Raw genomic sequence first — 72,089 nt, forward strand, 5'->3', positions numbered from 1 at the left:
AAATTAGCTTTCTTTTATCAAATCAAAACCTCTTCCAAAAACCTTAGTCTTGTTTGGTTAGATGGTTGTGCCCCAATGCATGTAAGAGCGTAGTAAATCGCATGTTGTTTAAAGCAACATGGCCCGATTTATGCTAATGCATGCTTTGGTGCGTAGCCCTATGTCTAATTCGATGAGATTAAGTGAAAGCACACATTACGAGGAGTGACCCAAGGCCGTGAGTCATGTAAGCCGTGGGCCACCCCTTTGTGCACGTTTTCCTAGGCCGAATGGCCGTGTAATGCGTCATGTATGGTTTTGTATATAGCGTTGTATTTTAGATCGAGTTGTATCTTTAATTTACCGTTATGTCGGCATGAAATGCCTGGGTTGTAATAGGATAGATCCCAACGGCTCCCCCATTCCCATCAAGCCTTGTTTGTTTCGTTTATATGTTGTTAGATCAATCAACCCACATGCTAAATTACAACTTTGACAAAGTTAGTTTAGTTGCATCTAAATCGACATAGAAACTTCACATGTTAGGGTTTTAAAACGATGTTTGCATATCATATATCGTAGTAGCTATGACCTTGTTTGAAATCCGACACTTGACTTAGTAGAGGCCGTTATCGACGGGCGGGGTTAGGTGTCCTTACGGGCTTCCTAACACGTACCCTCACCCCTTACTCAAGATCTATGGTTTGTGGATCCGTCTAAATACCATTGGATTGCGAGAGTCATTCAAATCGAGTGATATAGGGTACAAGTCTTTATCTTTAATCACTCGTAGTCGATTGGCTTTATGCTTTTCGATGAAAGGTGTAAAGTTGACTTGAACGGTTCCAAGTTCCCAAAAAACTTGGTGGCGACTCTAATTTGTCTTAATTCGATTCGAAAGAACCTCGAGTCGATTATGCCTAGTGTGGATCCCGAGAACGCGGTTCCCGAGGCCTTGTCCACAGTTTGGCGACTCCGCTGGGGAAAAGAGGACTAGTTACACTTTGTTTCTAGGGTCTTTTCCTCCGAGGTGAAACTTGAAAAGAAAGTATTGGAAAGTAAAACATTACTCATAGTGCTACGATTCATGCATAAACCCTTAAGGATTTTCCCGGGCCGTCCCAGCGTTTCTTTGTGATGCGTGGGGGGCGACGTCCTACTATGCCAGGAACTCGCACATTGCTTGCTTCCGCTCCGCCTCGCGTGTTTCTTGATGGTGGGGATGCTCTTCTAGGTACTCTACCTAAAGGCCCTTGCTCTATAAGACCACAAAAGGAGGGAGGGCATAGACCTTCTTGTAGAAGACTTGCCGAGACTTAGAGATGTCTAGGAGCATACATCCTTATAACATTAGAATGACAATGTGCAAGGTGTTTTTTCCCGAGTCTTTTCAAAATTTCCATATCAGTTTCAAAACCGAACTTTTGAACAAACTTACTTTCAAATAGCATGGTTTTAAAAACGCGGAATGCTGCCCAAATAGGACTAGAATTTTCGGCCAAAAATAAGCTTTTATAGCCGGCATGCTGTCCATTTCAAATCTCATTTTCAAATCAATTATTCGTTTTTTTTTCAAATCCAATCCAAAATGTATCTCGAACCTCAACCAAGCATGAAATGCGTCGAGTCGTGTCCGGGTCCTGGCCGTGTTGGGCCAGGCGTGTTTCGCTCTAAGAGTCTAGAACACGACCTTGTTAGGTCGCCCAAGCCCACTTCTTGGGATTCGAGTCGTGTTGGTCGACCAATTGGTCTAGGATAGTCCACATAAACGCCCAAGCTAGGCCATTTAGGGCGTTTCACTCGAACCTATGGGCTATGTTAGTCCAATCACGGGTTTAGTCACACCGAGTCCAGTTTAGAATCGTGCTATGACAGTTTGAGTCATGTCGTCTTGTCGAGTCTAAAATAAATCGAGGTCTAAATCCAACCGTAAGTCGAACCTTTTGGTTAGTCAGTCTCAAGTCGAGTCTTTGCTTGAGTCAAGTTGGTGTCGTGTCCTTAAGTGTGCAGGGGCTCTTACTTTAAATATTGACTCGGTTCGGGGTTTTCTTGTAGAAAGGCCACCAAAAACCCGACGTCAAGCAATGGAAGATGCTGTCAACAAGCTCACTGAGGCCGTGAACCTCATGATGACCAGAATGGATGCAATCGAATCTAAGCTGGGTGAAGATTCCTCTTCATCTACCCCACCTCTGACTGATCTGGAGAAACGGTTCAAATTCATTGAAGACCGTCTGAAACTCTCCCAGGGGAAGAACATCCACTACGAAAATGCTAGGGCATATGCCCCAGTTCAGGATAAGTTGCCCACAAACATGGTACTCACTGATATCCCAAAGTTTAAGGGCACAGAAGATCCAGTCCACCATGTTAAGGCCTATAAGGAGTACTTAGCACTGAAGGGAGTGCCTGTTGAAGTGCTCTCTGAAATTTTCGCTCAATCTCTGGATGAACACCCGAAGGCGTGGTTCTACAATCTGGACCCTAAGAACTTCCCCACTTTCGAAGATATTACGGTGGAGTTCTGCAAGCACTATGCTGATAATGTCGAGATTCAAACCAACATAAGAACATTGGAGGTGATGACACAGAAAGACAAAGAAGGCTTTACTGAACTCCTTGCAAGATGGCGCGTTGAAAGCGTGAAATTAGCCAAGAAGCCTGATGAAGTTGAAATGGTAGATAAGTTCATGCTCTGATATACCAGAATTTTGGTTCTTTCAAAGAATTGATAAGAATCGGGATAAAGGTAGAAGATGATGTCATAAGGGCAGAGGCTGAAAAGCCGAAAGGGTACCAAGGGGCCTCATCGTCTAAGGGCAAGGCCCCAGCAACGGCCCATATTGATGAAGCCATCAATCTCTTAAAAGGGCAATCGAAGAAGTCGCAACGCCAAACACCTAGGGAATTCACCGATATCGGATGCGCTTATACATACGCTCTCCAAAGGCTCATAGCCCAAGAAAAGCTGAAGCCTATTGGTCCAACTCCGGACCCTCCCGCTGATCAACAAGGTAAATGGTATAAACCAAATGCCTACTGTGCCTTTCATCAAGGGAAAGGCCATGATACTGAAAGGTGCTATCGACTGAAGCACGAAATCCAAGACATGATTGAGAATGGAACACTCCTGATCCCAACTGTTAAACCCAATAACATCACCAATCCATTTGGCGATCACGCCAATTTTGTTTCTGTCGAAGACAATATCGATTATTCCCATCTTATCCGCCCATGTCACTTGAAAGGGGTGTTTATCGGGAAAATATTTGTGGATTGCTTTGAATTATTGCAAAACCCGAAGAATGAAATACAAATCGGGAGTCTCGCTCTAGAATGTACTCCTCTCATTAACGAAGTTAATAAAAGACAATTCGATTCACCGACCTTCATCATTGGCGTAGATCCTCAGAGGACTACCTCGGGATGGAGGCAGACCATCAAAGGGATCAAGGACTAGAACCAAGCATCTAAGCTGACAGCTGAACAAGGGAAAGCTCAAGACCAGATTTGAAAATTATGAGTCGGGATCTGTTTTCTTATCTTAGTCGAGTCGAGTTTAGGACTTTCTTTTCTTGAATTTGATTCGTTTGTTCCACGATAACCTAGGATGTGTCCTAGGAATCGTTCCTTCGAGTCTGTTAAGCTTTTGTCATTCCAATAAAAAGTTCCAGTTTCGTTTCCAGATTTGTCTTGTTTTCAATCCTCAATCATTCTGAAAACATGATAAAATGCACAACACACTCAAAGGCATCCCTGGGGTAGGAATATGTCCCATTTCAAAACGTAAGGTACAATAGGATTCCGTGTTTGATTCCTTTACCTATTCCATGTCTGGCGGTAGAAAACCTCCATCAAAACCAAGCTTATGGCAGGCTTTTAGATGATTCTAGGACGAACCCGGACTAGCTCCTCGTTTTCCATGTCGATGACGGAAGGCAAGCCTTTTTCCCACAGAATCATCCCCTCTCGAAGAGAGAAGAAACCAACCCGTTCTAATAAGGAATTGTTAGTTCTGACCCAATTTAGTTGGCGAAGCCCAGTTTTCAAGGTGTATCCGTTTGTGACTAAGGGAATGAATAGAAGACCATTTTCAATAAGAGAAGAAAAAAGATGAAAAAGAATGAAAAGATGAGGAAAAAAAGGAAGAAAAAAAAAGCAAAAGAAAAAAATGAAAAAAGAAAAAAAGAAAAAAAGAAGAAGAAAAGAAAAAGAAATGTCTGAATGTTGATCGAATTTCAAAGGCGAAGCCAAAATGGTCAGGTAGTGCCATCAGCAGTCATCCATACCTCTAAGTCCTTCCCGAGGCATTTACGAGGGAATAGTTAGGGATTCTGAGAATCAGTCTGCTTGTGTTAGTACACCCAAGCCTTTAGGGTCCAGACATGGAAATTTGATCCCACATCGTTTTTCTACCCGTTTGTACTCACGTTTCATTCAACCTGAGACACCATCTCCAACCATGTTATAGGCCATAACCCTTAGCCTTAGCACCACAAAACAAACCTTCAGAATGATGGTTAACCATTCAAACTTGTTATTACCAAGCTCCACATCCCAAAGAACCACAACCTTTTGTACCAACCCTAGACACGAGATTTAACGGTACCCTACAGGCTAGAATGGGATACAACATGATACCTTAGGTGAAACCTTCGAGTGTGTACACACAATCAAAATGCCAAGTTTATGCACCTTGATCGAACTACGTCGGATTTGATTTCGCTCCACGCGAATACGTAGGCAGTCCTTCAGAATAAGGGATTCAATCCACTCATCAACCAAGTTGTCATCTTGTCGGTTTCTTACGGGTCTTTACCAAGTCCAAATGAAGCCACCTTTGTTTGAGTCAGTCTTAGCACTCGATGTAGGCTAGGATGAGGATATAGGTTCAGATGAGTAGTGTCAAGTCTCAGAATGAGCTTTATCTAACAGTTTAGGCAAAGATTTTGAGTCACATAGATGTGAGTTTGTGTTGGGAACAGAAAATATGAGAAACCCGCTGAAAAGAATGAAGGCGTGGAAGAAAAATAGTAAAAGCCCGCTGAAAAGAAAGAAGGCGGTGGTAAGAAATGATGAAAACTCGCTGAAAAGAAAGGAGGCGAGGAGAAGAGTGGCAGAATGTTCCCAACAAGAGTGATGTGTGATGTCCAACTGTTATCATAAAATCAGTCTGTGTTTAGTGTCTGGGCGAAGCCAACGTTGTTGCTCCGTGAGTTTAATCCACCTTGTCAATGCCAAGTGATCTTGATTCCCATGTGCCCTCGGGAGCACGCTCATGCCAAACGATATCTCCGTCCCAAGTTCGACGACCTTGTGATTCCCATTTGCCATCTTTTGGCGCCGGAACGGCCAATTTACATTTCTACCCCCAACAAGTCAATAATCGAATTAAAACCCGTACACACTTACGGTTTTATTTTCCTTTTTTATTTTACGGTAGCGGGCTACGCCCACGTTATTTACGGGTCATACGGAGTGTCTGAGTCGTATTTCATGCTCACCAATCAAGGTTCGATTTCAAAAATTTCAAAATTTCAAAAGCACAAAAACTTTTTGCGAATCTTTGTGGGTCGATGACCCAATCTTTCGAAATTCAAATATTCAAATTCAATTTTTCGGGTCGATGACCCAACATTCCATGTGATGTCAAATTCAAAATTCGGGTCGATGACCCAATTATTCAAAATTTTCAAATTCAATTTTCGGGTCGATGACCCAATCTTTCAAATGATCTAATTTTAGGATCGATGATCCAAATGTGCTTATGTGATGATTATTGCTAGTACGTTTTTGTCTTTCAAATGTAGCAGGATATGCTTCAACTGGGGGCTCTAAAGTCTTCGACTTTAGAGCCATTCAGAAATCGGGGCTCTGGCCGTAGGCTTCAGAGACCATTATCAAGATGTAAAGGATGACATCCACCAAGAATTCAATTCAATTACAAGAGTAAGAAATGGAAGAATTCCGTAGCTGAAAGCAAATGATGAAAACGGCGGCAACCTCCATCCTTGGAAAGTCCCGTCCCATTCGGACAAGCGCTAGCAGATGATAAATTTTGGACAAATGCCAGCAGATGATAAACTTTGGGCATGTGTCAGCAGCTGCCGAACTACGACGCGGGTTTGATTCCGTCAGAAACGGATACGTAGGCGCCCGAGGATAAGGCTCAACCCACCATATATGCAATTTATGGGTCGACGACCAATGATGACAATTTGACGCAACAGAAGCAAGAGTTAATCCCCGACGAAGTTTCAGGTATGATCTCTTCTTATGGCCGGCGAGCTTATATACGCAAGTCCAATGGACTATAAACGACCCGCAGAATCCTCAGGTCGAGAGGGACCTGGGGTATACTTTGACTTTCGCCTTGTCCAAGCCTCATTCAAAGTGGGGGCTCTGTAGATACCCGTATCCGTCGATATTGTAATTTATAGAGAACCCGACAAACACCCGATGATGATAGGACACATGTATTCTTTAGTTGTCATTGTCATTATTTGGGCTCGTTTTACGATGTAGAATGAGCGTTGTCGACGAAGTATTTTATTAATTTAAATGATATTTAAATTAAATGTTTTTTTTGAGTGAATTCATTTTATTGTTTAATTTGAATTTATTTTCTTAAATTTATTTTATTGAAAATAAAATATATTTTTTTTTTATTTGAAAAATCATTCATTTAATGTGCTATTTGATTTGAAAAATCGAATTTGAAAATTTAAAACTCGTTTCAACCACACGTTTTGGAGCTCGATTATAGCTCGGTTTTTGAGCCCGTTTTCTTTACGAGTTGGCACGAATCTCGAGTACACTAACCAACCTAGGCCTCTACCCATCCAACCCCAGTTCGAACCCCTTTATCCACATCCCAAATCTCATCCCAAACATCCCCCCAACACAGCCCAATTCCTTCCTTTACCCGTGTTTGTATAGCCCATCGAAAGCCCTTCTAAACCGACTCAAACTTGGTCCAAACCCGCAACCCATCACCACCAACCCGTGCTCCACATTACCCACAACAACCCAGCACCTAGAACACCTCGAAACACTTCCACAAGTCCATCCAAAACAGGCCCCAAAACGAAACAGCACAAGCAGCCCCCGCTGTTTTGCGTGCTCAATCCCGAGCCCAAAACCCGCTCCAAACAGCTACCAAACCCGTGCCCATTAACCCTACACCATACCCTAATATCCTACCCATATTACCTTAGCTTAACCACCAAGAAAACCCCCCATACAAATCCTAAAAACCCCACGAATTGGCTGGTGGACAGCAGCTATGCTAAACAGGCCCGACTGCTTGTTGCCCTACTTCTACCCTTCGAAACTCCTTATAAATACCCCCCCCCCCCCCCCCCTTCACCATACATTCAGTCCTATAAGTTCTCCATACATAATACCTTCACTTACAAGCTTTAAACTCCAGAAACAAACCCTAATTGCCTCCCAAAAAACCCTCGACAAAACCGACATACAAACTGAGAATAAGTTTGTGTGTCCTCTTTGAAACCCTTCGTTCTCCCTTCAAACCTCCATCAAAATTCGAGTTTCTTGTTCCAAATTAACCACACAACATCCATCTACATATTAGACAAATATTTACGAGCCAAATTGCCCTTGAGAGTACACGAATTCCCTCGAAAAACAGAGTGTTATACACTCTGTTTTCGCGGTTTTTTCCTGTCTGTCCAGTTCTGTTTGTGCTCGTTTTTCGTGCCCAAAAACTCAAAACGAGCAGGGTTTGTTTTAAGATCTCTGTTCTCCTCTCTTTGTAGTTTTCAAAACATCTTTTAAATCGAATTTTCACCGTGAAACGAGAGAGAAATCGCAGTTTGAAAGTTGCTGTCCAGATTCGATAAAAACGTGTTGTTTGCTTTGTTTCTTCGTCGACGACGGCCTCTCGAGATAAAATCTACCATCGATTACTACCCAAGACGGTGTCAACGATACATGTAGGTTGAGGGTGCATCAAATCCTCCTCTTTCTCCCTTTTATTTCGTTTTTTATGTTTGTTTTCTTATAGTTCGTTTTTGTTTGTTTATCGTTTTTGTTTATCGTTTGTTATCATTAACTATGAAACTAGTTTAGTCCGAGTATGAGTTAAAGTACCACCATGAACACCCGCGTTGACTTGAGATGGGAAAGAAATCGGCTACATCAGTCGGTCGTAACCCCCGTCTCATTTACATATCCTCGTGTTCAAGGTAGGGCATTAATAAAACGAATTCTAACTTCGCTCTTCGCTTTTGACCCCTCTTTTGTTTCGTGTAATTCGACCCACCCTAGGACCCGTCACATGTTAGTATGACCTCTGATTGTTAACATATAACTCGTTTAGATGACATTAGATCAATTTGATAACCTAATTAGACACATTAGGGTACATCGACATAGCTTTAAAAACCGATTAACAATTCTGTAACTTAATTGAATGCATCTCTCTCTCTTTCACCTAATTTCTCGCTAGTATAAGAGTGCGTGATTAGCACCGTCTTATTAACACTCGATGAGTTAAATTAATTAGCAAACTTGACCTAATTGGACTCCTTTAGGCCGTGTAGAATACGCGTTTGCAAGGCATCTTTTCAATCGATCAACGTCGTTTCTAACTTGTTTTCTAGCCCGCTTTCGAACTTGTTTCTCAATCAATTGATCTAACTAATGAACCTGACCTAGGACCTAGGGTGGCCGTGTCTAGAGTGGCCGTGGCTTGGCCGTGTCCTTTGGTCTTCCTTGTTTCGTTTGTTTTACATCGTTTGTTCTTTATTGTTTTGTCGCTTGTAATTTATCGTTTGTTCATCGAGTTGTATTTTTCAAATTAGCTTTCTTTTATCAAATCAAAACCTCTTCCAAAAACCTTAGTCTTGTTTGGTTAGATGGTTGTGCCCCAATGCATGTAAGAGCGTAGTAAATCGCATGTTGTTTAAAGCAACATGGCCCGATTTATGCTAATGCATGCTTTGGTGCGTAGCCCTATGTCTAATTCGATGAGATTAAGTGAAAGCACACATTACGAGGAGTGACCCAAGGTCGTGAGTCATGTAAGCCGTGGGCCACCCCTTTGTGCACGTTTTCCTAGGCCGAATGGCCGTGTAATGCGTCATGTACGGTTTTGTATATAGCGTTGTATTTTAGATCGAGTTGTATCTTTAATTTACCGTTGTGTCGGCATGAAATGCCTGGGTTGTAATAGGATAGATCCCAACGGCTCCCCCATTCCCATCAAGCCTTGTTTGTTTCGTTTATATGTTGTTAGATCAATCAACCCACATGCTAAATTACAACTTTGACAAAGTTAGTTTAGTTGCATCTAAATCGACATAGAAACTTCACATGTTAGGGTTTTAAAACGATGTTTGCATCTCATATATTGTAGTAGCTATGACCTTGTTTGAAATCCGACACTTGACTTAGTAGAGGCCGTTATTGACGGGCGGGGTTAGGTGTCCTTACGGGCTTCCTAACACGTACCCTCACCCCTTACTCAAGATCTATGGTTTGTGGATCCGTCTAAATACCATTGGATTACGAGAGTCATTCAAATCGAGTGATATAGGGTACAAGTCTTTATCTTTAATCACTCGTAGTCGATTGGCTTTATGCTTTTCGATGAAAGGTGTAAAGTTGACTTGAACGGTTCCAAGTTCCCAAAAAACTTGGTGGCGACTCTAATTTGTCTTAATTCGATTCGAAAGAACCTCGAGTCGATTATGCCTAGTGTGGATCCCGAGGACGCGGTTCCCGAGGTCCTTGTCCACACATGGGTGCTTATAATCTTGGATCATTGTTGAGTTTGAAGCTCATCAAGGTGGTCAAACCTTTCCTAGATGCTTGTCTTGATTATTGGGACACGAATTATCGTGTTTTTGCTTTTCCTGGAGGTGACATTTCCCCATTTCCTGAAAAAATTGCTGCGATCGGTGGGTGGGACCCAGAACACTTGCCTGCTATTCCTTCTACTTCACAAGGGTATAAGAACAAATTTAGAGACTTGCTCGAATTGATAAGAATTGAGGTGGACCGTCTAGTAACCTCGAAAGGAGTGCGAAGGTTGGACTTTATTGACCGATTCATTAACAAGGCTGACCCCACCGTCTCTTATGTTGCCAGGCAAAGGGCATTTGGGTTTTGCTTGTTGTATTTGTATGTCCTTCAAGGGCATGTTGATGAAGATTTGAGAGGTGATCCCCGTCTCTTGGGCCTAGTTGAGGAAATGGAACTGCGCAGGAGCCCAACCTGTTTATGCTTAGGAGAGATCTTATTGGGTTTGGATAACAGGAAAGCCAATCGCGACCTACCTTATTTGGGGAGTCCCATTATTCTGCAGGTAAAAGAACACTTTTCTTTTTCTTTCTTTCTTTTTTTCTTTTTTTTTTCTTTTTTTTTTGTTTTTTGTCTTTTTTTGTCTAATACCCGCTTTTGGTAGGTCTGGCTTATGGAGCGCCTTCGATTGATCGAGCCCCCAGTTCATGTTCCTTCTTATCATGCTCGCTCGATTGCTATGAGGACCAGGCTTTACATGGTGGACTTCACTCGGGTCTGCAATTACTGGGAAAAAAAACTGAAGAGTGATGATGGCCCTTTGATTAGATGGGTTGTACCGTGGTGGCATCTCAAATCTGTCACTGGAGTATCTTCCTTGGATCCTACCCGATCTGTTCGCATTCCTGGCTTGGAATTCATGGTATGCATCTTCCCGGAGAGGTTGATGAGACAAGTTGGATTAAAACAGATGATCCCGAAGCTTGACACTGTCCCGCAGACTACCGTGGCGCTTACTACTGAGAGACGAACGGAGTGGGCCATTAAATGGGCTCAAAGAAACGTGTGGTTCTTGAACTCTTCTGTTAGTGCCTTATGGGTGTCGGACTCCTATCTGCGGTGAAGGAACGCTACTAATCCCGAGGAGCATGAGAGATTGAGAAAGAGCGAGCACGTTGACTACAAGGTGCGCGAAGTGGAAAAGGAGAAAGAGAAGCATCTGACTGAGGGAGAGGAGGAAGCCGGGTTTCGAGTTGTTCGTCCTTCGAATAAACCGAAGACCTCTCCTGTCGTGGACAAAGTGATTGACAAGAATGGGAAGGCTAGGCCTCGAGAAAGACCATTGGTGATTAGGTCTGGAGTGGCGCAAGAGCGTCCGGCTCGAGGTCGTGACAAGAAGTATGACAAAAATGACAAGGGCAAAGGAAAGATGGAGGAATAGCCCGTCTTTATTATTATTTATTATTATTATTATTGTAATAAGAAGGTGGGGGTTTTTTGAATCCTAGCCTATTTATTCTTATTTTTTATTATTATTATTATGTAACGTATTATTATTATTATTATTAGAAATGAATGAAATAAAAGAGGTTATTTGGTTATGAAACCGTTGTGACTTTCTATTCATTATTCTTGTCGAATTCCAAATGCAACTGCAAATGTCCTTCTATCTACATTTTAAAATTAATGGGTTGTATCCTGTGAAGGATTGCCTACGTATTCATTTAAAAAATGAAATCAAACCCTTGCGCGTAGTTCGAGTAAATGTACAAGAATAATTGTTATAAGCAAGAGCTTTTAATGAACTTAGAAGATAAGCATGAGCTTTTTACTTACTCTTAAGGTGCAATTTAGTTTATTTGATGATATGAGGATGACAAATTGTCAAAATGCAAGAGCAGAGTGACATTAGCTTATTTCAGCTTGGTCGGGGGCCGTTTATTTTAGTGCCACAAGAACGACACGTAAGGTTACGCGAGGCGCGTTTTTGTTCCTATTCTAGGCATAATACCGTTTTAGTTGGTCAAGGTTTATCGGGTTGGCGAATTCATTCCCATCTAGGTCTGTGATCCTAACCACACCCCCTGGAAGTATGGACTTGACTAGAAATGGCCCGGCCCAATTAGGTTTGAATTTTCCCCGTGGATCGACAGGTAAAAGAGCTCTAACCGACTTAAGTACTAAGTCTCCTTCCTTGATGTTCCTTGGCTTGACCCTTTTGTTGAAGGCTCGTTTGATACGTGCTTGATATGTTTGGACATTGTGTAATGCGTGTAGCCTACGTTCATCCAGGAGGATGAGTTCTTCGTATCTATCCCTCTTCCAATCGGCTTCTGGGATTTGACTTTCGAGTAAGATACACAAGGATGGTATTTCTAACTCAACTGGCTGTACAGCTTCTATGCCATAGGTCAAATAGAAAGGGGCGGCTCTAGTGGGCGTCCTAACTGATGTGCGATATCCCCACAAAGCAAAGGGTATTTTGCTTGGCCAATCTCGATAGTTGTCATTCATTTTCTTGAGAATCGTGACAACGTTCTTGTTTGCCGCCTCTACCGCGCCATTAGTCTGTGGTCTATACGGCGAAGAGTGGTAATGCCTAATTTTATACTTGGCTAGCAATTGCTCAGTCTCGGCTTGGAAATGTGATCCATTATCACTAATGATCTCATGTGGGCAACCGTATCGACAGATGATGTTGTTCTATATGAGTTTTGCCACGTTTTTAGCTGTGAGACTAGTGTAGGAAGCCGCTTCTACCCATTTGGTGAAATAGTCAATTGCCACTAGGATGAAACAGTGACCTCCTGTTCTTGCCGGAGTTATCTTCCCGATTATATCAATTCCCCAAGCAGAGAATGGCCAAGGAGATGTCATCGTATAGAGCAATGAAGGAGGGACATGATGTATGTTCCCGAATATTTGGCAGTTGTGGCAATGTCTTACGTATTTGATGCAATCGGATTCCATTGTGGTCCAATAGTACCCCAAATGTGTGATTTTTTTTGCCATCATGGGACCACTCATGTGAGGACCGCATTCTCCATCGTGAACTTCTTCCATTACTTTCCGCGCCTGTGAATGATCGAGGCAACGTAGGATTACACCAAGAGGTGTTCTTTTGTATAGTTCTCCTTGCATGAGAACGTATTGGGAAGCTAGTAGACGTATAGCACGTTGTCCCCTTTTGTCCATATCCGGTGGATAGGTACCGTTGAGCTTGAAATTCAGGATTGCTTGAAACCAAGGCTCCTCTGTGACTTCCTCTTCGTCGGTGATTTGGTGGACATAAGCTGGCTCTGATCGTCGTTCGATGCACAAAGGCATTTCCACCATGTCATCTGGCATATTAATCAAAGATGCGAGTTTTGCAAGAGCATCCGCAAATTGATTTTCTTCCCGAGGTAGGTGTAGATAGGTCACGCGATTGAAGAATTGGGCAACTTGGTCTATTCTGGCTTGATAAGGTGCTAAGCTTTCACTTCGGATTTTCCAAGATCCCGTAACTTGATTGATGATCAGGGACGAATCCCCATGCACTCGGAGGTTTTTAATGCCTAGGCTTACTGCCGCCTGTGGTCCAATGAGACAAGCTTCGTATTCTGCAACATTGTTTGTCACCTCGAAGTCGAGTTTGACAGAGATCAGTGTATGCTCGCCTTCAGGAGAAATGAGCAACACTCCTATTCCAAATCCTCTTAAGTTTGATGATCCATCGAAGCAAAGGTCCCAGGAGTCTACATCGGTATGGAGTATATCCTCGTCTGAAAATGACCAAGTATCTATTGTTTGTGCATCATTGATGGGGTTTTCTGCGAAGAATTCGGCAACGGCGCGCCCTTTTATAACTTTCAGAGGCACGTATTTGAGATCGAACTCTGAGAGCATCAAGGTCCATCTTGCTAGTCGCCCGTTGAGAACGGGTTTTTCGAAGAGGTATTTGACTGGATCCATTTTGGAGTATACTTTGACGGAGTAGCTAAGCATGTAATGGCGTAGCTTCTTCGTTGCCCACACAAGAGCGAGGCATGTCTTTTCGAGTTGCGAATATTTGCACTCGTACTCCAAGAACTTTTTACTAAGGTAGTAGATAGCCTTTTCCTCCTTTCCTACGATTTGAGCTAGCATGGCGCCCATGGCTGTTTCAGTCACTGTGAGATATAAACCAAGAGGTTTACCTCGTTGAGGTGGCATGAGCACGAGTGGTTTAGTTAATATCTCCTTGATTCGGTCAAACGCCTTTTGACAGTCATCATCCCACATGGTGTGATATGTTTTGTTGAGCTTTTTTAAGATAGGTTCACAGATCATGGTGAGTTTCGATATGAATCGACTTATATATTGTACTTTTCCCAGGAATCCTCTGACTTCTTTCTCCGTTTGAGGTTGCGGCATTTCGATCAAGGCTTTGATCTTGGAAGGGTCTATTTCTATACCTCGTTGGCTAACGACGTATCCCAGGAGTTTGCCAGATGTTACTTCGAATGCGCACTTCTGAGGATTGAGCCTCATGTTGTACTTTCGCAGCCTTAAGAAGAATTTGCGAAGGTTCGCAATATGCCCCTCTCTATCTTTGGATTTGACAATCATGTCGTCTACGTACACCTCAACTTCTTTGTGCATCATGTCATGTAGGAGTGTAGTTGCGGTGCGTTGATATGTAGCTCCGGCGTTAATTAACCCAAACGGCATGAACGTGTAGCAATAGGTTCCCCATTGAGGGACAAAGGCGGTCTTGTGCATGTCTTCTATGGCCATCTTTATTTGGTTATAACCCGCGTACCCATCCATGAAGGATAGTAGCGCGTGATCTGCGGTATTGTCCACCAATATGTCGATATGTGGTAGAGGAAAGTCATCTTTAGGACTTGCTTTGTTTAAGTCTCTAAAATTAACACAAACACGGATTCTCCCATCCTTTTTGGGTACGGGTACTATGTTGGCTACCCAGTCAGATTACTCGGAAACTTTGATGAACCCGGCTTTGAATTGCTTATTGACTTCTTCTATGATCTTGAGAGCCCATTCTTTCCTCATTCGACGAAGCTTCTGTTTCACAGGCTTGAAACCTGGCTTAATTGTGATTCTATGTTCGGCGATATCCATGTCGATCTCTAGCATGTCTTTGTAGGACCAAGCGAAAACGTCTTTGAACTCGTTTAGGAGGTCTATGAAACTGGCCCTTTCGGCAGAACTCAAGGTAGTCCATATCCTAAGTTCTTGGGGTTCTAGTTCGGTTCCTACATTGATGGGTTCAGTGTTCTCTATTACTGGTCCCCCTTCCCCTTCTTGTAGTATTTCCTTGGCTACGTAGGGAGGTATCTCAATTGAGTCTGGGTCTGGGTCATCCTCAGTATCATCGTAAACAGAATTGCATTCAAGATAACACACAGAGTAAGCAGAACATGATTTATTCATATTAAAGTTTGAGAAAAGTTGAAACAAAGAAGTCATCTGATCTGTGGTCAGCGGCGGTAAAGGGACAGTTGTTGGGGCATTTCCCGAACTACTGTTACTATTTGAGACTAAGCTAGGAGAAACAAATGGAATGGGGATGACGACAGGAGGAGACTCCTTAGTGACTTAGACTCCGACTCTAACTCTGACTCGAATTCATCGTCTTCTGGTTCTCCTTTGAAAATCTCTCCTTCTCCAGTGGTGAGCTTGAAGAGTCTTCCTTGATTGTTGGTCCACTTGATTGATTTTCTCCATCCTTTCGGCTGATTCGCGTTTGTTTCTGTGATTAACGCGGTAGGGTTGAAGTGGTTGTCTTGAAGTATCATGGTAATGATCTCATCCTGCGCGGCTCTAACAAATCGATCTTCTCCAAATAGTAGACTGACAGCTTGTTCGTCTACGCAAGGTGCTTGACGAGCTTTGACAGTAGGAACCGTTTCTGGAGGAATGAAGTAGCAATCGTTAAAGATCTCGATTCCGGCTAGCTTCCTTTCGAGATAATGCCAAGGTTCGGGAAATCCGTAAAAGAGTTCTAGACTTCCTTCCCTAACAAAGTATCCATTTAGGTTAGGGAGATAGGGCCGCATTTGGACTCCTACGTACTTACAGTTTTGAACTTGAGCAAGCATCTCGAGAACTTCCTCTTTAGTGGGTTTGTATCCTAGTCCAAGTGGTATCCTTTTTTAGTTGCCTTCCTTGTAGGGTACGAAGGTGTTTCTTCAGATAGGGTTCAAAGGCATTCCCAGGGAAGTATCCCTGGGATTTGAGTATGTGGTTGACCACCAAGTTGGAGTAGGGATCGTAGTATAGGGGTGCCAATTCGCTTTCTATGACAATTATGCTTTGAAAACCCCCAAGTTCATGTACTGGATCCGCAAGGACTTGATTATTTGACTTCTTTTCGATTATTGCCTTGATGGGTGATGAAGTGATTGTCACCACTTTGCCGTTTAGTGGAATTTTGATCTTTTGGTGAAGGGTGGATGTTACCGCTTTGGAAGCGTGAATCCAAGGTCTTCCCAGAAGTATGTTGAAGGAGGCTTCTATGTCCACTATTTGGAAGTTAACCTTTCGCTCAATTGGCCCTGTGGCTATGGTTAGGTTAACGAGCCCTACTACCTTTCGTCGTGTACCATCATATGCACGGACACCTTGATTGGTAGGGGTCCAATCCGACTCTTTCATGCCTAGTTTGTATGCCGTTTTCAGGGGTATGACGTTGACCGCGGAGCCATCATCTACCAAGGTCATTGGCACATTCTTCTTTAAGCAAATGACGGTGATGTAAAGAGCCAAGTTGTGACTAGCGCCAAAGGGTGGCAAATCTTCGTCTGAGAAAGTAATAGGATTACTTAGATTCGGTGATTCTTGGAAGACCAAGTTGACTACATCTTCAGGTGTGGAGTTATGCGCTACATTTAGCTTGGCCAAAGCTTGCAATAAAGCTTGGCGATGTGGGAACGAGCTTGCTACTAATTGCCAGACTGAAATATCAGCCTTTGTCTTCTGTAATTGCTTGAGCAAATGATCAGTAGAGTCATCTTCATTATCATTTGGTGTGATAACATTGGTTGGACCATTTTGAGTAGTGCTTTGATATGGACGCCCCGAATGAGTTAGATGGTCCACATCTTGGTCTTCACCATTTTAGACTATTTCCTTGACTAGGGAGTGTTCAATGAGATACTCGTCCTCATCATCATCGATCTATACTCCATTGATTGTAGCTAGCTCCCTCATTCTCGTGATCTCGTCCTCTAATTGTGTGACTTGGTCGACTAGTTTATCAACCACGGCGACTATTTCTTGCATAGTGGCATTTTGAGAAAAGATTAATGGCGCATGATCTTTGGGTGTCGCATTGGGGTCATGTAAAGTTGTCACCATATTTTCCAATTCCCAAACTTGCCTATCCACACTTCTTGCCCATGCGATGAAGTCGGCGATGGTAGGGGAAATGGTAGAGTAGAACCCTTCATTCTCGATCGCGTGGATCTTGTCTTCGACTGGAGAAATGAGGTGTGAACAATCTAAGGTAGATTATTCACTTGTGATCACTAGAATTCCAAGAGGATTCTGAGTGTTGTTGGGCTTACCTCCCGGCGGTATTGGTAGTCGACCATCCTCTATCATGTCTTGAAGCACATTTTTCAATTTGTAGCATTTTTCTGTGTCATGCCCTTTGCCCCTATGATATTCGCAGTAAGAGTTCTCGTCCCAGAATTTGGACTTCTTTTCAGGTTCGGGCGTAGGTCCTATGGGTTGGAGTTTGCCTTGTTTCATTAGCCTTTTTAGAGCATTGGAGTAAGTGTCCCCAAGATTTGTAAATTTCCTTGGTGGGGCACTCTTCTTGAATGGCTCGAGGAGGTTAACTTCATCGGTCTTACTAATGGAGCCGTAAGAACGACTTGTTGAGCCTTGATATCCTCGACCTACCGTTTTAGACAAGAGCCCTTTACGGATGTCATCCTCGATCCTTGTTCCTAGTATGGTTAAGTCCTTGAAAGTTTTAATGTTTTGGTACCTCAAATGATTGGCATAGATGGGCTTTAAGTTGTAAACAAATTTCTCCACGAGGGTAGCCTCATCCGGACGTTCAACTAGTTGGGTACTAGTCTTCCTCCACCTACTTAAGAAGTCGGTGAAACCTTCTTTGTCATTTTGGGTAAGAACCTCTAAAGTGCACATGTTAACTTGGATCTCAGCATTATCCATATATTGTTTAGCAAACTCGACCGCGGCGTCTTCCCAAGTAGCGATCTTCTTGTGTTCTAGAGAGTAGAACCATTGCTTTGGGATGGTGTCAAGAGATGAAGGAAAGATCCTTAAGAACATCTCGGGTTTGATGCCTTTGATAGACATATAGTCCTTGAAAGCATGGATATGGTTCAAAGGGTTTTCATGCCCCTTGAATTTAGGGATATCCGTCATGTTGAAGTTGATTGGCAATTTGGAACTCACGGCCTCATACTTGCGATTATTCTCCCTATAAATGTCATCCCCTTTAAGATACATCAATTGCTCCTCTAAGTATTGGAGTCGTTTTTCAGCTGTAGTCACACCCATGGGAGGGCTTTCTTCCCTGAAGTCATTCACGAAGTCATCAACGACTTCACTTTCTCGAGGAGGAATCCTCATTTCCACAGTATATATTCGGCCTTCGATGGTGTCAAGGCGATCATACACTTGGTCTTGAGTAACTTGGAGTTGAGCTAGCGCGGCTAGGATTCGATCATTACTATCTTGGAGTTGATTGAAGTTCGCGTCGCTTGTTTCAGGCATTTTGGAAACTGGATAAGAGATCGACGGCGAATCAAAACACGATCGACCATTCTAACACACTTACTAGGAAAGAAATGTTTTGACTTGTAAAGTGGGTGTGTGCCACTTGTGTCAGTGAGCTTTGAAGAAATGACAAGATTTGAAAAATGTTGGTCCTAGTCAACTTTAGTGTAGTTGTAGGAGTGGACTCGAAGTGAGGTTTCGAAATGGGCTTGGGCCTGAAATTTGACTCGACAAATAGACAGAGTTTTGACTCGGTTTTGCGCTAATCATTGGCCTTTTTTTCGAAATTTACATTTTAAAAGGGATTTTGATTTTACAAAAATCGTCATGGGTTCGTTTAGAAATGGTGATCACGTAAGGTGCAAACATTTATACAAGCAATATAATGGGATGTTGAGTGCATTTAAAAGGGTTTTGGTTTAAAGGGTGGGTTGCCATACCGAACAATCAAACCCGAAGTCTGTGGAGAGGCTCGTACCAAACAAGAGTAAGGCCGATTCCTAGTCCATTTCCTCAAGTAGTGAAAGTCCTTGATACAAACAAGAGTAAGCATCATGGTATGGATGACGTCAACCGCTATTCATCCTTAGGCCCAAATAAGAATTAGGACCGTCTAGATGGGACGATTGGTCAAATGGGTTGGGTTGGGCCTAGGAAGGCCGAATGAAACGATCTAGGAAGATCGAGTTATAAAAACCGACAATTGTCTCGTATAAACTATTCCCTAACCTTGTTCAAGTTTCACCCTTTTGGCTACACGTAAGTGTATTATCCCCAGCGGAGTCGCCAAACTATGGACGTGGGCCCACGGGGGCGGTTGGGAACAAGCGTTTGCATTTGTGGAGTCGCCAAACTATGGACGTGGGCCCACGGGGGCGCTTGGGAACAAGCGTTTGCATTTGTGGAGTCGCCACCAATTTATTGTGGAAAATTGGAAACCGTTCGAATACCTCGTGTCATGTCAAGACACAAAGTAGTGACATGAACACCAAGAACTCGTTACCCTTAGCATTCTATGTCTAAAATGACTCTCGTGGATGCCAATGAACACGGATGTTCACAGAGATCTGGAGTAAGGGGTGAGAGTACGTATTAGGAAGCTCTTTTGATCGAACACCTAATCCCGCTCGCCTCGATAGCGGCCTCTACTAATGATTAGGGAAATTGTCTATGCTCGATATATTGTCGATTATATGCATGCAATGCAACATCCAACTTTTAATCCTAACATGCGAAGATTTAACTAAGTCGGTTAACACGTAATTTAGCATACAATAAATGTCAAAGTAGGAATTTAGGCTCAATTATATGTGAAGCATACAAATGATACAGTAAAAGAAATACAATAAAATATAATAATGAGAATTACAATAATTACAACGGATTCAATTGATTTATGTCGAAAATACTCCCACAACGGATGATTTGAGAAAGAAAAGAATAAAGGAATTAACGAACAGGAATTAGGGTGATAATACGGATAATAGTTAATTAAAACGTAAACTAATTAAACTAGGTCAAGGCAGAACGGAAGTTCAGAGACAGAAATCAACCTGGAACAGGCGCAGCAGAGCTGCACCCTCTGGAAGAGGCGCAGCAGTTGCTGCGTCTGTTCCAAGGGTGAGTTCTGGCTGTGAAGCCAGAACTGCAAATCGTTAATGTTAATTGGTGAATTTAAGGATCAATTATGATATTCGACTCGGATGGAAGTGTGACACCCTCATTTATCGCGGAAAAGTAAACGCGTAATTCTAGAATAAAACAGCATGGATATGTTTGTAATAGGTTCATTTGGGTAAAAACCTGTAATTTTTAAAACCTGAACCTGTTATAAAGATATCCAAATTGGAAGGTGTCAAAACATACAAGGTCTAAATAGAAGTTTCGCAACATAACCATTGCTAAAGTCGCGAATAGCAAAGTTATACAACCAAATGTAAAGAGGGAGACATATGTCCCTAAAATGTATGTGACATAAAAAGTGTTTAAGGGTCACAATAAAATAAAGCCAGTCTAGGTCCCAAGGTTACTTTGCTTGCTAGCTCGTCCATGTACCCCATATATGCATCACCTACCTGGCAATCACATTTTATACAAATACGAAAGCCACAGTCAGTGGGGAGTAACTCCGAGTTCTCCCAGCCACGAAATGTCATAATTAATATAACATGTAAACATAAGAATATGAATATGAATAACACATAGCCTTAGCATATAAATGCTAGACAATCGTGCTTATCATATGAACAACAATATAACAACACATAGTCCTAGCATGTGAATACTAGACCGACTCATACTACACTATCATGTGAATCACATAACATCCATGAATCCAAACTCTATCAACCATAGCCGGCTTGCATCTCACCTTCTATGATTCATAGAATCATCAAACAAGAAAGGACAATATATCTAGAGACAGGCATAAGTTCCTAGTACAGTCAATAGTCACTTTGTAACTCGAGTCTATACCACGAGGTAGGGAAGCTAGTATTTTGGCTCAGAGGTTAATATGAATAAAACATGGCCAAAACACCTAGTATCTTGGCTCAGAGGTTACATTTAAAACATGGCCAAGGTACGACTCAACCCTAATCCTAGACTGCGCAGACCTAGCGAAATGCGGATAAAACCACCGCACCCAAGACTCATGATAAAACCACATGAGTACCCTAAGGAGTCCACCAAAGGGTTGGCTAGTACTTAAGCTGACCATCTCCTCACAAAATAGGCGAAAGGTCATGCCCCACTTGGATATAAACCCACCAAGCCAGGAACACAAAGGCTATTAAGCTGCAAACATATACTCGTCAAAGACTATACTGGCCTATCTATGATGAAGGCCGAAATACTCACCTAGGACCTAGTCCCAGCTTGAATATTGTAGCCCACACCACACAAGACAAGTAGGACACCCAATTAACCATAAAAGAGACAAAGAGTCCAAACTTGTACACACAAAAGATCATACACACCCTAGTATATGAAAGGCTACGCAAGAGCATATTCAGCTGACAATCCAACAATATCTCCAATATCAATAATAATCCAAATTCCAGCTAACCGTTAATCTCATAATTCATGAGAATAAGCTAAAATGGCAACAAGGCAAGAAGACTCAAGCATAAGGCATCCAAAGCATCCAACAACCAACATGTGAAATGATAATTGCAAATATCAAGGCATAACATAAAACTTCCAAAAACAACCAATCTCACCTCAAAGAGAAACCCTCGACCCGAGTCCCGCGACGGGTCATCGGTCAAATCGAGGCTGACTGGTTTAAACCTAGTTTGACCAAACTCGTTCGGTCAATCTGGCCCAGCTCAGAGTCTTGGCCTACTTTGGCCCAAATCACAAATTTTATCGCAATATTATTCTCATGCTATTTCCAAATTTCTATCATGTGAAAAACGAAAGTAATACATTATCAATCACCTAAACACCTATCAAGCAACAAACACAACATCAACTACTAATGTGACATTAATTCGTCGAGTAACTCGGAATAGTTACCTTACGCTAGAAAAAGGCAAATAACCCTTGAGAAAGCTTCTAAAACCCAAAATTACTCTTCATCTTCAACCACATATGAGTCACCTAAAATAATTATGTGAAGGGACGATATTAACGAATTATCGTTATATAAAATTTGAGACGGAAATTAATTTAATTATATTTTAAATAAACCAAACTAGCGTCAAAACAAGTTATATTGACAACCTCTACCCACGACTAAAAGGAGTCATTGAACGGTCCTAAACCCGTCACCAAGTAATGGAAACGGGTTTAAAACGTTACTCCGCGCATCCCCAAAACAGAGGCCAAACACACACCAAAACAACCAGCTACTACTCCACCTAATGGACCACCCAACCATAAATAAAGGAAAGGAAGAAAGGGGAAAAACAGGGGTATGGGTACCCCGTGTCCAACCCAACACCACCCCGTTCAACTCTCCCTCCCCCACGGCTGCTAAGCAGCCAGCAACCATCCCTACCAACACCTATTATGGCTGACCAGACAGGCCATTTCTACTGTCTTCCACTGTGACACCCCTAAATTTAGCCTTAAATAAAGACGTAAATTCTACGGAAAAACTGGTAGGATATGTTTGTAATTGGTCCAACTATATAAAAACCTGTAATTTCAAAAAAAATTTCTAAACCAATCACAACATATCCAACATTCCCAAGAGGCGGATGCCAAACCTGCAATGCTAATGAACTAATTTACATGCCATAGCTAACGATAAGAAAATGTAATGATACAAACCCAAAATAGAAAAGGGAGACATATGTCCCTTCAAATTATATACAAAACCAAAAGTTAAAAGGATTACTATAAGAATAGTCAAAACTAGGTCCAAGGTTCCTTATGCTCACTAGCTCGTCTGTGACCCCAACAAAGCATCAACAACCTGTCAATCGCATTTTATACAAACACGAAAGCCACAATTCAGTGGGGAGTAACTTCGAGTCCTCCCAGCCACGAATCGTTAAAATTAATGTAACATGTAGTAAAACATGTAAACAAGGTGATAATTAATCTAATTTCCAAGTATTATAACATATGAATACTAAATTGACCAAATTAAATTATCATGTGAAACATATAACAAATTGTAATCCAAACTTTATCAATTGTAACCGGCTTACATCTCACCTATTACAATTCATAAAGTCACCATACAAGAAAGGGCAATATATCAAAGACAGGCATAAGTTCTTAGCACGGTCAATAGTCACCCCGTAAATCGAGTCTATACCACGAGGTAGGGAAGGTAATCGAACCGGTATCTTGGCTCGGCGGTTAATATTAATAAAACATGGCCAAGACACAACACAACCCTAGCCTAAAATCTGCCTTGAGACCTAGACATGCGGATACACACCACCGCACTCAAGACCCACAATTTTTCTAAAACAAAGTGAGTACCCTAAGGAGTCCACCAAAGGGTTGGCTAGTACTTAAGCTGACCACTTACTATCAAAATAAGTAACGAGGTCATGCCCCAACTTGGATATAAATCCACTAGTCAGGAACACAAAGGCTATCAAGCAGTGAACATATACTCGTCAAAGACTATAAAGACCTATCTATGATGAAGGCCGAAATACTCACCTAGGACCTAGTCCCAGCTAGTCCCAGCTTGAATACTTTAGCCCGCACCACACAAGACAAGTAAGACGCCCACTTAACCATAAGAGGGCAAAGAGTCCAACTTACTAACATAAATGCTAACATTCTATCATGTGAAAGGCTATATAAATGTCTATTCAGCAGATAATCCAACATTATCCTCAATAAGTATTCAATACCAAACTTTCTATTCTAACAATATTAACCATGTTAAAGGCTTCAGGGAAATCTAGGGCCATTTCTATAATATAAGCAACTATTAAATTCAATCAACTATACAAGTGAACTAAAACTTGATAAATGGCCTAAAACAAGAAAAAGGCCAATTATCTAATTCATATAAAATTTCATCCAACCGAATTTTTACCCGCAACCCCACCTGCGGCGCAGTGCGGTTAAATTGCGGTGACCAATCACTCAATTAATCGACATCGAATCAGATCAAAGGGACTAAGGCTCGGTTTTGGCAATCATCAAAACATGGCAATTATTGCTATAAAATTTACCTTGAGCCTAATCATTACAATTTCATCTTATAAACTATCCTAACATGTGATAACTATCAATATAAGCTTAATTTTACCAACCTCATTATCTTTACTACTAACATTATTCATTTTAAGCCTTTTTATTACCATTTCATTTTATAACCTATACTAACATATGCTAACTACCAATATAAGAATAATCTCTACTACTAGTATGATTCAATTTAAAAGTGTACTCATATGTGACTTATACAACTCTAACATTAATTAACCCGAAATGACCAATATTGTACGAAAAACCGCGAAACAAGCAACGGACCAACCCGGGCCAACCCCAAGGCCTGCCGTGGCCTGGCCGGTCGCTGGCCGTCACCCCTACACCACCATTTTTCCATTTTTGTTCAGTATAAGACCGTCTGAAACATAATTAATCGTTCCTAATACTAATATGTTAACTAAAACTAACAAAAATACATGGATTAAACATGCATGCAATTAATTTAACATGTGAAATTAACCACTTAATTAAAAATGACAAAAACATACAAAAATCAAAGATTGTGACGATTTTTCGTCGAGTAACTCGAAATAGGTTACCTTAAGCTAGAAAATGAGCAATTAGCACCTTAAAACCCAAACCCTAACAAGCACTAGCCGCTATCCTCGACAATATACGAGTCCCCAAACTCGTCTTCCAATTCTTCACCTAAATAAACAATAAAAACACAAAAATAAGTATATAAAACCGAAATTACCCAAAATTCGTCTTAAAACAACTTCAAGAAAACTGAAATTAAAACATACTAGGTTGTAGATCTCGACGAGAGGATTCCGGAAATGTAAATTTCGTGAAAATCCGATAAGAAATGAGGAAGTTGTGACGATTTTTAGCTTGAAATGTATAAAAATGGTGTTTTGGTTTATTTAGAACAATGAAGAAGATGAAGGAAGGAAAGAAAATCAGAAAAAAAAGAAAGGAAGGGGGACTGGTCCGCGGGAAAGGGAGAAAGGAAAGGAGGGAGTCGGGTTTGAGTCGGGATTTTACGAGTCGGTTTTGGCTCGTTTCGATAATAATTAAAACCGTAGGTCAAATGCAAAATCCGACAAGACCAAAGTTTTTAAACACGAGATTACAAGAAAATTGAATACTCATACGACCCATTTCCAAAATCGTTTACCCAACGTTCAAAAGAATTGTCATTTTCCCCCCGATACGCCCTTATTTCGAAATAAAAAGTTTTACACGGTTTAAACTATTTTTAAACATCTCGAAACTATCAAAATAAATACTTTTCTTCAAAATATAATAAAATTATATTTCTTTGAATTATTTTTACTTTAAATACTTAAATATCAAATTTTATTTGATTAATAAATTATTTTCGAAATATATTAACGGTCCGAAATTACGGGCGTTACAATCACCCCTCCTTTTAAAAAGTTTCGTCCTCGAAACTTAGAAGGAGAAATTATAGTTATAAGAAAACATAGGTATCTTTTCAATGAAACGGTGATACTCTCGTTGATCAGACAAGAACATCCACATTCATATCAAGATATAAAAATATTTCTACACCAATAAATGAGAAAACCCATTATTGGGACGTCACCAACAACGAGATTTAACATTCACTAATGTTAAAACCATTGTAAATCATAAAAGCATTTTCAAACCTTTAGTTTAAAGTTCTATAGTAAGAATAATATCTTTACTAATTATGATTAAACATGGCTTAGTAACTCGGAAAAAGAGTAAGAAAAGGAATATCTTACGAGAATAATTCAGGATATTTAGCTAATATAGAAGCTTCAGTCTCCCAAGTCTCTTCTTCGACATTTCCACAACGCCAAAGAATACGGACTAGAGGTACAACTTTTCTCCTAAGTTGCTTGTTGGCTTTTTCAAGAATCCGAATTGGCCTTTCTTCAACCATCAAGTTAGGCTCCAATTCAAGAATTTCTTCTTGGATGATATGGCTAGGGTCACTAATGTACTTCCTCAATTGAGAAACATGGAAGACATTGTGAACCTTGCTTAGATTTGGGGGCAATTCTAAACGGTAAGCAACAGGACCAATCTTTTCAATCACCCGAAAAGGTCCAATATACTTAGGGCTCAGCTTCCCTTTAACGCCAAACCGTTTCACCCCTTTCATAGGTGACACTTTAAGGAATACTTGATCATCAACCTCAAAGGAAAGTGGTCGACGACGGACATCAGCATATGATTTTTGACGGTCCTGAGCGGCTTTCATCCGCTCCCGAATGATCTTAACTTGTTCAATGGACTCGGTCACCAAATCAGGTCCTAATATTGGAACATTTTGGGTTTGATCCCAACAGACATGAGTACGGCATTTCCTACCATACAGAGCTTAATATGGTGCCATTTTAATGGAGGCTTGATAGCTGTTGTTATAAGAGAACTCAACCAGAGGTAAACATTTCTCCCAGGAAGTTTGGAAATCTAAGGCACAGGCACGAAGAAGATCCTCTAAAGTTTGAATTGTTCTCTCAGTTTGACCATCAGTGGCGGCGTGAAAAGCAGTGCTCATTAAAAGTTTACTACCTAGGGCCTCTTGTAATGCAGTCCAGAAACGAGAACAAAATCGAGGATCCCGATCTGAAACTATATCTTTAGGAACCCCATGATAGCGCACTATCTCATCCACATAGGTACGAGCTAGAACTTCTAATCTCCAGGTCTCTTTGATGGGAATAAACCGAGCACACTTAGTCAATCGGTCTACAACCACCCAAATAGCATTCTTCCCAGTGGAAGTCCTGGGTAAAGCCATCACAAAATCCATGGATATAGACTCCCATTTCCAAAGAGGAACATCCAAGGGTTGAAGCAAACCCCCGGGCTTTTGATGTTCTATCTTTACTTTCTGGCAGGTGAGGCATTTACTGACATACTCCATAACTTCAATCTTCATCCTAGGCCACCAGAATTGCAATCTCAAATCTTTGTACATTTTGGTACCTCCCGGATGAATGGAGTAAGGAGAGAGGTGTGCCTCATCAAGAATTCTTTTTCTCAAATCGGCTGCACTCGGAACATAGATTCTACCATGATAACGAAGATACCCATCATCATCAATCTTACAATCCTTAGCTTGCCCAAGTTGAATTTTAGCTCGAATAGATATGAAAGTAGGATCATTAGGAAGGCAAGTACGGATCTCACGATGGAAGTCAGGTTCAGCTGACATGGCGTCAAGATGATGTGAGCCCCTTTTTACAAGGCTTATTCCTAGTTTTTTGAAGTTCTAAAGCAAGTTCAGGAGGTAATTCCCGAAAAGAATTCAAAGAATGACAGGATTTTCTGCTAAGAGCATCAGCCACCACATTAGCTTTTCCTTCATGATAAATTAGATTGGCATCATAGTCATTCACCAATTCCAACCATCTTCTTTGTCTCATGTTCAGCTCTTTTTGGGTAAAGAGATATTTCAGGCTCTTGTGGTCGGTGTAGATGTTGCAATGGACTCCAATGAGGTAGTGTCTCCAAATCTTTAAAGCATGCACCACCGCAGCTAATTCAAGATCATGAGTCGGGTAGTTAACTTCATGAACTCTAAGCTGTCGAGAGGCATACGCAATGACTTTCCCTTTTTGCATCAAGACACAACCTAAACCATGCTTAGAAGCATCACAAGAAACATCAAAGTCCACTCCTTCTTCGTAAGGTCAACACCAGAGCGGTAGTCAACCTCTTTTTCAATTCCTGGAAGGCATTTTCACACTCCTCAGACCACACAAACTTAGACTCTTTCTTCAGCAACTGAGTCATCGGCCTAGCAATCTTTGAGAAATCCTTCACAAACCGTCGATAATAACCCGCCAAGCCAAGGAAACTACGGATTTCAGAAACATTGGTTGGACTTTTCCAATCAACAACGGCTTCAATTTTGGCAGGATCTACCATAACACCCTCTTTTGAAATGACGTGCCCAAGGAAGGTCACTTTAGGTAACCAGAATTCACATTTAGAGAATTTAGCATACCATTTTTCACGGCGCAAAATCTCTAAAATAACACGAAGGTGTGCGGCATGATCATTTTCAGATTTAGAATAGATCAAGATGTCATCAATGAACACTACAACGCACTTGTCGAGGTGTTCTCTGAAAGTACGGTTCATCTGATCCATGAATACTGCTGGAGCATTGGTCAAACCATATGGCATCACCGTAAACTCGAAATGACCATATCTCGTACTGAAGGCGGTTCTAGGAATATCAGCTTCTCGGACTGGAATTTGATGATAGCCCGAACGAAGATCGATTTTAGAAAAAGTAGAAGCACCACGGAGTTGGTCGAAAAGATCATCAATTCTAGGAAGAGGATATTTATTCTTGATAGTAACTCGGTTAAGTTCACGATAATCTATGCATAATCGCATAGATCCATCCTTCTTCCTTACAAAGAGAACAGGAGCACCCCAAGGCGAAAAGCTAGGTTGAATAAAACCTTTGGCAATCAAATCATCCAGCTGAGTCTTCAACTCTTTCATTTCAGACGGTGCCAGCCTATAAGGAGCTTTAGCAATAGGGCCGGTACCAGGAATAAGATCAATAGCAAATTCAACTTCCCTTTCAGGAGGAATTCCCGGTAGCTCATCAGGAAAAACATCGGGAAATTCACATACTACAGGAATGTTCTCTTTAGGAGGTAGAGAGGAAGAATCAGAAGTAGTCACCATATACAAAAAGGCTTGATGACCCTTTTTCATCGCATTGACAAACTTCATAGCAGAAATTAATTTAGTACCGGTTCGTCTTTTAACCATTTGATAAGACACACGGTGACCTGAAGGGCTTGTAAGAATTATTTTCTGATCTCGACATTCAAATCGAGCATGATAAGTATGTAACCAATCCATGCCCAAAATGACATCAAATTCTTCAAGTGGAAATTGGAAAAGATTTGCTGGAAATATAGATCCCATAATAGAAATAGGGACTTCCGGATAGATTTTAGAACAGGAAAAAACATCCCCAGAGGGTAAGGATATAGATGTGCTTTCTTCTTGTGATGATTCAAGTGATAATTTAGCGGAGAGTTTCATTGAAATAAAAGATAAAGAGGCACCCGTATCAAATAGTACCAAACAAGGAACATCAAAAACAGAAAATGTACCAGTAATGATATCAGGATGTGCCTCAGCTTCTGCTCGGCTCATGACAAAAATACGGCCTTTCGGCCTCACTGGCTTCACTGGGGCGGTAGGAGTAGTAGGAGCCATCACCTTCCTCTCCGGGCAAACATTGGCCTTGTGGCCCGGTTTGTTACAAGAAAAACATATGATAGGATCAACAAAGCATTTACCAGGGTGTGCTGGTTTCTTGCAGTTATAGCACACTCGGTCTTTAGTACCTTTATTATCATTAAAAGTTGAAGATTGACCACCCCGGTTAGCTTGCACATTAGAAACAAATCTCCTCTTGTTTGGGTCAGAGGGAGATGAGGTGAACCTAGGTGAAGGAGTAAAGGGCCTAGAAGAGGGATATAAAGGCCTCTTGCCAAGATTAGAACTAGTTGCACGAGCTTCAATTTCAATCTCTTTCAATGAATTTTCAGCCCATAAAGCATCATTATAAATTGAAACAAAGCTAGTGGAGTCTCGACGGACCATGCTTTTGATCTTAGGAGAGAGTTTTTCAAGATAAAAGAAGGTTTTTTCATTGTCATCCTTCACTAATCTAGTGGCATAATGAGCCAACTCATTGAATTTATCAGTGAAGGTCCAATCGGAAGGCTTCCTTGCTTCAACTCCATGAATCCCTTCAACTTCTGCTGTTTCAGTTCTTGCGGATAGAAACGGGCCTCCACTAACTCCTTGAAACGTACCCAGTCAAATCCCGGTTCAGCTGAAACGGTAGGCCCAGTCATGGACCACCATCGATCTGCTTCTCGTACTAGGAAATGAGAGGCTAGCTTCACTTTATGTTCCTCCTTAACATCATACAGTGTAAAGCTTTTCTCCAACTCCCGAAACCACCCTGTAAGAGCAGCTGGATCAATCTCTCCACCATAAGTGGGAGTGTTGATTCGGGTTAATTGGTTAGCCACCCAAGTATAGGTGCCTGGAGTACCCTCAGCAGGCGGAGGAGGAAGAGGAGCTTGTTGATTCTGTTGATTTTGTTGGTTTTGGAGAATTTGGGTAAGAACTAGTAAGATAGCATCATCAATGTCTCTTCTTGGCGGAGCCATCTTAAAAAGAAGAAAATTAATTAGTACCTAACAATTAGCAATCACAAACAGACTACCACATAAAATCCTAAATCTACCCATCCTACCCATCTCTCAAGTTTATTATTTAAAGGTCAAATGATTTTAAGTGGGGTGCACAAACGTGCGTCGGGAGCAATAGGCTCTGATACCAACTATGACACCCCTAAATTTAGCCTTAAATAAAGACGTAAATTCTACGGAAAAACTGGTAGGATATGTTTGTAATTGGTCCAACTATATAAAAACCTGTAATTTCAAAAAAAATTTCTAAACCAATCACAACATATCCAACATTCCCAAGAGGCGGGTGCCAAACCTGTAATGCTAATGAACTAATTTACATGCCATAGCTAACGATAAGAAAATGTAATGATAAAAACCCAAAATAGAAAAGGGAGACATATGTCCCTTCAAATTATATACAAAACCAAAAGTTAAAAGGATTACTATAAGAATAGTCAAAACTAGGTCCAAGGTTCCTTATGCTCACTAGCTCGTCTGTGACCCCAACAAAGCATCAACAACCTGTCAATCGCATTTTATACAAACACGAAAGCCACAATTCAGTGGAGAGTAACTTCGAGTCCTCCCAGCCACGAATCGTCAAAATTAATGTAACATGTAGTAAAACATGTAAACAAGGTGATAATTAATCTAATTTCCAAGTATTATAACATATGAATACTAAATTGACCAAATTAAACTATCATGTGAAACATATAACAAATTGTAATCCAAACTTTATCAATTGTAACCGGCTTACATCTCACCTATTACAATTCATAAAGTCACCATACAAGAAAGGGCAATATATCAAAGACAGGCATAAGTTCTTAGCACGGTCAATAGTCACCCTGTAACTCGAGTCTATACCACGAGGTAGGGAAGGTAATCGAACCGGTATCTTGGCTCAGCGGTTAATATTAATAAAACATGGCCAAGACACAACACAACCCTAGCCTAAAATCTGCGCAAACCTAGACATGCGGATACACACCACCGCACCCAAGACCCACAATTTTTCTAAAACAAAGTGAGTACCCTAAGGAGTCCACCAAAGGGTTGGCTAGTACTTAAGCTGACCACTTACTATCAAAATAAGTAACGAGGTCATGCCCCAACTTGGATATAAATCCACTAGGCAGGAACACAAAGGCTATCAAGCAGTGAACATATACTCGTCAAAGACTATAAAGACCTATCTATGATGAAGGCCGAAATACTCACCTAGGACCTAGTCCCAGCTAGTCCCAGCTTGAATACTTTAGCCCGCACCACACAAGACAAGTAAGACACCCACTTAACCATAAGAGGGCAAAGAGTCCAACTTACTAACATAAATGCTAACATTCTATCATGTGAAAGGCTATATAAATGTCTATTCAGGGAAATCTAGGGCCATTTCTATAATATAAGCAACTATTAAATTCAATCAACTATACAAGTGAACTAAAACTTGATAAATGGCCTAAAACAAGAAAAAGGCCAATTATCTAATTCATATAAAATTTCATCCAACCGAATTTTTACCCGCAACCCCAGCCCTGCGACAGGTACGGGTTAAATTGCGGTGACCAATCACTCAATTAATCGACATCGAATCGTCAAAGGGACTAAGGCTCGATTTTTTCGGCACAATCATCAAAACATGGCAATTATTGCTATAAAATTTACCTTGAGCCTAATCATTACAATTTCATCTTATAAACTATCCTAACATGTGGTAACTATCAATATAAGCTTAATTTTACCAACCTCATTATCTTTACTACTAACATTATTCATTTTAAGCCTTTTTATTACCATTTCATTTTATAACCTATACTAACATATGCTAACTACCAATATAAGAATAATCTCTACTACTAGTATGATTCAATTTAAAAGTGTACTCATATGTGACTTATACAACTCTAACATTAATTAACCCGAAATGACCAATATTGTACGAAAAACCGCGAAACAAGCAACGGACCAACCCGGGCCAACCCCAAGGCCTGCCGTGGCCTGCCGTGGGCCTGCCGGGCTGCTGGCCGTCACCCCTACACCACCATTTTTCCATTTTTGTTCAGTATAAGACCGTCTGAAACATAATTAATCGTTCCTAATACTAATATGTTAACTAAAACTAACAAAAATACATGGATTAAACATGCATGCAATTAATTTAACATGTGAAATTAACCACTTAATTAAAAATGACAAAAACATACAAAAATCAAAGATTGTGACGATTTTTCGTCGAGTAACTCGAAATAGGTTACCTTAAGCTAGAAAATGAGCAATTAGCACCTTAAAACCCAAACCCTAACAAGCACTAGCCGCTATCCTCGACAATATACGAGTCCCCAAACTCGTCTTCCAATTCTTCACCTAAATAAACAATAAAAACACAAAAATAAGTATATAAAACCGAAATTACCCAAAATTCGTCTTAAAACAACTTCAAGAAAACTGAAATTAAAACATACTAGGTTGTAGATCTCGACGAGAGGATTCCGGAAATGTAAATTTCGTGAAAATCCGATAAGAAATGAGGAAGTTGTGACGATTTTTAGCTTGAAATGTATAAAAATGGTGTTTTGGTTTATTTAGAACAATGAAGAAGATGAAGGAAGGAAAGAAAATCAGAAAAAAAAGAAAGGAAGGGGGACTGGTCCGCGGGAAAGGGAGAAAGGAAAGGAGGGAGTCGGGTTTGAGTCGGGATTTTACGAGTCGGTTTTGGCTCGTTTCGATAATAATTAAAACCGTAGGTCAAATGCAAAATCCGACAAGACCAAAGTTTTTAAACACGAGATTACAAGAAAATTGAATACTCATACGACCCATTTCCAAAATCGTTTACCCAACGTTCAAAAGAATTGTCATTTTCCCCCCGATATGCCCTTATTTCGAAATAAAAAGTTTTACACGGTTTAAACTATTTTTAAACATCTCGAAACTATCAAAATAAATACTTTTCTTCAAAATATAATAAAATTATATTTCTTTGAATTATTTTTACTTTAAATACTTAAATATCAAATTTTATTTGATTAATAAATTATTTTCGAAATATATTAACGGTCCGAAATTACAGGCGTTACATCCACCATCCCAAAACAGTCCCTACATGTCAGTATACACCGTCTCAACTATAAAAGACAACAATTAGCACCCAAAACAATCCATACATGTCAGCATACACCGTCTTAAATATACCACTTACTAGCTAGCATCCCAAATGATCCCTACAGGTCAGTATACACCGTCTCAACTATACAACTGACTAATTAACATCAATAAGGATCCCTATATATAATTATACACCGTCTTAAATAAATAAATCTGAAAGTATAAATTGGGTTTGTAAAAATACATGACGAAAATGAATGTTACTTACATCGGAATGACGAGAACGGCGAGAGGAGCGCTATGGAACAAAAATAGTTGAAAACGGATGACAAACGGAGCACCAGGACGGATTATAGACAAAAGTTGAAGAAGGAACAAACAGAAGGAAAAAGAAGGACGAAGAAGAGGAAAAGAAGAAAAGAGACGTGGGGAAATGAGACAGCAGCCTGCTAGCCTGCTATTTATTATACGTATCTTTCTTCATCGTTAAGTAATTTCGCTCGTTTTTAAAACCGTCTCGAGATAATAAAATCGGTTTTAGTAAAAGTTTCAGTAATAAAACGGAATCAATAATAAATAAATTTAATGAGTGAAAATAAAATAAACTCAGCCAGCTAACGGAAATAATAGGAATTCGATTCGAATCGGAGTTATTAACGATTTTTACTAAATTAGCGGAGTTTAACGAAATTTGATAATTTAGCAAAATAACTCAAAATAGCTAATTGGATGACTTTTCCTAAATCCGTTTTGAATCCACTAAGGGCCGACTTTCATAAAGGACTCGTAAAAGGATCGGAAATTATTAACGATTATTAAAATTAACTCCTCGAATTATAATGAATTAATTAATTAGCTGAGAGTATGTATATATATATATAAATCCATCTTTTTAAAACAATTAAACAAAATCTTCAAGATATGAACGTATGAAAATATAAGTGTCCTTTCAATGGAACGGAGATACTCTTGGCGATCACTCAAGAACATCAATATTCCAATTCAAAGACATAAAAATACAATTTTACACCAACAAATGATAAAACTAATTATCAGACGTCTCCAATAACAAGCTTGTGAAAATGTAACTTTTATAAAATTTATGTTCAAAAGGAGATTAATTAAATTAAATAATTTAAAAATAACAAATAAAGAAATCGAACGGTTAAATAAATTTTAAATGTCGGAATGAGAAATTCACGGGTGTTACAATCACCTCACCTTTTAAAAAGTTTCGTCCTCGAAACTTGAAAGTAGAGATGAAAGGTTATGAAAATAAAACTGGAATTGAAATCGGTAACTAAAACATTTAAAAGGTCACTTATCGTAAGAATCAAAATTCTTTCAAGAACTTCAACTAAAATTTTCCGACAGAACCAGACTCTCATCAGAGAAACGGAAGTGTTCTCGTTGCGCATTCAAGAACATCACATTCCAAATCCAAGATAAGGTCAAAGGCAAATCATTTGTATAAATCAAAAATCAAAATGCTTTCAAAAACATTTATAGAGAGTTTTCGAAAATATAAGTCTCCTCCATGGAACGAAATTGCCCTTGTCGTGCACACAAGAGCGCTAACTTTCCATGTCAAAGACAGATTTAAAATAAAAATCATTCGCCGATAAGCGCAGGGCAAGTTATTAGACGCCTTTAATAACGAGTCCTAACATCCCATCAACGTTAAAACCAAATGAAAATGGCAATCCATTCAAATTTTTCTTTCGCAAAAGCCAAATGAAAATTAAGGGATTCTTGGTTAAACTCAAAAAGGAGTCAAGTTCGTGAAAATATAACATTAAATTTTGACAAATAATCATAAACAAATCAAAGTTAGTTAGAATTTGAACAAAATTTAAAAGCAACTCGGGTTTAACAATCAAAATTTAGGATAAAGGAGACGATGCTCAAAGATCAAAATGGGAACTAAATTAAATTTTCATTTTCAAACCTTTAAAATAGGTAAAGTTTTGTAGGAGTAACATATTTTTTTAAACAACGAATCGAAAATGATAGTTTGAATTGTTTAGAAATTGTACGAAAAGAAAAGTAACTTAGACATCAAAATACAAGGTACGCTAAGAGAGTCCAAACTTAACCAACCAAAAGAGCTATGGTGAACTTTCCTAAGGGTAAGAGTCGAAGTTAGGTCAACAAGGATGTCAAAGGTAGAATTATATAGGTTATCAGCATCTAATTTAAAGGAGGAGCATGATGAATTGAGGAAGAGAGATATGAACGACAACGCTTATGGTGAAAGAAGAAGGGAAATGAGACAACAAGGAAACGCCAGATACTCATATCCCAAACATAACATCATCCTAAACGGTTACGAAAACTTCCTAATAAAATAAATCTCAGAACCACATTACTTCCAAGGATTCCTCAAAATAACTTACGCTGCTCTACACCTAATCTATTCCATGAAACAAGGTACTTCATCACACTTGTGATTCAACAATTCCCAATCACTAAACATTCACGACGACTTCCACAAAACAAGATCGAAACTACTAACAAGGCTATACTCATACCCAACAACGTCAAAAGGTAACATCAATTTATGTATGGCTATCAAAATCCTAAAGGTATCTCTTTCCAAAATCACATCATAAACCTTACTCCGTGTTTACTCCTAAGGTAACAACGCTCAACCTACTAAGCTTTCAAATCCCAAACATAAACAAAGCCAAGTTCTATAACTTTAGTAACATAGGCAACTCACTCTTAACACACATAATTCCACCTATCACTTATACTCACATTACCAAGGGGTTAGGTATAAGAATCCCCAAGTACATCTCACCACACTACCTAAGTCCTTCCAATATCACAACTTCTCAAAACCGGGATTATAGGTCAACCAGAAACAACTCCACAAGCCAAATTATCCAACCAAGGTTAACACCCCACAAAAGAAAGAGAACTATCTAAAAGGCGTTAAGGGAGGATTAGCAAGGATGAAAGGACAAGTTGGGAGGATACAAATGTAACTTCCTAGGAAGAAGAAAAGAGAGTTTAGAAGAAGGATAGGCACCAAGAGGTAAAGAGTAAGGCAAGATACACAAAGAATAAGGAACATCTTCGAGGAATAAAAAGCATTCTTTAATACTTGAACAAATCTTCAATCTTCGGCAGTAGGCACCAAGTCTTGATCGCAACGCGGTTAAGCTCACGGTCATTGAACCAAGGGTACAAAAATTATTAAATGACAATCAACAAACATGTGAGTACCTAACAAAGAGAAAACACAAAGAGACTACAACATAAGGTCCTAAGTCTACCCATCCTACCCATCTCTCAAGTTTATTATTTTAAGGTCAAGTTATTTATATTGGGGTGCACAAACGTGCGTCGGGAGCAAATATGCTCTGATACCAACTGTGACACCCTCATTTATCGCGGAAAAGTAAACACGTAATTGTGGACAAGGCCCTCGGGAACTGCGTCCGAGGGATCCACACCCGGCATAATCGACTCGAGGTTCTTTCGAATCGAATTAAGACATATTAGAGTCGCCACCAAGTTTTTTGGGAACTTGGAACCGTTCAAGTCAACTTTACACCTTTCATCGAAAAGCATAAAGCCAATCGACTACGAGTGATTAAAGATAAAGACTTGTACCCTATATCACTCGGATTGAATGACTCTCGTAATCCCATGGTATTTAGACGGATCCACAAACCATAGATCTTGAGTAAGGGGTGAGGGTACGTGTTGGGAAGCCCATAAGGACACCCAACCCCGCCCGTCGATAACGGCCTCTACTAAGTCAAGTGTCGGATTTCAAACAAGGTCATAGCTACTGCGATGTATGTAATGCAAACGTTATTTTAACCCTATCATGTGACAACAGTTTCTATGTCGTTTTAGATGCAACTAAACTAACTTTGTCAAAGTTGTAATTTAGCATGTGGGTTGATTGATCTAACAACATACAAATAAAACAAACAAGGCTTAAGGGGGAATGGGGGAGCCGTTGGGATCTACCTATTACAACCCAGGCATTTCATGCCGACACAACAACAAATTAAAGATACAACTCGATCTAAATACAAATGCTACATACGAAACGACACACGACCACACACATGGCCGTTTGGCCTTGAAAACCGTGCACAAGGGGGAGGTGACTCACGGCCTACATGACACACGGCCGTGGGTCCCTCTTCGTGTTGCGTGCTCTCACTTAATCCCATCGAATTAGACATTGGGCTACGCACCAAAGCATGCATTAGCATAAACCGGGCCATGTTGCTTTAGACAACATGCGGTTTACTACGCTCCTACAAGCATTGGGGAACAACCGTCTAACCAAATAAAACTAAGGTTTTCAAAAAAGGTTTTGACTCAAAAAGGAGAACTAATTACAAGCGATTACAAAAACGTGACTCAAAGAAACATAAATTAATTACAAGTGATAAAACAAATAAAGAACGAACGATGCAAAAACAAACGAAATAGGAAAGGCCAAACACACGGCCAAACACACGGCCAACCACGGCCCAACCAAAGCCAACCTAGTTCCTAAGTTAGATTTATTGATTAGATCGAATGATTGCGAAAAGGAATCGAAAACAAGTTAGAAAAACGAGTTAAAAACGATGTTGATTGATTGTCGCGCAAGGGTGCATTCTACACGGCCTAAAGGGTCTAATTAGGTCAAATTCGCTAATTAAATTAACTCATCGAGTGTCAATAAGAAGGTGCTAATCACGCACTCTTATACTAGCGAGAAATTAGGTGAAAGAGAGAGATGCATTCAATTATTTACAGAAATCGTCGATTGATTTTATAACTTACGTCGAAGCCACCTAAAGTGTCTAATTAGATTATTAAATTGATTTAAAGTCATCTAATTACGTCATAGGTTAACAATCAGAAGTTAAACTAACATGCAACGGGTCCTAAGGTCCATCGATTTGGCCGAAACAAAAGGGGGTCGAAAACGAAGATCGAAGTTAGATAACTTGTTTTATTTATGCCCTACCTTGAACACGAGGATATGTAAATGAGACGGGGGTGTACGACCGACAGAAGGAGCGGTTTCTTTTCCCATCTCAAGTCAACGCGGGTGTTCGTGGTGGTACTTTAACTCATACTCGGACTAACTAGTTTCGTAGTTAATTTAAAACAAACGATAATTAAAACGAAAAACAAACAAAAAAGACAATAAAAAAAGGGCATAAAAAAACGAAAAAAAAAAATAAAAAAGAGAGAAGAGAAGGGGATTTGATGCACCCTCAACCTACATGTATCGTTGACACCGTCTTGGGTCGTAATCGATGGTAGATTTTATCTCGAGAGGCCGTCGTCGACGAAGTAACAAAGCAACACGCGTTTTGGAAAGTTTCTGGACAGCAGTTTTAAAACAGTGATATCTCCCTCGTTTCACGACGAAAATTCGATCCGAAAGATGTTTTGGAAACTAGAAAGAGAGGAGAACAAGGATCTTAAAGCAACCCTGGCTCGTTTTGGGTTATTGGGCACGAAAAACGAGCACAAACAGAACTGGACAGACAAGAGTAAACCGCGAAAACAGAGTGTTATTTCACTCTGTTTTTCGAGGGATCTCGTGTGCTCTCAAGGGCAATTCGGCTCGTAAATCTTTGTCTAATGTGTAGATGGATGTTATGTGGTTAATTGGGAACAAGAAACTCGAATTTTTATGGTGATTTGATGGAGGAACGAAAGGGTTTTCGAAGGAGACACACAAACAGTTTCAGTTTGTGTGTCGGTTTTGTTTAGGGTTTTTGGAGGATGTTTAGGGTTTGTTTCTGAGGTTTAAAGCTTGTGGGTGATGGTTGGATGTATGGAGAACTTAGAGGAATGATTGTATGGTGAAGGGGTGGTATTTATAAGGGTTTAAAATAGGTTAAAAGGGAGTAAGGAGCAGTCGGGCTCATTGAACATGGCTGCTGTCCATCGGTTTTGGGAGGGGTTTCTAGGGTTCGTTTTGGGGGATTTCTTGGTGATCAAGCTAGGATAATATGGGTAGGATACTAGGGTATGGGTTAGGGTTAATGGGTACGGGTCTTGGTAGTGTTTGAAGTGGGTTTTGGGCTCGGGAATTGGCTTGCAAAACAGGGGAGGGTTTGCGGTTTATGCGGGCTGCTTGGGGTTGGTTTTGAACGAGATTTTGGGCTGCTTGTGAGGGGGTTCGAACATGGGTTGATGGGTAGAGGCTTAGGTGGGTTAGTGTACTCGAGATTCGTGCCAATTCGCAAAGGAAACGGGCTTAAAAACGGAGCTAAAAACGAGCTCAAAAACGAGTGTCCAAAACGAATTCTTCGCTTTTAAAAAACGATTTTTCAAATCAAATAATAAATTGAAATAAATGACTTTTCAAATCAAATATATTCATAAAATGATTTTTCAAATCAAATATTTATTTTATTTTCAATAAAATAAACTCGGGAAAATAAATTCAAAATAAAACATCATAAATTGAATTTATCTAAAAAAACCATAATTTAAATATCATTTAAATCAACAAAATGAACTCATTAAAAAAACACTAATTTAAAAAAATCATTTAAATTAATAAAATGAAATCACTTAAAAAACATTAATTTAAATATCATTTAAATTAATAAAATACTTCATCGACGACGCCATTCTACATCGTAAAACGAGCTCCAAATAATGACAATGACAACTAAAGAATACATGTGTCCTATCATCATCGGGTGTTTGTCGGGTTCTCTATAAATTCCAATATCGACGGATACGGGTATCTACAGAGCCCCCACTTTGACTGAGGCTTGGACAAGGCGAAAGTCAAAGTATACCCCAGGTCCCTTTCGACCTGAGGATTCTTCGGGTCGTTTATAGTCCATTAGACTTGCGTATATAAGCTCGCCAGCCATAAGAAGAGATCATACCTGAAACTTCGTCGGGGATTAACTCTTCCTTCTATTGCGTCGAATTATCTTCGTTGGTCATCGACCCATGAATTGCATAAATGGTGGGTTGAGCCTTATCCTTAGGCGCCTACGTATCCGTTTCTGACGGAATCAAACCCGCGTCGTAGTTCGGCAACTGCTGACACATGCCCAAAGTTTATCATCTGCTGGCGTTTGTCCAAAATTCATCATCTGCTGACCTTGCCCAAAGCTTATCATCTGCACGGCAGTGCCCAAATGGGACGGGACTTTCCAAGGAGGTTGCCGCCGCTTTCATCATTTGCTTTCAGCTACGGAATTCTTCCATTTCATACTCTTGTATTGAATTGAATTCTTGGTGGATATCATCCTTTACATCTTGATAATGGTCTCGAAGCCAACGCTTCGAGCCCCGATTTAATGGCTCTAAAGTCGAAGACTTTAGAGCCCCCAGTTGAAGCATATCCTGCTATATTTGAAACATAGAAAATGTACAAGCGATAATCATCACATAAGCACATTTGGATCATCGATCTTGAAATTGGATCATTTGAAATACTGGGTCATCGACCCGAAAATTGAATTTGGAAATTTTGAATAATTGGGCCATCGACCCGAAAATTGAATTTGAAAGACTGGGTCATCGACCCGAAATTTTGAAATTGTTGACAACTTTGAATTTGAAATGAATCACTTGGATGTTGGGTCGTCGACCCAAAAAGTTTTTGAAATTTTGAAATTTTGAAATGTTGAAGCTTTTGATTGATGGGTGAGCATGAAATGCGACTCAGACATACTATATGATTCGTGAACGTGGGCGTAGCCCGCTACCGCAAAACAAAAAGAGAAAACAAAACCGTAAGTGTGCACGGGTTTTAGTTCAAGTATTGACTTGCTGGGGGTAAAAATGTAAATTAGCCGTTCCGGCGCTCCCCAAAACGCGATAGATGTGCTAAAATCCGATTTATCATGCCAAAGACTGGTGTGAGCTGGGGCGGGCCTTAGAGGCGCGCGACCCAAGGCCCTCACGGCTCAAAAAACGGCACCCTAGGAGTGTCCTCCTAGGTGTTTCCTTCCCTTATACTTTCTATATATAAGGAAGCGTTGTACTGCCAAATTTATTCTGCCTTTTCCCCCAAACTGGTGCAAATAACATAAATCATTATGAATAATCTAGTTAGTGCTATGCGAGCATGGGAGACCGACTTTACTAGCGCAGAGAGGCAAGAATTAAAGACCGTTCACTTGGCGCAATTACTTCCCTTACGCCAGATCCCCCTTCAACCTCGCGCTTGTTGGAGCACCGCCTTAGCTACGGGGATCCTTTGAACCATGTCTTTGCTTTTCCCGAGGGTGAGATCCGCCCTCTTCCCGAAGAGTTTTACGCCCTTGGAGGATGGGATGCTTTGAGGCCGTCGGCTATACCTAAATTTCATTCGGGGTGGCGTGGAACCTATCTAGACCGCCTTGGCCTTTCCGGGACGGAGTCCGAGGGAATAGTGACCGGTGACGAAGTCAACCTTCTTGCTATTCATAGGAGGTTTTGTATCTTGCGGAGCGAGATTACCGCCAAAGATACATCGTCAGGGCCTTTGGATTGATCATGTTACACCTTTATGTCTTCGAAGGTAGAATGAACAAGACAACTTGTGTAGGGCAAGCGAAGCTCTTGTCCATTGTGTCCCAGATGGAGACGGGACATAACCCTTCCCGGATTATTCTCGCACAAACCCTTCGAGGTTTAGATGCTAAGAAGATGAACCTGCTGTGCGATTGGTCGGGATGCTCCCGTCTTTTGCAGGTAACACAATCTACTCTCTTGATTAATTTTCCTTTTACCACAATTCTGTGTTATTGCCACGCTTTTGTTGCATTCTCGCCACGATTTTGTCACGATTTTGCTTTGCATTCTCGCCACGATTTTGCTTTGCATTCTCGCCACGATTTTGCTTTGTATTTTGCCACGATTCCCATCACAAATCCGTTTTTCCTTCTTCTTTTTTTTTTTTTTTTTTTTTTCGTTTTTTTTTTCTTTTTTTTTTTTTTTTTCTTTTTCCTTTTTCCTTTTTTTTTTTCTTATTCGTCCTTTTTTTCTCTTTTTTTTTCTCTTTTTTTTTTTCGTCTCTTTCATGTTTTTTTTTTCTTCTTCTTTTTTCTTTTTCAGGTGTGGCTTTGCGAGAGATTTTGGCTTTTCGCCCCGCCGCGTGAGCCCAACTCGTATCTCGCTCGTATGCTGACTATGCGTGCCAAACGGTATGAAGACGGGCATCAAAATGATCTTGCCTATTGGCGAAACAAACCGACGAAGGGGAAGGTCGCCCTCTCGTCTTTGGGTCATGCCTTGGCTTCGCCTCAAATCCTTTACTATCCTTCCGGAAGATGACAAAACCGGCGTTTGCGCTCACGGGTTTAGAGAGGTCTATCCACATTTACCCCGACCGCGTCTGCGTCGGATGGGCCGCAGACAAATGATTCCCAAGTGTGAGGTCACATTGCGGGACGAGCAAGAGAGCTGAATTCCTCTATATGTGATGATTGGCTCCAGAGGTGGCACCAAAGGCGTCTTTGGTACGTATCTGCGCGCCCTCAGACTATCTGGGTATCCCCGTCTTATACTAAATGGCTTAAAGAGAAGACCGACTCAGGTAAGGATTTGTGTAGGAAAGATGAGCTCGTCGACATCAAATATTATGACAAAAGCAGAAACAGTCGGGACTTCTTTGTTAACGATCTTTCGTCTACATCTGGACCTGAAGCTAGGGACCGAGAAGACTTCTAAGACCGACTCACAAAGCGACAGTGTGTGGGAACGGTTGGGTTCAAAGGCACACCCGGCTCGGCCTTGGAAGGAAGACTTGGTCCTCGCTGAGTGTAAAAGATAGGCTGGGCCCTCGGGAAGAAATGACGATTCCTCCCAAGAAGCGTGCTAGACAGAACACAACTACCCCTCCCCCACAGGAGCCTCGGTCACGTGACCCAAAAGGCAAGGGGAAAAAGAAGATGTAGGAGCCTTCGACCCCAATTTATTATTTGATACTACTACTTATTATTCGTTGCTAGCTGTTTTCTTCTTTTTTTTTTTGAAGGATGTAATGGGCATCGCCCGATCTTTAATAAGACTTACTATCTATTAAAATTCCCGGTTTACGCATGAATTTTCATTTTATTAAAGAAAGGTCGGTTGTACTCTTTTAAAGAGTCGCCTACGTATCTCGTTATCAACGAGAATCAAACCGAGCTCGTAGTTCCACAAAACAAATGCGCTACAATCATCGATTTATAACGCACAAAAAGCAAATAAGCAAAAGTGCCGCGCCTAGACTCGCTCACGAGCACTTTAATTCAAAATTTTATTTTATGACATTGAGAGTGAGTTCTACGGATAGTATTTCTTGATTGATCCAAGTTCGTCGGATTCGCAAAATCATTTCCATCTAGATCCGTCGCCTAACCCCCTCCCGATAATATCTTCTTTACTGTAAGGACCGGCCCAGTTCGGCTTGAATTTTCCCCTCGGGTCAATTGGTAGTAAAGCGCGAACGGACTTTAGAACTAAATCCCCATCTTTTATTCCTCGAGGTTTCACCTTTTTGTTAAATGCCCTTTGTATCCTTTTCTGATAAAGTTGAACATGGTGTAATGCATTTAACCGTCGCTCGTCGAGCATGACCAAAGAATCATATCTGGCTTGCAGCCCGATCGCTTCAGGGACCCGACTTTCTAGCAGATCCTCAAAGAAGGTACCTCTAATTCGATAGGTCAAACCGCTTCCATCCCATATGTTAAATAGAACGGAGTTGCTCCGATGGTGTGCGAATAGACGTTCAGTATCCCCATAGTGCGAATGGTATCTTTTCTGCCACTCGCGGTAATTGTCGATCATTTTTCCGAGAATCACAAAGGTGATTGTCTTGTTGGCGGCTTCTCTTCGCACCATTTGTTTGAGGTCGATACGGTGATGACTTGTGGTGTTTGATTTTATACTTTTCAAGTATTATGGCGTTTCAGCCTGGAAGTGAGTGCCGTGATCGCTAATGAGCTCGTGCGGCACCCCATATCTGCAAATGATTTCATTCTGAATGAACTTTGCTACCTGCTTTGCTTGTAGAACTTTGTATGATTTCACTTCTACCCACTTCGTGAAGTAGTCGATGGCTACTAACATGAAACAATGCCCACCTGTTCCAGATGGGTTAACCTTTCCAATAATGTCGATTCCCCATGTTGAGAAAGGCCATGGTGATGTCAAAGTGTATAACAGTGATGGCGGCACATGCTGTATGTTTGCGAAGATTTGGCAATTGTGGCAATGTTTGACATATTGGCGACAAACTGCTCTCCATCGTTGTCCAAGAATACCCTAATCTCATGATCTTACGAACCAGCATATGGGCATTCATGTGTGGGCCACATTCCCCGTCATGGACTTCTTCCATGACTCTTTTCGCAGTCGGTGAGTCTATGCATCGCAGAAGGACATTTTGCGCGGTCTTCTTGTACAATTGTCCGTCATTGGTTCTAACGAACTGGGCGGCTAGCATTCGAATAGCGCGCTTTCCGCGGTTATCCATGTCGGGTGGATACTCTCCTGATTCCTTGAATTTCAGAATAGCATGATACCAAGGTTCGGCCTCGGTTTCCTCTGTGTCGCCGATTACATTAACATAAGCAGGTGATGATCTTCGTTCGACACATATCGGCATAGTATCCATATGATCGGTATGTTGATCGGAGCGACTAGCTTTGATAATGCATCAGCAAACTGGTTTTCATCTCTGGGAAGGTGCACGTACTTGACATCGACGAACAACTTTTCTAGTTCTTCGATTTTCGCTTGGTATGGAGCCAAGCTATCACTTCGGGTTTTCCACGTCCCGGCCACTTGGTTGATTACTAGTGACGAGTCCCCATGTACTACAAGCTTTTTGATGCCTAACTCGAGAGCACTTTGTGCAATCCGAGTAGGCATGCTTCATATTCAACCGCGTTATTAGTGACGTTAAAGTCCAACTTGATCGAAATAGGAACATGTTCACCTTCCGGTGAAATGAGTAGAACTCCTATCCCGCAACCCCTGTAGTTCGATGCTCCGTCGAAATAGAGGTCCCACGTATCATTGTCTATGTGAACAATATCTTCGTCGGGAAACGACCATGTATCCACAACCTCAGTTTCTTCTATCGGATTATCTGCCAGGAAGTCTGCAACCGCCCTTCCCTTTATCACTTTCAGCGGTACATATTTCAGGTCGAACTCGGAAAGCATTAAAGTCCACCTCGACACTCTGCCGTTCAGAACCGGTTTTTCAAACAAGTATTTGATTGGGTCCATCTTCGAGTGGATGCAGACACTATGACTGAGCATGTAGTGCCGTAACTTCTTCGTCGCCCATACTAAAGCCAAACATGTCTTTTCGAGTTGAGTATACTTGATTTCGTACTCCAAGAACTTTTTACTAATGTAGTAAATCGCTCTTTCTTCTTTATCGACTGTTTGCGCCAGCATTGCCCCCATTGCGGTATCCGTAACTGTAAGATACAACAAAAGTGGTAACCCAGCCGTTGGCGGGCTAAGCACGGGAGGGGAAGATAGTATTTCTTTGATCTTATCGAACGCAGCGACAAAGGTGATCATCCCATACGACGTGTTCCCCGACCTTCAATTTCTTGAAAATTGGCTCGCATATCATAGTTAGCCTTGCCACGAACCGACTTATATATTGGATTCTTCCCAGGAAACCTCGAATTTCCTTCTCGGTTTTCGGGTGAGGCATTTCCATTATAGCCTTTATTTTCGATGGGTCCACCTCGATGCCACGGTGGCTAACGATGTGACCCAATAGTTTGCCGGATGTGACTCCGAATGCGCATTTTTGTGGATTCAACCTCATGTTATACTTGCGCAATCGTTCGAAGAATTTGCGTAGTGTACCAAGGTGGCCATCACGCTCTTTTGACTTGACAATCATGTCGTCGACATAAACCTCGACCTCCTTGTGCATCAAATCGTGTAACAAAGTTGTCGCGGTCCTTTGATATGTGGCCCCTGCGTTTATCAACCCGAAAGGCATTACTGTGTAGCAATAGGTTCCCCATTGCGTTCTGAACGCAGTCTTATGCATATCTTCTTTCGCCATCTTGATTTGATTATAACCGGCGTATCCATCCATAAAGGATAGTAACGCGTGTTTCGCCGTGTTGTCAACCAGGATGTCGATGTGAGGTAATGGGAAATCGTCCTTCGGGCTTGCCTTGTTTAAATCCCGGAAGTCCACACAAACCCGAACTTTACCATCTTTCTTAGGCACTGGAACGACGTTAGCCACCCAGTCCGAGTATTCTGACACTTTGATGAACCCAGCTTTGAGTTGCTTGTCGATTTCTTCTTTGACCTTTAGGGACCAATCTGTATGCATTTTGCGCAGCTTTTGCTTGACTGGCTTATACCCCGGCTTGATTGGGATCCTGTGCTCCGCTATTTCCCTATCAATGCCTGGCATGTCTTTGTAGGACCATGCGAAAACGTCTTTGAACTCATGCAACAGATCAATGAATCCCTGTCTCTCGGTGGGGCTTAAAGTAGTTCCTATTTTAAGCTCCTGTGGTTCTAAGGTTGTACCTATATTGATAGTTTCAGTATCTTCGATGATCGAAGTTTTCTGCTCGTACTCTTCCAACCCTTTTATCAACTGTAGAGGTGGTTCTACTTCTTCTTCTTCTTCTTCTTCGACCAACTGTTCATCCTCGACCTCAGTCTCAATGTCATTATTAAAACAATCATTTTCAAAAATTGAATTGCAATGTAAGTAAGACAAGTCGTAAGCAAACTGGTTCATATTATTATTGATTTGAAATTTCGCGAAATGCGCTAACATTTGAGCCAACTGATCAGAACTCAGCGGCGAGATAGGGGTATTCGGGACAGGCCCCGGAATACCACCATTAGGAAAAGGTGCATAGGAAGGGAAAGCTAGGGGAGGGGTATTTTCAACACCTGACTCCTTAGACTCAATCTTAGGACCTATCTCAGACTCAGACTCCGACTCGGACTCGGACTCGAGAATCGGTAATATCACTTGGCTTGAACATCTCTCCTTCTCCCGTTGTCAACTTGAAAAGAAGTCCTTTGTTGTCAGTCCACTTGATTGTTTTCCGCCATCCCGTGTTGGTCCTAAGAGGATCCACATCGGTGATGAGGGTAGATGGGTCGAACCGCTCGCTTCTCAGGATCATGCTTACCAAATCTTCGTTTGGTATTGGGGATTTCTTCTCTTCACCGAAAAGGAGACCCATGGCTTTCTTGTCATTTATTGGGTCCGACTTGGTTTCTATTGGCATCACGGTCGAAATGTCTTCGGGGATGTAGTAGCAATCTTGGAATACTTCGATTCCTGGGACCATAAGGTTCTTCTTTGGGTCAAAGATGGGTTCGGGGAAGTCCATGCAAGGGAGTTCTTCCCCAACTCTCACGAAGTGACCGTTTAGAGTTAGGTGATACGGTCCCATTTTAATATCTCGGTCTTCGATCGTTCTTCCCCTCTTTTCCCGTAGATCTTTCTCAGTGGGCTCATATCCAAGCCCGAAAGTTACTCCTTTGGCCACGGGTGGTTTCAACTTAAAAACCTCCTCCTTTCTAGGATACAAAGAGAAACCGAAGTACTTCCCGCTTTGAGGATCACTTCACAAACATGACTTCCCGTATATAGTTCCATATTTTCGAGTTCACTCGATCATATTGACAATCTCGAAACCGCATGCGTCATTGGTAGCTTCGACCCTTACTTCGAAGTAATGTCTCCTCCTGCCACAGTAATTGGCGTGGCGTCAATGGTGACGGTTTTGCCATTGAGTGGGACCTTGATTTTTCGATGCAGCGTTGATGTTACGGCCTTCGCGGCATGGATCCAGGGCCTTCCCAACAATAAGTTGAAGGATGAGCATATGTCAATCACTTGGCAACTTATTTTCTTTTCCACTTGCCCAGTCTGTACTACCAGGTCGACAAGTCCACTCACTCGACGCACAGTGCCGTCGAATGCCCGAACGGTCTGCGTGGTAGGGATGAAGTCATTCTTCTCCAAGCCCAGAATATGCGCCGTTTTCAGAGGGAGTACGTTGACAGCCGATCCGTCGTCAACTAAGGTCATAGGGATATGCTTGTTGAGACACACGGTAGCAATATAGAGGGCTAGGTTATGTCGAGGCCCGAACGGCGGCGGATCTTCGTCGGAAAATGTCACACCGTTGGTAATCCGAGGCCGATTCTCGGGCGATGTGAGTGACCATGTCCGCAGGAGTAGTATTTGACGACACGGTCATGTTCATCAAAGCTTGCAACAAAGCTTGACGATGCTCGAAAGAGCTCAAGATAAGTTGCCATATAGATACGTCGGCCTTAGTCTTTTGGAGTTGCTTGATGAGGGAAGCCTCGGAGGTCGACCCTTCACCAAGAACTTCGACCACTGCCGGCTCCTTTTGAGGTGCCTTACTCGGGATATCTTTAGCTTTCTCCACACGATATGGGCGCCCGGATCTAGTCAAATGGTTTGATTCTAGGGCATCTTGCCTCACCTTTAAGATTTCTTCTTGGGTGTGAGGAATTGTCGCACCTTTGACGAGGTAAACATCATCCTCGTCATCGGCCCAAACGCCATTGATTTCATTGCCGCTTCGGAGTATGTAAGGAGTACAATCGACAACAAAATCCCCGAATGTAATCTCGTTTCTCGAGCTTGGTAGGAATTTGGAGCAATCCACGAATATTCTTCCGACGAAAACCCCTTTCAGACGACATGGGCGAATCAAGTGAGAGTAATCGACACTATCTTCGGTAGAGACAAAGTTAGTGTGGTCACCAAATGGATTGGTGACGTTGTTGGGCTTTATGGCCGGGATTGGGAGCGTTCCGTTCTCAATCATATCTTGAATTTCGTGCTTTAGTCTAAAGCACCTTTCAGTATCGTGTCCCTTCCCTTGATGAAAGGCACAGTAGGCATTCGGTTTGTACCATTTGCCTTGTTGATCAGCAGGAGGGTCCGGAGTTGGACCAATGGGCTTCAACTTTCCTTGGGCCATGAGCCTTTGGAGAGCATAGGCGTAAGTGCACCCGATATCAGTGAATACCCTCGGAGCCTGGCGCGGAGGCCTTTTTGACTGTCCATCTAGGAGATTGACAGTTTCAACAAAGTGGGCCGCTGCGGGCGCTTTTGCTTTTGATGATGAAGCCCCTTGGTATCCCTTTGGCTTCTCGGCTTCGGCAATTCGGACATCGTCCTCTATCTTTATCCCGATCCTTATCAATTCTTTGAAAGAACCGAAATTCTGTATTTCGAGCATTACGGTAAACAGGTCGTAGATTCTTTACGAACTTATCCACCATTTCAACTTCGTCGGGCTTCTTAGCTAACTTCACGCTTTCAGCGCGCCATCTTGCGAGGAATTCAGTAAAGCCCTCTTTCTCCTTTTGTGTCATAACCTCCAAGGTTCTTATGTTGGTTTGAATCTCAACATTGTCAGCATAGTGCTTACAGAACTCCACCGTAATATCTTCGAAAGTGGGGAAGTTCTTGAGGTCAAGATTGTAGAACCAAGCCTTTGGGTGTTCACCCAGAGATTGGGCGAAGATTTCAGAGAGCATATCAGCAGGTACTCCCTTTAGTGCTAAGTACCCTTTATAGGCCTTAACATGGTGGACTGGATCTTCAGTGCCCTTGAACTTGGGGATGTCAGTGAGTACCATGTTCGTAGGCAACTTATCCTGAACCGGGGCATAGGCCCTAGCATTCTCATAGTGGATATTCTTCCCCTGTGAGAGCTTCAAACGGTCCTCGATGAACTTGAACCGTTTCTCCAAATCAGTCAGAGGTGGAGTAGATGAAGAGGAATCTTCAACCAACTTAGACTCGATCACATCCATTCGGGTCATCATGAGGTTCACGGCCTCCGTGAGCTTGTTGATAGCATCTTCCATTGCTTGACGTCGGGTTTTGGGCGGCCTTTCTACAAGAAAACCCCGTACTGAGTCAATATTTAAAGTAAGAGCCCCTGCACACTTAAGGACACGACTCCAACTTGACTCAAACAAAGACTCGACCTGAGATTGGTTAACCAAAGGTTCGACTCACGGTTTGATTTAGACATCGGTTCATTTTGGACTTCGACAAAACGACATGACTCAAACTGTCATAACTCGATTCTAAACCGGACTCGGTGTGACTAAACCCGTGATTGGGCTAACATAGCCCATGGGTTCGCGTGAAACGTCCATAAGGGCCTAGCCTGGACGTTTTTTGTGGACTATTCTAGACCAAAAGGCCGACCAACATGACTCAAAGCCCAAGAGGTGAGTTTGGGTGACCCAACAAGGTCGTGTTCTAGACCCTTAAAATGAAACATACCCGGCCTAACATGGCCATGACCCGGACACGACTTGACGCATTTCATGCTTGGTTGAGGTTCGAGAAACATTTTGGATTGATTTTGAAAAACGAAGGATTGATTTGAAAATGAGATTTGAAATGGGCAGACATGCCGCTATAAAAGCTCAATTTGGGCCGAAATTCTAGTCCTATTTGGGCAGCATTCCGCGTTTTGAAAATCATGCTAGGTTTGAAAGTAAGTTGTTCAAAAGTTCGGTTTTGAAAAGGACTTGGAATTTTCGAAAAAAAAAGGACTCGGGAAAACATATTGCACATTGTCATTCTCATGCTATAAGGATGTATGCTCCTAGACATCTCTAAGTCTCGGCAAGTCTTCTACAAGAAGGTCTATGCCCTCCATCCTTTTGCGGTCTTATAAAGCGAGGTGTCTTAAGGTAAAGTACCTAGAAGATCGTCCCCATTCCCAAGAACCACGCGAGGCGAAGTGGAAGCGAGCAATGTGCAGCTTCCTGGCATAGTGGGACGTCGCCCCCCACGCATCACGAAGAAACGCTGGGACGGCCCGGCAAGTCCTTAAGGGTTTATGCATGAATCGTAGCACTATGAGTAATGTTTTACTTTCCAACACTTTCTTTTCAAGTTTCACCTCGGAGGAAAAGACCCTAGAAACACAAAGTGTAACTAGTCCTCTTTTCCCAAATGAGTCGCCAAACCTGTGGACAAGGCCCTCGGGAACTGCGTCCGAGGGATCCACACCCGCATAATCGACTCGAGGTTCTTTCGAATCGAATTAAGACATATTAGAGTCGCCACCAAGTTTTTTGGGAACTTGGAACCGTTCAAGTCAACTTTACACCTTTCATCGAAAAGCATAAAGCCAATCGACTACGAGTGATTAAAGATAAAGACTTGTACCCTATATCACTCGGATTGAATGACTCTCGTAATCCCATGGTATTTAGACGGATCCACAAACCATAGATCTTGAGTAAGGGGTGAGGGTACGTGTTGGGAAGCCCATAAGGACACCCAACCCCGCCCGTCGATAACGGCCTCTACTAAGTCAAGTGTCGGATTTCAAACAAGGTCATAGCTACTGCGATGTATGTAATGCAAACGTTATTTTAACCCTATCATGTGACAACAGTTTCTATGTCGTTTTAGATGCAACTAAACTAACTTTGTCAAAGTTGTAATTTAGCATGTGGGTTGATTGATCTAACAACATACAAATAAAACAAACAAGGCTTAAGGGGGAATGGGGGAGCCGTTGGGATCTACCTATTACAACCCAGGCATTTCATGCCGACACAACAACAAATTAAAGATACAACTCGATCTAAATACAAATGCTACATACGAAATGACACACGACCACACACATGGCCGTTTGGCCTTGAAAACCGTGCACAAGGGGGAGGTGACTCACGGCCTACATGACACACGGCCGTGGGTCCCTCCTCGTGTTGCGTGCTCTCACTTAATCCCATCGAATTAGACATTGGGCTACGCACCAAAGCATGCATTAGCATAAACCGGGCCATGTTGCTTTAGACAACATGCGGTTTACTACGCTCCTACAAGCATTGGGGAACAACCGTCTAACCAAATAAAACTAAGGTTTTCAAAAAAGGTTTTGACTCAAAAAGGAGAACTAATTACAAGCAGATTACAAAACGTGACTCAAAGAAACATAAATTAATTACAAGTGATAAAACAAATAAAGAACGAACGATGCAAAAACAAACGAAATAGGAAAGGCCAAACACACGGCCAAACACACGGCCAACCACGGCCCAACCAAAGCCAACCTAGTTCCTAAGTTATATTTATTGATTAGATCGAATGATTGCGAAAAGGAATCGAAAACAAGTTAGAAAAACGAGTTAAAAACGATGTTGATTGATTGTCGCGCAAGGGTGCATTCTACACGGCCTAAAGGGTCTAATTAGGTCAAATTCGCTAATTAAATTAACTCATCGAGTGTCAATAAGAAGGTGCTAATCACGCACTCTTATACTAGCGAGAAATTAGGTGAAAGAGAGAGATGCATTCAATTATTTACAGAAATCGTCGATTGATTTTATAACTTACGTCGAAGCCACCTAAAGTGTCTAATTAGATTATTAAATTGATTTAAAGTCATCTAATTACGTCATAGGTTAACAATCAGAAGTTAAACTAACATGCAACGGGTCCTAAGGTCCATCGATTTGGCCGAAACAAAAGGGGGTCGAAAACGAAGATCGAAGTTAGATAACTTGTTTTATTTATGCCCTACCTTGAACACGAGGATATGTAAATGAGACGGGGGTGTACGACCGACAGAAGGAGCGGTTTCTTTTCCCATCTCAAGTCAACGCGGGTGTTCGTGGTGGTACTTTAACTCATACTCGGACTAACTAGTTTCGTAGTTAATTTAAAACAAACGATAATTAAAACGAAAAACAAACAAAAAAGACAATAAAAAAAGGGCATAAAAAAAAAAAAAAAAAAAAAAAGAGAAGAGAAGGGGATTTGATGCACCCTCAACCTACATGTATCGTTGACACCGTCTTGGGTCGTAATCGATGGTAGATTTTATCTCGAGAGGCCGTCGTCGACGAAGTAACAAAGCAACACGCGTTTTGGAAAGTTTCTGGACAGCAGTTTTAAAACAGTGATATCTCCCTCGTTTCACGACGAAAATTCGATCCGAAAGATGTTTTGGAAACTAGAAAGAGAGGAGAACAAGGATCTTAAAGCAACCCTGGCTCGTTTTGGGTTATTGGGCACGAAAAACGAGCACAAACAGAACTGGACAGACAAGAGTAAACCGCGAAAACAGAGTGTTATTTCACTCTGTTTTTCGAGGGATCTCGTGTGCTCTCAAGGGCAATTCGGCTCGTAAATCTTTGTCTAATGTGTAGATGGATGTTATGTGGTTAATTGGGAACAAGAAACTCGAATTTTTATGGTGATTTGATGGAGGAACGAAAGGGTTTTCGAAGGAGACACACAAACAGTTTCAGTTTGTGTGTCGGTTTTGTTTAGGGTTTTTGGAGGATGTTTAGGGTTTGTTTCTGAGGTTTAAAGCTTGTGGGTGATGGTTGGATGTATGGAGAACTTAGAGGAATGATTGTATGGTGAAGGGGTGGTATTTATAAGGGTTTAAAATAGGTTAAAAGGAGTAAGGAGCAGTCGGGCTCATTGAACATGGCTGCTGTCCATCGGTTTTGGGAGGGGTTTCTAGGGTTCGTTTTGGGGGATTTCTTGGTGATCAAGCTAGGATAATATGGGTAGGATACTAGGGTATGGGTTAGGGTTAATGGGTACGGGTCTTGGTAGTGTTTGAAGTGGGTTTTGGGCTCGGGAATTGGCTTGCAAAACAGGGGAGGGTTTGCGGTTTATGCGGGCTGCTTGGGGTTGGTTTTGAACGAGATTTTGGGCTGCTTGTGAGGGGGTTCGAACATGGGTTGATGGGTAGAGGCTTAGGTGGGTTAGTGTACTCGAGATTCGTGCCAATTCGCAAAGGAAACGGGCTTAAAAACGGAGCTAAAAACGAGCTCAAAAACGAGTGTCCAAAACGAATTCTTCGCTTTTAAAAAACGATTTTTCAAATCAAATAATAAATTGAAATAAATGACTTTTCAAATCAAATATATTCATAAAATGATTTTTCAAATCAAATATTTATTTTATTTTCAATAAAATAAACTCGGGAAAATAAATTCAAAATAAAACATCATAAATTGAATTTATCTAAAAAAACCATAATTTAAATATCATTTAAATCAACAAAATGAACTCATTAAAAAAACACTAATTTAAAAAAATCATTTAAATTAATAAAATGAAATCACTTAAAAAACATTAATTTAAATATCATTTAAATTAATAAAATACTTCATCGACGACGCCATTCTACATCGTAAAACGAGCTCCAAATAATGACAATGACAACTAAAGAATACATGTGTCCTATCATCATCGGGTGTTTGTCGGGTTCTCTATAAATTCCAATATCGACGGATACGGGTATCTACAGTAATTCTAGAATAAAACAACATGGATATGTTTGTAATAGGTTCATTTGGGTAAAAACCTGTAATTTTTAAAACCTGGACCTGTTATAAAGATATCCAAATTGGAAGGTGTCAAAACATACAAGGTCTAAATAGAAGTTTCGCAACATAACCATTGCTAAAGTCGCGAATAGCAAAGTTATACAACCAAATGTAAAGAGGGAGACATATGTCCCTAAAATGTATGTGACATAAAAAGTGTTTAAGGGTCACAATAAAATAAAGCCAGTCTAGGTCCCAAGGTTACTTTGCTCGCTAGCTCGTCCATGTACCCCATATATGCATCACCTACACTCAAATCGCATTTTATACAAATACGAAAGCCACAGTCAGTGGGGAGTAACTCCGAGTTCTCCCAGCCACGAAATGTTATAATTAATATAACATGTAAACATAAGAATATGAATATGAATAACACATAGCCTTAGCATATAAATGCTAGACAATCGTGCTTATCATATGAACAACAATATAACAACACATAGTCCTAGCATGTGAATACTAGACCGACTCATACTACACTATCATGTGAATCACATAACATCCATGAATCCAAACTCTATCAACCATAGCCGGCTTGCATCTCACCTTCTATGATTCATAGAATCATCAAACAAGAAAGGACAATATATCTAGAGACAGGCATAAGTTCCTAGTACAGTCAATAGTCACTTTGTAACTCGAGTCTATACCACGAGGTTGGGAAGCTAGTATTTTGGCTCAGAGGTTAATATGAATAAAACATGGCCAAAACACCTAGTATCTTGGCTCAGAGGTTACATTTAAAACATGGCCAAGGTACGACTCAACCCTAATCCTAGACTGCGCAGACCTAGCGAAATGCGGATAAAACCACCGCACCCAAGACTCATGATAAAACCACATGAGTACCCTAAGGAGTCCACCAAAGGGTTGGCTAGTACTTAAGCTGACCATCTCCTCACAAAATAGGCAGAAAGGTCATGCCCCAGCTTGGATATAAACCCACCAAGCCAGGAACACAAAGGCTATTAAGCTGCAAACATATACTCGTCAAAGACTATACTGGCCTATCTATGATGAAGGCCGAAATACTCACCTAGGACCTAGTCCCAGCTAGTCCCAGCTTGAATATTTTAGCCCACACCACACAAGACAAGTAGGACACCCAATTAACCATAAAAGAGACAAAGAGTCCAAACTTGTACACACAAAAGATCATACACACCTTAGTATATGAAAGGCTACGCAAGAGCATATTCAGCTGACAATCCAACAATATCTCCAATATCAATAATAATCCAAATTCCAGCTAACCGTTAATCTCATAATTCATGAGAATAAGCTAAAATGGCAAAAAGGCAAGAAGACTCAAGCATAAGGCATCCAAAGCATCCAACAACCAACATGTGAAATGATAATTGCAAATATCAAGGCATAACATAAAACTTCCAAAAACAACCAATCTCACTTCAAAGACAAACCCTCGACCCGAGTCCCGCGACGGGTCATCGGTCAAATCGAGGCTGACTGGTTTAAACCTAGTTTGACCAAACTCGTTCGGTCAATCAATCTGCCCACTTTCGAGTCTTGGCCTACTTTGGCCCAAATCACAAATTTTATCGCAATATTATTCTCATGCTATTTCCAAATTTCTATCATGTGAAAAACGAAAGTAATACATTATCAATCACCTAAACACCTATCAAACAACAAACACAACATCAACTACTAATGTGACATTAATTCGTCGAGTAACTCGGAATAGTTACCTTACGCTAGAAAAAGGCAAATAACCCTTGAGAAAGCTTCTAAAACCCAAAATTACTCTTCATCTTCAACCACATATGAGTCACCTAAAATAATTATGTGAAGGGACGATATTAACGAATTATCGTTATATAAAATTTGAGACGGAAATTAATTTAATTATATTTTAAATAAACCAAACTAGCGTCAAAACAAGTTATAGACACGGCCCAAAAGTTATATTGACAACCTCTACCCACGACTAAAAGGAGTCATTGAACGGTCCTACACCCGTCACCAAGTAATGGAAACGGGTTTAAAACGTTACTCCGCGCATCCCCAAACAGAGGCCAAACACACACCAAAACAACCAGCTACTACTCCACCTAATGGACCACCCAACCATAAATAAAGGAAAGGAAGAAAGGGGAAAAACAGGGGTATGGGTACCCCGTGTCCAACCCAACACCACCCCGTTCAACTCTCCCTCCCCACGGTCGCTAAGCGACCAAAGAACCATCCCTACCAACACCTATTATGGCTGACCAGACATGCCATTTCTACTGTCTTCCACCATCCCAAAACAGTCCCTACATGTCAGTATACACCGTCTCAACTATAAAAGACAACAATTAGCACCCAAAACAATCCATACATGTCAGCATACACCGTCTTAAATATACCACTTACTAGCTAGCATCCCAAATGATCCCTACAGGTCAGTATACACCGTCTCAACTATACAACTGGCTAATTAACATCAATAAGGATCCCTATATATAATTATACACCGTCTTAAATAAATAAAGCTGAAAGTATGAATTGGGTTTGTAAAAATACACGACGAAAATGAATGTTACTTACATCGGAATGACGAGAACGACGAGAGGAGCGCTATGGAACAAAAATAGTTGAAAACGGATGACAAACGGAGCACCAGGACGGATTATAGACAAAAGTTGAAGAAGGAACAAACAGAAGGAAAAAGAAGGACGAAGAAGAGGAAAAGAAGAAAAGAGACGCATGGGAAATGAGACAATGAAACTGCTAGCCTGCTATTTATTATACGTATATTTCTTCATCGTTAAGTAATTTCGCTCGTTTTTAAAACCGTCTCGAGATAATAAAATCGGTTTTAGTAAAAGTTTCAGTAATAAAACGGAATCAATAATAAATAAATTTAATGAGTGAAAATAAAATAAACTCAAATTTTACTAACGGAAATAATAGGAATTCGATTCGAATCGGAGTTATTAACGATTTTTACTAAATTAGCGGAGTTTAACGAAATTTGATAATTTAGCAAAATAACTCAAAATAGCTAATTGGATGACTTTTCCTAAATCCGTTTTGAATCCACTAAGGGCCGACTTTCATAAAGGACTCGTAAAAGGATCGGAAATTATTAACGATTATTAAAATTAACTCCTCGAATTATAATGAATTAATTAATTAGGCGAGAGTATGTATATATATATATATATATATATATATATATATATATATATATATATATATATATATATATATATATATATATATATATATATATATATATATATATATATATATATATATATATAAATCCATCTTTTTAAAACAATTAAACAAAATCTTCAAGATATGAACGTAGGAAAATATAAGTGTCCTTTCAATGGAACGGAGATACTCTTGGCGATCACTCAAGAACATCAATATTCCAATTCAAAGACATCAAAATACATTTTTACACCAACAAATGATAAAACTAATTATCAGACGTCTCCAATAACAAGCTTGTGAAAATGTAACTTTTATAAAATTTATGTTCAAAAGGAGATTAATTCAATTAAATAATTTAAAAATAACAAATAAAGTAATCGAACGGTTAAATAAATTTTAAATGTCGGAATGAGAAATTCACGGGTGTTACAGGAAGTGATTTAACAGATAAGTTACATGCGAATGGGTCATAAAAGCAATAAAACATGGATGAGACGAACGCAAACGAATTAATTACATGAACGAAGGATTGATTAGTGACATAGGTGAACTAAATAGGTTAAATACGACAATTTAATGACGAATTAAAGATGAATATGACAGATGGAAATATATCAAAGGTCGAATTCCAGAAACTCAATATGAAAGAATCGAATCTCTACAACCCGGATTGATTTTAATGACGAAAACCCGCAAATATTGGATTACTTGGGATTTAAGTTGGGATTAACGATCAATTATACGCATTAATGAAGATAAATAATATACATGTGAAATTATTATGCTTGTATGTCAAAGAATTGAAGAACAAACGAAAAAAAATAACGAACAATGAATTGACAGAGGACGGAGGAAGAAGAAAGGAAGCGAGAATCTGGCGGCCTCACGAAGAGGCGCAAAGCCGTGTGCTGCGTCCTTTCAAGAGGCGCAAAGCATTCTTTGCGTCCGTTCTCGACGGTCATCTTCTGGTAATCCGTAAAAAGGGTTTTAAAGCATGGTTTTATAAATCGGTTTTAAGAAGTATTTTCGTAATAAACCTTACATTAGTGATACAAAAAAGTAAATAACAATAAATAAAGAAGGATTTACACCCTCAGACTTACATGTTTGACGAAACGAGATGAACTAAGTTTATGTTTTAGTGATGCTCGACTCGAATGTAACGAAAGTGCCCTCGTAAGAGGAAAACGATTAAGATTAATTAAGTTGATTGATGTGTAGTTGGTCAAATTGGTCGATCGTGCAAAACGAGGCTGGTACTCAGAAGGATCTGAGCTTACGTGGTCGAATGTTCAAGCACGTAGACGCAAAAAAGTAAGAACGTAGTCTAGAATGCAAAGGGAGAAGAGAAGGGCGGACACTCGCGTGAGAAATATGAAGAGCGAAGGCTCCTATTTATACTAATCACACGGAGGTATAGGGTTTTCGGAGAAACTTTGGAAGTGAATCTCGAAAAGATATGAAAAGATACGAAAAATACGCAGAAAAGGACTTGGGAAGAGGCGCAGCATGCACTGCGTCTCTTGGAAGAGGCGCAGCACCTGCTGCGTCTGTTCCCAAGTGGTTTCCTCCTGCGGAAGAAAGATTTCCGTGCTTGGTTTATGGAATGACGGGATAATCTTATTTTCCTTAATATTTTGTATGAATATTACGGGAAATACCTTACCAAAGAATAAAAGATTGTGAAAGATTTATAAAATATGGAATAGAAATATCCGGAACATTCCAGAACATTCTGACTCGGGATTTAACGGTTATCAGAAAATGAAGACGTTTTAGGCCCGGACTCCAAATGTACTCTAATTACTGTCAAAACGACCGTATCGGCGCGTAGATGACAATTAAGAGGTAGACATTAATGTTTGAGCAATCACTTGACAATAAACTTACGAACTGTCACAAATCGTTCCGCGTAACAAACATGCGGCCCAATCATCACAGGGTGGTTTGCGGGAGGTGCAGAAATGAGGTATCTACAAGGTGACGGAAGGAATAAGAAGAAGGATTAACCGGAGGCTCTACATACCTTATCCTCTCTAATAGCCACACTTGAAGGATCCTTGGGGACCCAAAAGAGGGAGCTTCTCCACAAGAGCCTTCCTTGCCCAAAGCTTGGATGATCTCGCCAAGCACCAACCATGATGGATCTCTACCATGCTCCATTGGCTCAACCACATGAACAAGGGTCATGCTACCATAGCATTTCGGCCCCTCCTTCTTCAAAGCATAAATAAAGAGGTACACATGGATAAGGCAAAAGGCAAGAGCCCTTCTCCTAGCCACCTCCGAGACATTGACATCTAGTCAGTTCGAAAAGATGTTGATAAGAGCCAACATATCCACACCATAAGGACCAAGGAGGAAGTTGACTTGACTCGTCGACAAGCGCAACATGGAACGAAATTTCTCCTTGTAGCACAACCGAGTCGGAGGAAGCACCGGAACACAACCCGGCCATCCACCAATGGCTCCAACTTCTTTGGCAAGAGGACAAATCTCACCCTTCGGGAAAACGAAAACATGGTGTTTCGAATCCCAAAACCGAGAACATGCTTCAAGAAATGAGGATTGCACCTTGACTTGACGGAGCACCAACAATTGACCAACTCCCATGGAAACGAGTTGATACTTTTTGGGAGGCGATAAATCCCGGCACCATTGTCCCAATGCATTCTCAAAAGCATCCATGAAATATGTTTGTGGGAGAATAAGAAGAAGAAGTTTTGTAGAGATGTTTTTGTGTTTCGGATGATGAAACAATGAAGCGCAAGCATCACTATTTAAACAAAAATGATCAACGCGTTTTTTCAGAAAAGGGGAGAGCCGGCTTCCATCGCCAGGCTGCTCGTGCCCCTTTGAGGCTTCCCCAGGATTCCCGCTGTTGACTTGTCTCTTTTAACTTGTGTTTTCTCATGACACCTCAAACCTCCCGCCAGGATGCTCGCGCCTCTTCGGGATGATCCAGGACATTTTTGTGTTTCCTCACAGTCACATTTCCTTGTTTTCGCGTTTTACGAAATCCGACACGGTTTCCATGACGCAGCTTTAAACATACGGATTTTTCTTTCTTTTTTTAAGGGGGGAAGGGCTAGTCGCCCCGATCCGCGATGGATCGTTTCCATGTCAATCGAAATTCCGAAATTTTTTCTCTTTTTCGCAATTTTCCATCAAAATAAAAATCGAAATTGATAACACGACGTCAATTTCCCTCAAATTTCAAGCACTCACAAATTCGAGTCTTGGCCTCAAAAATCAAATACACTCGTGAAAATATCTTCTGAAATTCATCCTTGACGGTTTGAGTTTGAATTTTTCGAGTCGCAAATCAATTTCAATAATTTCCGATGCAATTTAATTCAAGACACGAGTTAATTGCTCAATTTTCAAATTAATTCCTTTTGAAATCCAAACGTGACGACTTGTCGCAAAAGTTTTCAAAATTCATTTCATTTCAAGTTTCAAATTTTTAACTTCGAGTCATCTTGGCTAAACTTTGTTTCTCAACCAAATGCTTTTACGTGTTTGCGTTTATGCATATGTGCTACCTGTTGCATGTTTTCTACACTAACGATGCAGGAACTAGTGCAAAGCAAAAGAAGAATTGACAGCCGACAGCGCTCCTCCGAAACACAACACAAAAAGAAAAAGCCAAAGTCACAAAGTGAACCACAATCCAAAAACCCACATATATACAAACCGCCTCATGCAAAATACATCGACACACGTTTGATACGGACAACTGACCGTACAAACAGAACCCGAAACAACCATCTATCATACAGACACTGGCCTAAAACAACCATCTATCATACAGACACTGGCCTAAGACAACGAACTGGGGGCTATCCGCCACCTACCGAACTAAGCACTCTCTATCCTCTCAAACAGAAAAGAAAGGGAGCAACACAAGAAACAGAGAGAACAACAATGGCGGAAGCGAGGGTGATTACCATTACGGTAATACCTCGTTCTCCGCTCCACGACAAAAATGAAGACAAGAACCGCGGACTTCGGATGATAAGGAGGCCAAGAACCATGATGCGATGCACCACTCCGGTGCTGACCCCCAATCATCAGCCATCCTGTCTATAAGCCATAATGAAAAGGACAAGCCGGCCACATCAGCCGCCTCTCCCCCTCTACGGAAGCATCCTCCACCACCGCCTCGAATCTGGCAGCCTCCTCGGGCACTGCAGCTCCCCCGGGATCATCCTCCTCCTCCAGTGCCTCTACGACGGACCCCATAGGTCCCTGTTGGAGTTAGTGTCCTCCACAATAGTGCGTTTACATAATAAATCTCATTAAAGGAATATCATCAGATATTTAATTATTTGATCCTCGTCAGTTGATTAACGTAAATCGATAACGGTTGGCTGACTAGAGTTTGACGTTATTGTCGTGAGACGGCGGTGATCAACTTACCCCTTTCGGTCACACCTAAAGGAACGAATCCCAATAGACAACTAATTAATTGTATGAGATACAATTTATTTAGTCCCTTGATTTATAGACTAAAAGGTTAGTCAATTATTTTAGAGATATTTCGAGTTGCGAACTCGAGGAGCTGCAGTTATTATTTAATTACATGATAATTAAATAATAAGTTTTATGAGACGGGTTTTAGTTAATTAATTGTTAATTCACTAAAATTGCACTAATTGATTAATGTGATTAATATTAGTACGTAAATAATATGTGTAGCGGTACACGTATATTTACGGAGTGATTTGGATGAAATTAATTATGGAAGCATTTAAACATGAAACGATGTTTAAAATAAAATTACACGTATTTGTGCGACAAATATAAGAACCGACATGGACCCGTAAATGGGCAAATGGACCGTGTAAATGAACTTAGTGAATGATCATAATCATTTCACTTTTACTTGTTTTTCTTCCATAAGTGTCATATGATCATTGTTCATGTCATAATATTTTTAGACAAAAATTGAAACAAATCCACTCCTATACACTACCCCTCCATCCGTCACTTTCCCCATATACTCTCCAAATTGTTGTTCATTTTGAGACACTTCACTTGTACATTTTGCATGTGAACAACAATTTTGTCTTCCTCTCTCTAAAATTAATATACATCTTTACTAAGAAGTTAGTAATCAAATTTTATTACTAAGAGTGTTAGTAATATTACAATTATTATCAAGGGAATAATTTTAACAAGTTTCTAGTAAAATAATTGTTAGATTTTTGGGTTGAGTTCTTGGATGCATCTTGAAGGAGATCTTTTCTTTGAATATTTGTTAGGAGAATCATCCTTTTTTTATAAGCTCAAGAACAATCAAGGTAGGAGATCTTGATTGTGCCCAAATAACCATAATAATCTATGTAAGGAAATTGTTTTTCCTTAACTTTAATTTTTATGCTTTTATATTTGCATGCATGTTACATAGATCACCAAAATGATAAATTATGAGATAATTTAATTTTTATTAGAGAGTCTAATATGTATCTATGATCTTTCAAGTGGTATCAGAGCTTAGGAGTGTAATTTGCATGTTGATTTTAAGCATATTAATGAATTATGAGATAATTTATAAAAACTCAAAAAATGTGTTAGAAGAGGTTTTAGCACGAAATTTTTGGGGCATGCATACCTACTGATCTCAAAAGATTTGTGGTTAAGTTTGGTGATTTATGAAGTTATTTTGCTATTTTTAATGATTTTTGGTAGAAAACCGAGTCAAAATGTCGTATTTTAGTTAAAAATTGACTAAAAATAGTTAAGAGTTGATTCGGGCCATGAAATTTTTATGGTATTTCATGCATGTTTTCTACTGATTGTATGCAAAATTTTGAAGGTTGGTTCGATTTGTTTGCATGTTTATTGATTTTATGAGATAAAAGTCGATAAAAGTGAAATAATTTAATCATAATTTCGAAACAATTGATTCTGCCCTTGATAAATTTATGTAAATTTAAAAAATATTATTTAAATGTTAAAAGTGAATTTTAAAATGTGTTTTTACCTTGTTTTGATGTTTATTTGTTTTAGTGGTTATAAACCGATAAATAGCGATCTTTTTCTTCATAAGTTCTATCCGGATTTTTGGGGCAATTTTTATGACTTTTTAGTGTTCTGGGGAGTGTTCCAGAATACTCAAAATTTTGTTTCAATTTTTGGGTATTTTTTCCTTTATTTTGGATTTTTACTTAAAAATTATGATTTTACCGATAAAATTAGCAAAATATCACCAAATCAAACTAATTATTCATCATAAAATTAGCGAGGACTAATTTTGAGGTTCAAAACAGTTTTGACAATTAGTTTGGACTTAAATGAGATTTAAGAGTTGATTATTGATTTTTACATGTTAAAAATCGATTAAATCCACAAACACCGAGATGGATACCAACGATTGATCGATAGGGCGATTTTGGCATCATTTTAAAGCATTTTAGGTATATTTATTTAAGTTGAATGAATGATTCTCATTTATTTAAAGTATTTATCTTGTTGTACCTAGTATGGCCTAGTTTATTTTAATCGTTATTACCCGAAATGAATGGGAATATCGATTTGTTTATAATTAAATACGATCTCGTATCGTCGGTTTGTAATTAATTAATAGTTTTATTTATTTTATTAATTAATGTATAATAGGAATAGCTATGTAATTCAATTGTAATAGTTATTCTTACCGGCGTTTCCAAAAGACGGATTACATCGAGATTTTAGTCTATTTTTGGAAGGTCTTCCAAATCCCACAAGAAGGAGCCACTTTTGGAATGAAGAGGCAAGGGACCAAGGAGTTGGTTTCCGAAATGTAATAGACTAGTTTTTGTTAACTAGGTGGCCATACTAGGATTTATTCATATGCTTACTTGTTTGCTTGTTTTTATTTTCGCGCATGCCAAAATCGCCATTCACATGCATTTTATCTTCGCGATTGTCAATTCACGTCATTTACATTCACCGACTTAGTTCACTTATAGGGAATTTATGACTAAATTGACAAGATCTCTCACATAACTAAAATTGAGATTAGCCTTACCAATTAGTAACACCTATGAATCTCTTGTTCATTAGAGCCACGCTCGCCCAAGCGGGGTGTTCTCTTTTTATCTTGAGTAAGTAGGGTGTAAGGCGTTATCACACGCTAAAATTGGTTGGACTCAACGGGATATAAGACGGTCTTGTGTTCCGGGGCTAGTAGATGGATTTAAGGAAATTCGTCGACCAAGAGTTCTAGAGGTAGAATTAGTCAACGTGACTTACCGAATTTACACAATTATGGGATGTTTCGCCCAAGCGATGCTCATTTTTGTTTAATATTTGGGTCTTGGAATCATTTATATAATTTAGTGGGAGATTATTATATAAATGTTAAAACTTGTTAAAGATGTTTCACAAGTAAAATTAAAACATTGAATGTTATTTTTTCTATTTTTCGTTCATTCTCATAAATGTATGACATCGCGCACTTCATCCTCCTTTCTCTATTTTTATACTTGTTTCATTCTTTCATAGAAACCGGTTGCTTTGAAGGAATTAATGATTGGTAACATGATTTACCAATTCACCTACATAAGCTTACAACGATTTTTGCGATTATTATACAACTTAAATAACGTCCATACATATTAAAAAGGGGTTTCATGTTGCAAACTCATATTACGAGTTTTAAAGGAAGTCACATTTTATCAAGAGAGTCTTGATTTCGGAAGTGACACCTCCGTCATAATGATGACATATTAGTTTTAATTACTCAAGTGTAATTCAAAAGTTTGCGAAAAGAGTTTTCAAAAACACTTATAATACTCCAATATGATACCGTCAAATAGCTCACTTCGAGAAAGGCCAAATCGATTGTTTATGCGCTAAAGAGTTTAGGCATATGATAACAATTGAACGGTTAGGTAGTCCAATTTCGCAAGAAGTTTAGATTTTGCCACATGTTGCACTCGCTTTATAGTAATTCACTCTTACTAAGTGTATAAAATATGACGAATGACATGAAGAGAGGTCTTCATGAGATTCATTTTTGCTTGATTGAAGCAAAGAGGAATGTGAAAGTGAGTGGGAGTTAAGAAGAATCAACCCTAGATGTATGCGATAGAACAAAGTAGAAAGAGACATCTACTCAATGGATAGGATAGTTCCACTATCTTGGTATGAGATACCAAGTACGGGTCATTTCTTTGTAAAGAAGTTTACATGAATTGATAAAACGTAAGACGTCTAGCATAGGACATTTTGTATCGAAATGGTGCTAGATTAGCAATGATTTCGATGGGGACAAATGTACCTTAATTTGGTTTTAAAAGAATGTAATTATCTATGTTTATACATAGAAGGCATCACTCACGTGATTTAAAACAAAATGTTGTACCTACTTCTATGATAACTTGGTGGTTGGTTTAGACCACTTAAGTTAGAGAATTTTACATTCTTCACGAAAAATAAATGTTCTACTATCTTGTAGATTTTAAAGTCTCTAATTCGGTGAACCCATATTGATCAAACCTCAAGTAAATTCGTTTCAAACGAGTAAACGAAAAGCACATTGAGCAACCATTTTATTGTGAGTCTTATGGTAAGTGTGCATTTATTATGTTTTCTTTTGCAGAAAAGAAACACAATAGTGAGGTGATTGACCATATACATACGGATGCTTAAGGCCGATAGTTGGTTATATATATAAATATACTTCGTTACTTTTACCGTAATGTTAAGTAGATATGAAAACCTCATATCTATTTAATAAGACATAAAAGTGATTTTTGAAACGTGGATTATTTTCAAAATGAATTAGTAAACCAAAAGCACGTCAAGATCAAGATGTTGATCGGAAGTTTCAAAGTAATGACTTTGAAGATCAAATGGGTAATATCAAGTAATGACCTTGATAATCACTAAGAAGATTGTGAACCGGTTCACATAATACCTTCTCCTTGGGACACCATAGAGTATGGTGTAGTCAAGTATATAAACCGAACTTTATGAGATATAGTTTGAGGTTTTTCGCAATTTTTGTAAGCTATTTTCTCACTAAAAGTTTAAAACCGGACTATAATAGCCTAAATGACTCCATATGAGATATGGATAGGGAGAGTCCCTAACTTGTCTTTTTATACATTTGGGGTCATAAATGTTTATTTTCAGAACCAATTTGTGTATTTGTGAGGGTTATCCAAAATTGAACCACTTGGTTTTTACTCCTCCAAAACGAGAACAAAGAGTTTGTGGCTCATAATACTGTCTTTCCAGAAAGATTTTCATTTTCTGGAAGACAGAGTGGGAGAAATTTTGAACTTACGGAAGTCTAAGACCCACAAACTGAGTACAATGCAATAAAACGTTCTTTATTGAGGCTCAGTGGTGAGTACAATACAAGAAGACGTTCTTTATTGTGGCTAAGTGGTTATAAGGAGATAATTTTACGATAATATTGTGTTACTTTTCAAAAGTGACGAATCTTAAACCCTCATCAAAGGCTTTTCTATAGCATGAACTCTATGTGATGGCGTGTCACCATGCAATTCGAATTGATCTCCTTGCACACGGTGCGATAAGGAACCAAACACGAGATGTTTTCGAGACTTGATTTAAGGTGAATACTTTGGTTGGTTACCTTGATCTTGTCATAAAGGTTACATAAGATGTTTAAAATTTGGGCTTGTTATAGAGAGTTTGTGACAACCCAAATGCCTTTATCAATTCGTATGGTCTTAGCAATATAGCCTCTCATGAGGATGAGTTTAGGCAAAAGGATAACGAAACTTTATCCTTGAATGTTTCTTATGAAGGGAGAAGTTTTGTTGATGTTGTCAATGCTAAGAAGCCTAGCATGCTTGGAAGATTCCTTTTGTGATCTATATACGTCAAAGAGTTGGAACTTTGGGTTCAATCATGTAGTCTATCAAAACGGTATTACTCGAGTGTCGAGGTACCATGATGATACATGGAGTTTAGTGGGAGCTAAAGTAAGTTTCTTAGTCTAAATATGTGCTTGACATATTAGTGACTAGAAATGTAGCTAAGGTGATGTTTCTTAGTCTAAATATGTGTTTGACATATTAGTGACTAGAAATATTCTCGGGTGAATACTTGAGAGTAGCATGGCGCATCTTAAATATCCAGATCTAATGAGATTGATCTCCATGGATATTAGCATTATAGTCAAGAGACTTATGTGATAAATTTCTTGACTCGTTCAAGTTGTTGAACGCAAATTTAATCTCTTTTGCTTCCGCTGCAGGATCTATTAAATATGCTAAAAGCTGCTCTCGTCGGGACTTATCATATTGAGAATATGAGAAGTCATTACCAATCATTTCCTAGTGAGTGTCACTAGATGATTATCATGAGCATTCTCGAGTACTTGACAAGCACTGAGAATTTACTCTTGTAGTTTAGAGAAATCTGTGAATTTCGTGTAAAAGGGTTACACGATTACATTCTTATGCTTATAAGATGTTATGGGCCTCGTTAAGGAAGGGTTAGCATGTAAGAGTGCTATGTGCATAATGAATAATATGTATAAGAAGTTATACATGTATAAAGCAAACATGTATGAGGAGTCATACATAAAAGATGTCATATGAAGGATGTGTATGTATAAGTGTTATACGTACAAATCATGAACGAAAGCTAAGTACATTACAACATCCGATGTTGTAAGAGAGATAGTTGATAACCGGAATTTAATGGGACTAGAGTAGTTCTCAGCCGAATATCGTACCCCAAGAGACTCGTGAAAACAGTGGGAGTGTTTGACTGGCTTTAGAACCAGAGTCGAAAAACTTGTTTAGACGTGTACTTAGAAATGCTCTATGTGATGAAAAGATTGCATAGAACAAAGGAAAATAGCAATGGAAATTAGAGTGATGCAACTGATGCTTATCCTCTAACCAAAGCCGTAGGCATAAGGTAGACATGATGGTTATGTCATCTCAATGTGAATTGAGGAGTATACCTTAATTGCTAAAGATCATTATGTAAATATTGGATAGAGTATTGATATTTAGATAAGTGATGATCGCATTCATTGTTAGAGTTTCTTTAAGAACTCAATTATTCAGTTTGACTGAAAACATTGAATACCTTATTTATCTGAATAAGTTGTGGAGACAATGTTGAACACTATTCAAGTGAACAAGATGAACTTTGTATTTTGTCCCTAGTCACTTAATGAGGTGACGTCTCGGAGTGACTAGATTGTAAGTCGATTGATGGTTGTTCAACACCATAAGGTCATACATGATGACTAGTCGATTACATAGGCAGAGTGTGTGACACTTTGCCGGACAAAGGACCATTTAGAGAGTCCCTAAGTTCTACTATAGACGCCCGGGTCGTGGCGGGATCTCTAAGAAGTTCCTATGAGTCGATTCTTTTGACTGGAGACTATTATCTGAGCAAGTGCAGTTTTCGAGTGACTTTGGTTTTTGTCCTAGGTCGTGCTGTGAAAGGAGGCCAAAGGGCATTTACTAGGTCATGGTGATCTCAGATCAAAAAAAGATAGATAGGCGACAGAATTGTCCACCCACGTTGGGTAACTATATCTCAAGGCCACTCGAGGAGTTAATGACTACAAATGCGCGGCCACGCTCGGAAGTAATCTGTGAGAGATTTTTCCGATCAGGTAGTCACACTCCCGATCGAGAAAACCACTCGCGATATGTTCATGTGCAAGTGCGACCTGAAAGACACCTTGCATTGAGTGAGAGATTAAAACGGACAAGAGAATTGGTAGCGCACACCTTGTGTCGGACAAGTGGGAGATTGTTGGAGTTAGTGTCCTCCACAATAGTGCGTTTACATAATAAATCTCATTAAAGGAATATCATCAGATATTTAATTATTTGATCCTTGTCAGTTGATTAACGTAAATCGATAACGGTTGGCTGACTAGAGTTTGACGTTATTGTCGTGAGACGGCGGTGATCAACTGACCCCTTTCGGTCACACCTAAAGGAACGAACCCCAATAGAAAACTAATTAATTGTATGAGATACAATTTATTTAGTCCCTTTATTTATAAACTAAAAGGTTAGTCAATTATTTTAGAGAGATTTCGAGTTGCGAACTCGAGGAGCGGCAGTTATTATTTAATTACATGTTAATTAAATAATAAGTTTTATGAGACGGGTTTTAGTTACTTAATTGTTAATTCACTAAAATTGTACTAATTGATTAATGCGATTAATATTAGTACGTAAATAATATGTGTAGCGGTACACGTATATTTAAGGAGTGATTTGGACGAAATTAATTATGGAAGCATTTAAACATGAAACGATGTTTAAAATAAAATTACACGTATTTGTGCGACAAATATAAGAACCGACATGGACCCGTAAATGGGCAAGTGGACCGTGTAAATGAAGTTAGTGGATGATCATAATCATTTCACTTTTACTTGTTTTTCTTCCATAAGTATCATATGATCATTGTGCATGTCATAATGTTTTAAGACAAAAATTGAAACAAATCCACTCCTATACACTACCCCTCCACCCGCCACTTTCCCCATATACTCTCCAAATTGTTGTTCATTTTGAGACACTTCACTTGTACGTTTTGCATGTGAACAACAATTTTGTCTTCCTCTCTCTAAAATTAATATACATCTTTACTAAGAAGTTAGTAATCAAATTTTATTACTAAGAGTGTTAGTAATATTACAATTATTATCAAGGGAATAATTTTAACAAGTTTCTAGTAAAATACTTGTTAGATTTTTGGGTTGAGTTCTTGGGTGCATCTTGAAGGAGATCTTCTCTTTGAAGATTTGTTAGGAGGATCATCCTTTTGTTATAAGCTCAAGAACAATCAAGGTAGGAGATCTTGATTGTGCCCAAATAACCATAATAATCTATGTAAGAAAATTTTTTTTCCTTAACTTTCATTTTTATACTTTTATATTTGCATGCATATTACATAGATCACCAAAATGATAAATTATGAGATAATTTAATTTTTATTAGAGAGTCTAATATGGATCTATGATCTTTCAGTCCCAAATGGTACCCTACAAAAATCAAAAATAACAAAGAACGCCAGCCGAAGTTTCGGCATTATGACGGCGTAAAATGGACAAATCCAAAAAAGACAACAACCTGCAAAGCAAAACAAGGGCAATCCCGCCCACAACCCAGCAAAACAAAACAGCCACAAAACAATTCACGAAAAAAAATAAAAAACGCAAAAAACGACTCGCCCCTCTTTTCAAGCAAAAGACGAGTCAAAACGACCACAAAAAAAACGGCATTTCAAGACCCATACGAGGTCCGCCAACAAGCCAAAAATACATTCCCAATGCAATGGAAATTTTTTTCTACGGCTCAAAAAGGCAATTCATACGCTAAGTTGAGCGCAAACCGGTCAAAAATTCAAAAACGACCGCAAAAAAGGCAAACGTGATTTTATCACGCCTCAAGGTGACCTAAACTACCAATAAGGTCCATTTCAAGGCAAACTGACTCAATTCAAGCTCAAACAGACGCTTATTTTGTCAGACATAAGACCGTCACAAAAGGCAAAAATTCCAATTTTGCCCACAATACCCAACAAAGGTCCATAATGGCAAATATGGTCTTTCCCGACTACAATGCAACCTAGTGGGACCCACTACCCAAGCAAATAAACTTGGCATTGTGAAATGAGACGGTTCCTTCGCCTCACTCACGTTTTTCGAGCATAGGGAGCGGGAACGGGGACCAAAATGCAAACTAAAAGCACCCCCTATACTCCTAAACGAGTTTCTAACCTAAAGCAATCATCAATTTCACTCGAAATTGGCTGAATCAAAAACGCCGAAATCGATTTTCTAGGGTAAAATTTCGCCCTAATTTAATTAAGCTAAAAGGCCAACAAATTTAAATGGATTCGAGAGGAAATGCATACCTTGAGATGACATTATTGTTGATGGCACGAATGGAAGCTAGCAAAAGTCTAACAATGGCGATTCTTTGCGGGTTTTTGTGTCGAAGGTTGAAGATGAATGAGGAATGAAATGCGTCAAACCTCGCGTCTTTTTACGAAAAAAAGGAAGCCCATTTGGTTCGCCAGTGGCTCTCGCCAATCAGGCCCCTTACTCTTTCAAAAATTTTGG

General features: G+C 40.1%; 2 long non-coding RNA genes across 2 annotated transcripts; both read right to left on the reverse strand.

Annotated features, from left to right (window-relative positions):
- Window positions 1-22,709: 22,709 nt before the first annotated feature.
- LOC141615329 (uncharacterized) lies at window positions 22,710-25,237 on the reverse strand. Its single transcript, XR_012529801.1, has 3 exons — window positions 24,927-25,237; window positions 24,720-24,828; window positions 22,710-22,912 (listed from the first exon to the last, which is right to left on the reverse strand). It is a non-coding gene; the product is annotated as an uncharacterized LOC141615329 (long non-coding RNA).
- A 5,582-nt stretch (window positions 25,238-30,819) lies between these two features.
- On the reverse strand, window positions 30,820-33,144 carry LOC141615330 (uncharacterized). Its single transcript, XR_012529802.1, has 3 exons — window positions 32,834-33,144; window positions 32,627-32,735; window positions 30,820-30,887 (listed from the first exon to the last, which is right to left on the reverse strand). It is a non-coding gene; the product is annotated as an uncharacterized LOC141615330 (long non-coding RNA).
- Window positions 33,145-72,089: the final 38,945 nt, after the last annotated feature.

Source organism: Silene latifolia, chromosome 11 (assembly GCF_048544455.1).
Source record: "Silene latifolia isolate original U9 population chromosome 11, ASM4854445v1, whole genome shotgun sequence".
Taxonomy (NCBI): domain Eukaryota; kingdom Viridiplantae; phylum Streptophyta; class Magnoliopsida; order Caryophyllales; family Caryophyllaceae; genus Silene; species Silene latifolia.